At 38.4% G+C, this 72,089-nt stretch overlaps 1 protein-coding gene and 2 pseudogenes across 1 annotated transcript; 1 reads left to right on the top strand and 2 right to left on the bottom strand.

Annotated features, from left to right (window-relative positions):
• Positions 1 to 13,825: 13,825 nt before the first annotated feature.
• LOC130033643 (proteasome subunit beta type-6-like) lies at positions 13,826 to 59,873 on the bottom strand (annotated as a pseudogene).
• Positions 59,874 to 61,347: 1,474 nt separating this feature from the next.
• Positions 61,348 to 62,022, bottom strand: LOC130033642 (phosphatidylglycerophosphatase and protein-tyrosine phosphatase 1-like). The gene has a single exon (XM_056125433.1). It carries the CDS (start codon positions 62,008 to 62,010, stop codon positions 61,348 to 61,350), a length of 663 nt encoding a protein of 220 aa, XP_055981408.1. The 5' UTR covers positions 62,011 to 62,022.
• An 8,898-nt stretch (positions 62,023 to 70,920) lies between these two features.
• LOC130033641 (60S ribosomal protein L7a-like) lies at positions 70,921 to 71,651 on the top strand (annotated as a pseudogene).
• Positions 71,652 to 72,089: the final 438 nt, after the last annotated feature.

Below are 72,089 nucleotides of genomic sequence, written 5' to 3'. Positions count from 1 at the left end.
GACTTTTGGTTTCATGTCTTACACTTTCCTTTTAGTACTATTCTGTCCTTTGTTTTGTTCTTACTTGTTTTGTTTGCTTTGTTCTACACCTGGTGATGTTTGGGTCATACTCCTGGCTCTGTACTCAGGGTGAGGTTCGGGGAACCATATGGGATATTGGGGATCATACCTGGGTCAGCCACAGTGTGTCAAACTAGAGCTCTATTCACTGTGCTATCATTCTGGCATTTGTTTTTTTTTTTCACTGTAAATATAGTATTTTTATTCATCATATTTGGGAATTTTGTTCGGGGAGTTTTTAATCTGTTTAATATATTGGTGATAAAGTGGAGATAAAATCAAAAGGATATTTTGTTGCAAAATTTATGTCTAAAAACGTGTAATTTCATTCTCTGAGGGCATTTTATAGGATTTTGCAAAGGAAAAAATTGCAGACCTTTGCAAAACCAATTCTCATGGGGCTGAAGACTTCCTGACTCAGTTTCAAAATTTGCGTGGAACTTTTTTTTGAATTTTTATATTTTTATTTGTTTAATAGCGACAACTAATCTTTATTTGTACTTTCTATGGCCCAGAAAACATGATAAGTTTTATTCTAGTTTCTAATTTTGTTAAAGAATTGTCATTTATAAAGTTACTGATAGTTGAATTTTAGAAATATAATGTTGTAGCACCAATTCCACCACCAGTGTGAACTTCCCTTCACCACTGTTCCAAGACGCGCCACTTCCTCTCAGCCTACCACCTTGATAGGCACATTTTAAGTTTGGTTTTTATAGTTTGGATCTCATGTTTCCAGTATTGTTGACTCTGTGGTTTGGATATATAACTATAGCACTCCCCCACATTAATAAAACTTGAGACCTTTGACCCCTGCTCCCCTATTACTTCCTCTCCTCATCTTCTTCCTCCCTCAATTTCCTTCCTTCTCCTCCCTATGCTCTGAGGGCAAGGGTCATATGGCTTTCCTTCTCTATTAGCTTAATAGTTATATATTCATTTATTATTTGCTAATAATCTCTAAAACTCACAGTAGACATACTTAACTTTAAATATGAATCCAATTTGACTAATGTTCTTAACTTCCAGTATTAAAAACCTAGAACTTTTTTATTTTATTAATCTTCTGCCTTTTATTATGAATTTTAACTATTTTAAACCCTACCAATATGTCATTTCTATTTTTATTTGTTTTTTATTACATTGCATGCCCATATATTTACTTTTTTCATGAGTTTCCTTATTTTTGTGAAGTTTAAATTTTTCGTTGGGATTTTTCCTTGCTTGAAGAAACACTAATAATAGACTGATTCCCTTTTTCTCTCTCCCATCATCTCTCATTCCTTCCCCTTTTCTCTCTCTTCCTCTGTCTCTCTTATACACTATACTCGCACCCAAACACACACACACACACACACACACACACACACACACTTACACTTACACTTTGAATCTTACTTTTACTTCTACAATTCAAGACTGGCAGTTATTTTCTCAAAGTATTTCAAAGATTTTACTTTATAAGCTCTTAGTACCCACCCTCTTGAATGCAAAAGAACTTTTTTTTAACTAAACCTTTGTAAATTTTGTTAAAGAACTATAATTTACAAAGTTACTGATAGTTGAACTATCCAATTGAACTAACACTCCAATCCCAAGCTGCTTATTCATTGCTATTCAGTTGGTTTTTTATGGTGTATGGTTTTTTTGTGTTTATTCAGTTTAGAGTATATAAAAGTCCTTGAATACATGCCTTTTATTATTTGATTATAATAGAAAACCTTTTGATCATCTTCTCTTCAATTGTTCTCTCATTTCCTTGTTGTCCTTCTAGACTTTCAATTCTCATTTGCTAGATATTTCTACCTTTTATTTACTTTTTCAAGTGTTCTTTTGTTCTGTATTTCACTCTGGTTAGTTATTTAGAACTGGATATTGTATAATTCCTAGAAAAGGAAGGAATTTCTTAGATTTCTTAGTGTCCCTAAAGGTAAAAGGTAAAGGCCCTCCCGTTGATCGTCGATTTGCTCGAGCGGGCCCAGTAACGTCTCCATTGGAGACTTTGTTGTTACTGTGTCTGGCATATCCAATACTCTCTCGGTAGCTTGCCGGGCTCTCCGAGAGGGGCGGAGGAATCGAACTCGGGTCGGCCATGTTGGCCGCTTGTAAGGCGAACGCCCTACCCGCTGTGCTATCGCTCCAGCCATTTATTAATTCACTGAATACCTTACAGTGTAGATAGGTCACTGTCACTGTTATTGTCCTCCCGTTTTTCATCGATTTGCTCGAGCAGGCCTAGTAACGTCTCCATCGTGAGACTAGTTGCTACTGTGTTTGGCTTATTGAATACATCACGGGGAGCTTGCCAGGCTTTACCGTGCGGGCAAGATACTCTCGGTAGCTTGCCGGGCTCTCCGACAGGGGCAGAGGAATCGAAACTGGGTCAGCCATGTTGGCTGTGTGCAAGGCAAATGCCCTTCCCACCCTACCCGCTGTGCACATATTTTAAATACAGAATTATAAAGTTTTTTGACAAAATTTACAGTTGATTCAGATTCCACAGTTCACCATAGCACAGCACAGCGGGTAGGGTTTTGCCTTGCATGCAGCCAACATGGCCCGCCCAAGTTCAATTCCTCCGCCCCTCTTGGAGAGCCCAGCAAGGTACCGAGAGTATCTCCCCCGCTCAGCAAAGCCTGGCAAGCTATCCCTGACTCATTCGATATGCCAAACACCGTAACAACAAGTCTCATAGTGGAGACGTTATTGGCCCGCTCGAGCAAATTGATGAACAACAGGAGGACAGTGCTATAGTAATTGTATCATTTCTCATATATTCACTTGTGTTCAAATTGCTTGTAAAACCATTTATTGACTTCTCAATTTCAATGAGTGTGTTTGTAATGTCAGAGAAACAGTGTAAGAGTTAAGGTACTTACCTTAGTAGTCCACTGAGCACTGCTTCATCCTCTACTCTTGGTGGGAATATTGTCTGGTTTTGTTTCTATGAGAAACACTATGGAGACTTCTCAAAAAATTAAGAATTGAGCTTCCATATAACTCAATGCTTGCAGTTCTTAATATCTACCTCATCACAATCATGATCACGGTCATCCTGTTGTTCATCGATTGCCTCGAGCAGGCCCCAGTAACGTCTCCTTCATCCTAGCCCTGAGATTTTAAAGTGCCATATTCAAGGCTGTTACAGGCTTAGGAGAATGAGACTCATCATTGTTACTGGTATTTGGCATATTGGGTACACCACGGGGAGTTTGCCAGACTCTGCCGTGTGGGCAGGTTACATTCAGTAGCCTGCCAGGTTGTCCAAAGCAAGAATGAGATAATAAGATGTTGCAGCTGCGCGATTCCGGGAGCTGAGTTTTGTAGCCATTGATGGGATTACATGGTGCCAGGGGGCAGTTGATGGGTGTGACCCCTGCCAACTGGAAGATGGAGGATCTGGGTGGAGGATGCTCAGCCCCGATCCTAGCAGGCTTGGAGATCTCAGCCCCTGGACCTGCATGTCTTTGTTCCTCTGCCGGTACCTTCATGCGTGTGGAGAGTGGTCTCAGCATGGTTGTGGCTGGTTCTGGAGGTCTTCTGCTGCCAGAACTCTGCTCGGGGTGAGGAGGGAAACTCAATCCACCACCCTCCAAGGGGCCCCGGTGAGGACAGTCAGGCGTGGGGGCAGGAGACTCTGCCCAAAGAGCCCAAATCCAGTACCTTGAAGATATTTTCAGTCTTATGTTTATTGAAGCATTATTTACAGTAGTGAACACTTGGAAACAAGTTCCTAACACATGAGCATAAAAGAAATGGTAGTATATATACAACAGAATACTGTTCAGCTATTGGAAAACATGAAATCATGCAACTTGCTTCTATGTGGTTGGGACCTGAGAATATCATGGTAACTGAAGTCAGTTAGATGGAAAAAGACAAATACAGAATGAACTCCTTCAAATATGGAATATAAAGAAGTATAGACAGGAAATTTTTTAAATGACCTGTACACAAGAAATCCTTAGAGTCGGCCTACAGAACTGAGTTCACCAATGGAGATGAGGTTGGACAATGGGAGGGGACCTTGAGACATGGTTAGAAGTAACACTGATGCCCCAATAGTGGGTATGATATTGGAACATAGTGTGCCTGAATCTCTATTATTAATAGTATTATAAATCACAGTGACTAAATAAAAATTGGGAAAAATTAAGTGAGCTTTAAAAAATAAATCAAATTACCATTCTCATTTCTAACAATTCTTCAATTCTGTGCCTTCATTTCTAAATTTTCCCCATTCTAAATATTTTTCAGATAATCTAATGACATACTGTCACTGCAAAATATTTTTATAATAGCATATTATTTTGTCAGATTTTAGATGTGATGTAATAAATATTACAATTTTAGCCATTTACCTTTCCTCATTTTTAGGGTAATTTAATTTTTCTAAATATTAGAAAGACATATGCTTCAAGATTTTCTAAAAATCTGATTCTTCCCCAGGTTTTACCGGGGCCTTTTCTTTCCTGCATTCCTTTCATTTCTGATTTCCTTACTTTGTATTTCAAATGAGTTACTTCTTCTTATGTGGAGTCAATGTAGTCACACCAGGCTATTTGAGAGTTCACAAGACGTTACCCTGTTCCAATCTCTTCAATCCTTACTTCCAGATGGTTTATATCTAACAATACTACAGAGTTGAGTAAAATCTTTATGTTTCACAAAGCTTGTGTGCTGTACTTGTAGTGAATATCCATTGGGTACTTTAAGATTCTCATATTCTTACATTTTGTAGAAAAACATTTTTAGTTTTTGGTCTGGTGTTTCTTATGTTTTCTCTTACTTCAAAGCTGATAATTTCTGGGTCTTTTGACTGTAGGCAAATTATTCCATTGTTGTACTTTTGAGTTCATAAAGATTCTTCATTGCCTTTTTGTATTGTTCATAGGCTTTTTATTTAGCTATCTCATCTTTTTATGTGGTATTTGGGAAGAACCAAAAACTGTGTTGCCAAATCTGCCCCAAATCATCTTATTTTTCCTCTAAATAAATCCTTAGTATACATTTTTTCCTCAAAGATTCTTATGGATTGCATTAGAAAGTTCCCTTAATGTGGAAACTTACAAACATTTTTATAATATTTAGGTTTATTATAGGCAGCTTTTCTGCCCCAGGAAAAAGTATTATAAAGTGTTTCGACAAAATTTACAGTTGATTCAGATTCCACAAATCACAAATTACTCCCAATTTTGGAATAAAATGTGTACTGATCTTTAGGATAAAAGAAAGGATTAAAAAATCAAACAGTGTCAGTAATAGTAAGCAACGATGAAAAATTTTTAAATAGTTGTAATACCTAAATACTGTTCTTATTGGGTTATATATTAACTATTTTAATCACCATGTGAGCCATATAAGGTAAAAGTTAGTATCATCACTCAGTCACTAGAATAAAAGTCAGTCAAGGAAACTATAGAGATATCAGTAGTTACATAGAGGTAAATGGGTACCAACCCAGAAATAAATAGGTGTCATTCCACTATTCTAACTTCAAATATTTATATCAGTTGAAAAAAATTCTACAAATATCTTTTTAGTTCAATTTGTATTTTGAAGCTCTGTCACAGGACTAAAATCTGTATTAAAAAACCTCATATTTTGCTGGCAAAACTGGACGGCTACATGCAAAAAAGTGGGCTCAGGTCTCTGCCTATTGCCATGCACAAAAGTAAGATCAAAATGGATTAATGACCTCAACATCAGACCAGAATCCATAAAGTTCATTGAAGACAAATTTGGTAAAAACCCTCCATGATATTGAAGCTAATGGTATCTTCAAAGATGTCACACCACTGGCCGAGCAAGTGAAAACAGAGATAAACAAATGGGACTATCTTAAACTAAGAAGTTTCTGCACCTCCAAAGAAACAGTGACCAAAATACAAAGACATTCTACAGAATGGGAAAGGATATTCACCAAATACACATCCGACAGGGGTTGATATCAAGGATATACAAGGTACTGGTTGAACTCCACAAGAAGAAAGCACCAAACCCTATCAAAAAATGGGGCAAGGAAATGAACAGAAACTTTCGCAAAGAAGAAATCCGAATGGCAAAAAGGCACCCAAGAAAATGCTCTACATCACTAATCATCAGGGAAATGCAGATCAAAACAACAATGAGATATCATCTCACACCACAGAGACTGGCCCACATCCAAAAGAACAAAAGCAACCGGTGCTGGCGCAGATGTGGCGAGAAAGGGACCCTCCTTCACTGCTGGTGGGAATGCCGACTGGTCCAACCCTTTTGGAAAACAGTATGGACGATTCTCAAAAAATTAGAATTTGATCTCCCATTTGACCCAGCAATACCACTCCTGGGAATTTATCCCAGAGAGGCAAAAAAGTATAGTCGAAGTGACATCTGCACTTGTTTGTTCATTGCAGCACTCTTTACAATAGCCAGAATCTGGAAAAAACCTGAGTGCCCAAGAACAGATGACTGGTTAAAGAAACTCTGGTACATCTACACAATGGAGTACTATGTAGATGTTAGAAAAGATGAAGTCATGAAATTTACATACAAGTGGTACTACGTGGAAAGTATCATGTTAAGCGAAATGAGTCTGAAAGAACAGGATAGACACAGAAAGATTGCATTCATCTGGGGAACATAAAGTAACAAAATGGGAGACTAACACCCAAGAATGGCCGAGATTAGTACCAGGAATTTTGCTCCATGACTTGGAGGCCAGCCACATGTGCTAGGGGAAAAGGCAGCTCAGATAGAGAAGGGAGCACCAAATAAAGGGTGTTGGGAGGATTGTCCCAGGATGGGAGAAGCATGCTGAAAGTAGACTATAGACCAAACATGATTGCCACTCAATGCCTCCCTTGCAAACCACAGAACCCAAAAGGAGAGAGAGAGAACAAAAGGGAATGTCCTGCCACAGAGGCAGGGTGGGATGGGGGACGGGGGGGTGGGAGGGATGCTGGGACCCGTGGTGGTGGAGGATGGGCACTGGTGGAGGGATGGGTACTTGATCATTGTATAACTGAAACTCAAGCACAAAAATTTGTAAGTCTATAACTGTACCTCATGGTGTTTCACTAATTAAAAAAAAACCTCATATCTGGGGCTGGAGTGATAGCACAGCAGGTAAGGCATTTGCCTTGCACACAGCTGACCGACCCGGGTTTGATTCCCAGCATCCCATATGGTCCCCCTAGCACCGCCAGGAGTGATTCCTGAGTGCAGAGTCTGGAGTAATCCCTGAGCATTGCAGGGGGTGACCGAAAAAGAAAACAAACAAACAAACAAACAAACAAAAAACCAAACTCCCATATCAGATAGGAATCATAGTATGAGGGTAAGGAGGGTAAGCCTTGCACAGGGCCAACCATATGGTCCCTTGAATATGAGCAGGACTGATCTCTGAGCACAGAGCCAGGAGAAAGCCCTAACCACTCTCACCCCGCCCCAGATAATGAAAAGAAAATAACTAATAATGATATTTATCTTGTTGGGTTGAATGTTCTCCTTGGTCATTGTTTCATGTTTTATGAGTCAAGCCAAAATGCTTGACTCACACAACTTTCTCTCCCCTTAGTTCTTCTCCACTTACACCAATAATAGAACAATGGCATCTAAGAAAGAAGGGAGTCATGGCAACCTTAATTCAGTTGCTTGATTTTGAGCACCAACACACTTCTGACAAGTTTTCTGGAGTGTGAAAACTCAAGTTGTGAAAACAACAAGGAAATCAATTTTCTTACTTCACTAGAAACTCTGGGCTGCTCTCGAATTGCAGCAGGCCACTGTAACTTCAGGAAAACAACATCTTTCTGACTCGTATAAATGGGTCTTGACTTTCAGCAATTTGCTTAACTTAGACAGACATTAAAAATTAGTTTCTCTCTCCCAAGCAGAGAGAATGGGAAGGCTTCAGCCCCAAAAGTTTTCTCAGAGAGCTTTTGCTGGTGCTTCAACTTTTTTTTTTTTTAGTGAATTTTCCATAATTGGCAGGGAGCATAGGACGTATGGCTTACTCCTGGCTCTGCTCTCAAGGATGGCGCCTGGCAGGTACAGGGACTATTTAGAGTATCAGGGATAGAACCCTGGTCTGCCATGTGCAAGGCAATTGCCCTACACACTAAACCATCACTCCAGTTCCAAGGGTTTTCCACAATTTTGATTTTCCCCTCTCCACAGGCAGTCAACAGAACAAATTTTGTTTGTAGAGAGTTTTTAAGAATGTATTGCCTTAAAAAAATTCTGTCAGAATACATACATTCACTACCTCTAAAAGGCTTTGCAATACCTATAAACTTTTTTGTGGGGAAGCAGAGATAACTGCAGATTTTCAGTTGTTGGAAGTCAGAAGCAGTTAGAGGAGACAGGGAAAACTGTACTGTCCTCCACAGAAAACTCCTCTGGAACTCCACAGTGTATATCAACAATCATGGGCATGCCAAAAATAGAGTACAGAGTTCTTGCAAGTGCTCATAAAAACAAGTGGGTTTTGAGTATCAATGAAGGAACAGTGAGGTAAAGCTGTGATGTGAGTGAAATGCTGCCTATGGAAAATGTAATTTTTATTTAAAAAAAAGAAAGATATACATTTCATTCATCAAATGTTTATTATGTTTTCTAGTAAATCATCAGACTAGAAACTGGTGTGTGTGTGTGTGTGTGTGTGTGTGTGTGTGTGTGTGTGTATTTCTAATACCCTGATGTTTGGAAAGGAAATTGAATAAATTGTCAGGAAGAAAGTACCTAAAGGATGGAACAAAACAAATTTGGGGGTCTTAAGATGCTCACTACTCCATACTATCATCCTCCCCACATCAAAGATTTCTTCTGTCAGTGTCAGTTTATTCACCTCCCCTAAAAGTGGAAACTACCTTCCCACCTTTCTGTTCCAGTGTCAGGTTAGAAGGCTTAATGCCCCAGTTTCAGTTATTGTTTTATCTCAATACTCCAACTCTCTTATAGATCAAAGAGAATGAGGACCCCTCGTAGACAGTTATGTCCTTTGGGTACTTTGTAGTACATTATTTTTTGTTAGGTTCACCCTTGTTGATTATAAGATGACTATTTCAACATGGTGTCAGACATGTTTGCTATTATGCAGTTCCTCTCCCCTACTGAATCAAATATCTCCTATTGCTCTAGTTTGGCATTAGCAGTGCTCATGGAGAGTAGTAAGCCAGTTCTTGATCCCATTTTTATGAAAGTGTAGGAGTGAAATAACATCCCTTCTATCTGGTGCACCCTTGAAATCCAGCCTAAGTGCTTCATTAAAGTCTACCAACGGAACAGTTCTTCACAAAGGCCAGAATATGATTCATATGTTTTCTCCATGGTTGTTCATGCCAGGAAGACACCATTTGGGTAAAGCAGACCATCTCATGAGGGTGCAATTGGAGCAGTATCTGAAAATGCCATGAGTCAGTAACAAACCACAGGCACACCCACTTTTCATGAGTTTTAGCCTTTATCTGTTCAAACATCTCCTTGCCTTTCACTGTAGACATTTGTAAATTCCTGTGCTTACCAGGTCCTTGGTACATGTTAATATTTTTCCTATAGAAGATAATCTTTATCTATTTGAAGACTCCTTATAATTATGAAAACCAAGTATTGAATATATAGACAATCACAAATGATAATAAAACACTTTTAAAAATATCAGCTCCTAAATATTCTATATAGTTTTTCTAAGATCTATAATTGTGCAATTTGTTTTTTCATCAAGGGACATTTCCAATATAAATGTGTCTCTAAAGTAACTAACTATACGTGAAGCTAGAAATACTAACCAAAGAATCCTCTCTTTTCGTTTTCCCCAGAGTCCTTGGAGGCCAAAGCAATGTAAGTAATGGAGACACTCAGATATGGACAAGCTCCTCATTTAATAAGTCCCATGAAGGGAAACTTATTTGCAGTGTCACAATGCTCTTCAGTCACCAGGATGGTGGCAAAGGGCACTTTCTTATGATCCCTTATTTTACTGTATTCCTTGGTGGTCAGAACAACTTGCTTTCTAAAAGGTTGACTTTCAAACATTTCTAAGTATCATAATTCACTGTTACAGAGACCATGTTATTAGAGAAAATAAAATTATTAAGATCAAACAGGAGGTCAGGCTACATGGTATTAAAAAGGTCATAACAACACAGACATTGCAGTGACCTGACCTTCCTACTACAAATGAAAATCAAGTAGAAGTTTTTCCTGTCATAGTAACAATTATTTGATTCTCTAAAGATGGTTTTTACATCATGAAGGATTCAAAATTTCTAGTAAACATTAGTAACATTCTTAAATTGAATATTTACCTTTTATGAGGAAAATGACATCCAGGTTGCTACTGGGGACTCCTGGGTATGAAAGGCACATGGTGACTGACAATTGGTGAAAGAAAATATTCAAGATTCAAAGCATCTCGAAAAATGCTTGACCATCTAATACACGCTTAAGTGAGACAAAATGAGTGAAAGATTCAGAACACACATTTCATGGAGCTGCAGAGAGAAAGGAACCTTCATCTACTATTGATGGAAATGTCAACTGGTTTAGTCTTCTCAAAACATAAGAATTCACCTAAAAATAAGAACTGAGCTTTGATATACTCAGCAATTTTACTTCTTGACATGTACCAAGAGTCCCAAACCACCATTTTGAAAAGACTATAGGACACAGTAGAGCCTTGAGAAAAATATCCCTGTGAAGTGTTACCAGATGATAATAGTTTAAATTTTAGAAAAAATAGATTTTTAAATTAATCTCATAAATAGTGGAGTCAAGGTAATCTTTTCAAGCAGCAAAAATGAATCAGATAAGTGGAATACAGTATAGACTCAAGGAAGGGGCTAGGAGTTTGCTCCATGGCTAAAGCACCTGCCTTGCAAGTGTGAGACTGAGTTTAGTCCCCACTGCCATCACGTGCACTGAGTACAGTTCAGGAAGTTCATTAGTTGTGCCTGAAAGCTCTGCTGTTTTTGGTGCCCAGTGTCACAAGATACTGTCAGCTGCACTGCATCCAGGTGTGTGTGTGTGTGAGAGAGAGAGAGAATCACAACAAAGTGTGTAACCAGGCAAGCACCACAACCAAAATGACCTGGAAGTACAGTGGCCAGCAGTATGACCCCACCCCCACCTCCACAAGCATGTATGTAAGTGCACCAACAACTCCTGGTAAGCATGACCACCAGAATGTGTGTAAGCACCACAAGTAAAGGAGTGTGACCCTTGCCTCACTGAAGCCAAGGGTGTAAGCATTACAACCTGATGTGTATCTACCATCAGTCCCTCAGCAAGAGACACAACTAAATGTACAAGCACCACAAGAAGTGTATATGTAGTCTCAGTAATCATAACACATCAACAGAGGCAAGGGAACGGGTGGGGAGGGATGGGGGGAAGAGCAAACTCAAGGGTTAAGCATCTGTAAACATGAATATTGAGAGCAGGGCTTTACTACTAATAAACCAATTAACTGATTAGTGTCTATGTTGGAGTCCATGGACCTAGAAAGGGAAAATAAAACAAAATATAAGGGAAGGCTGATTTATGATAAGGTTCAATGAAAAATAAAGTACCAAGATCAGATCCTAGAACAGTGTTTTATAAAGTCAATATTTGATGGAGGGTGTTTGACTGGATGGTTAATGAACAAACCTCAAATTCTGAGTCTGGGTAACTTGAGCATTGATAGGTAATAAATGATAGTCAGTAATTCACAAACACCCTCAAACTGGCTTAATTGTCATGAGACGACACAAAATTGAAATTATGGTCACTGAAGTTCAGTTCATTTAATTCAATAAGTACAATTAAAAATGCCAAACTAGCTAGGCTAATGTGGGAGGCACAATTAACTTTTGAATTTCTCTTTCCTGATAGTTTTTGGTGCTACAGAGATATAAATTCATGAATGCAGAAAGATAAAATCATATTCTGATTTAAGGGATACACTGTCCTTTCCTACAGTTTTTCCTTTTACAGAAAAGATTATTGGCTGAGCTGGCTATCCTTTTTAATGAATAAGCACTTGCTAATATTTGCTCTGACTAAAAACTAGAAGAAGATTTCCCTTGACCTGCATGCAACCTTCCAAAACACAATAAGATATTTCTACTATGGCAGTTTTACATCCCTTCACTACTCCTGTTTTGTTTCTGTTTTTGTTTTTGTGCCACACCCAGCAAATGCTCATAGCTTACTCCTGGCTCTGCATTCAGGGATCACTCCTGGTAAGTTTGGGAGACCATATAGGGTGCTAGGGATTGAACCTGGGTTGGCTGCAAGCAAGTCAATCACCTACCCTCTGTACTATTCCTCCAGCCCATCACTAGTCTTCTTAATTGCTATCATTTCCTCTGTTTTCCTGCTCAGGATTTTAAACCTGCTCTTACCATCATTATTTTGGCTCAAATATTCAATATTAGCTGTCCCTAAGCACAGGCACACGAGAACATGAATGTGATGGATGGAAATACCAGACAGGGATAAGAACCAGGCAGATGCACAATATTATGCTACTGTAAAACTCGTATCATAGCTTTGAATTCTATGCTTTTTGTTATTTTCAAGTGTTATGTCATAAAGCTGCTGGCTGCCGCTGGACAGCCTCTCCTGCCCCCGCGCCTGGCTGCCTGGCTGTCCTCGCTGGGGCCCCTTGGAGGGGAGCGGGTTGAGCTTTCCTTCCTGCCCCAACCAGGGCTCTGGCAGCCGAAGACCTCCAGGACCAGCCACCACCATGCTGAGACCACTCTCCGCACACCTGAAAGTACCGGCAGAGGACCAAAGGCAAGCGGGTCCCAGGGTTGAGATCTCCAAGCCTACTCTCTCCAAGCCTACTCAGATTGGGGCTGAGCATCCTCCACCCAGATCCTCCGAATTCCAGTAGGCGGGGGTCACACCCAACAACTGGCCCCCTGGCCCTGTGTAATCCCATCAACGGCCAAGACTCAGAGACTATAAAACCCAGCTTCCGGAACCGCAAATGCGGATGCGCGACATCTTATTATGACATCTTATTATCTCATTTCTACTTTGGACAAACTGGAAGGCTACCAAATGTAGCCTGCCCACACGGCAGAGTCTGGCAAACTCCCCGTGGCATACCCAATATGCCAAATACCAGTAACAATGATGGGGCTCATTCTCCTAAAGAGCCTTGAATATAGCACTTTCTTAAAAATCTCAGGGCTAGGATGAAGGAGACGTTACTGGGGCCTGCTCGAGGCAATCGACGAATAACAGAATGGTCGTGATTCGTGATGTCATAAAGATTTGATATTTCCTTGCTTTTGCATTTTCATCTTTTGAGCATTTTCATGTGAAATTCAAAGGAAGCACTCCTTGGCCCCAAAATAGATGATATTATTAATATTTTAAAACTTATTGCATAATTCCAGGTTCAAGTAGCCATGTCAATATAGTAAGTCCATGGTCCACGGTCCTCCCATTGTTCATCGATTTGCTCGAGCGGGCCCAGTAACGTCTCCATCATGAGACTTGTTACTGTGTTTGGCATATCGAATACATCATGGGTAGCTTGCCAGGCTCTGCAAGTGTCAATATATATTCCTGAAAAATAATTCTTTTTGTGTAGTTATTGTGCCTTTGCTTCCACTTTAAAATTGCAGTCTGGGAAGATGTGAAAACTATGAAAGTGCTGCCACCTTGAGGATCTCTGCAGCCCACTTAGAAATTTACCTTCATCAAGCAAGCAGACGTGGTGGTATTTAGTTCTATAAAGAAACCAAACCAAATCATATTTTTAGATACAAATTATGCATATATATTTTTTCCTTTACCAAGATTTATTGCATTTTACATCACTATAGGTGTCTCTTATTGTATACTGGATTCAGGGAGGTGGGAAAGTGGCACTGGCAAATTTGGGGATCTGATTTCCCAAAAGTACCTGCAGCTCTACCCCTGATTCTGCAATGACTGCCAGGCGGATCACTCCTCCACTGGAGCCATCCCTCTCCAAGGCCAAATCGAGAGCATTAGCAGTGAACTGCAAACATTCTTCCTTGGTCATGCCTTCCTGGTAGGTAGCATTGACATAACCATAGATATAGGTGCTCCTAGAGCCCCCAATGGCAAAGGGCTGTTTTACCATACTCCCCCTGGGCACTGAGTATACCCGCCCTCCTTCTTAGTGATCCCAGCCTGCACTGATGATTCCTGCCATCAGATCTTCTCGGTAACATATCTCCTTAAAGAGGTTGACTACTGTGTGTACCAAAGCAGACTCATTCAGTTCTATTCTGTGGAAACCAAGCTGGTAAGTGACCGCATCAGGGACTGCATGGGGATCAGCTGCTGAGCCAGGGCTACAGTAGAAAAGTCCATCATGAACAGGGATCACCTTGTCAGTCACTCGATTGACTATGTAGGACCCAGTAGTACTGGAGTCAGCCCCCAGAACTACGACCCCGTCAAACTACACCTCCATGATAGTTGTTCCTGTGGAGACTTCATGGCTTTCCCTGTCAGGGGTACAGGCCTGTGGTCCCCAGGCAGGTTCTGCCCCCGCTCTTGGTGGAGTTTTACTAAGGTGATTGTCATCTTCTTCAGCCAAATTATATATTTAAAAGAATAAGGAGGGAATTTTTTTTCTTTTTTTTATGTAGGATTACTGCTATTTATTCAGCCACTGATTAGCTGATTGAATTGTGCATGAACTCCACCTTACTTTTTTTTTCATTTTTCAATATAATTTTATATATTGAGTCGCCGTGAGAGCAGTTACAAAGCTTTTGCGTCTAAGTCTTGGTCATACATTGAAACACCTGTACCTTCACCAGTGCCCATTCTCCACCCCCAACAACCCCAGTATACCCCCATCTCACACCCTTTCCCTACCTGTGGGGCAGATGATTTCCACATCACTCTCTCTCTACTTTGATCACATTCAATATTTTGACACCAGACCCACCATTATTATTTGAGATTTTACCCCAACACTCAGATCCGCTGAAAAGGCAACAGTAGACAATTTGTTTTCTGTTGCTGCTTATGAATAACATATGATGTCGCGTGGCTGCAGTAGTGGCCACGCGATTTTGAAATTCCAAAATTTTAACACTTAAATCTGGAGGGATTTCTGCCAAAACCTACTAGGTTCCAAGATTTTCTCCTGAGTCTCCTGGATAATGGCCGTTAAGCAGCTTGATCAGGAGCCAGAAAGGCCGTTCGTGGGCAATGACTTGGGGTCTCTCATTGGGGTGGGGAGGACAGGACCGGCTCCACCCCCATCCCATGAGGCCCTGCACGTCTCGTCACTGCAGGCCCAAACCTGACTGTCCAATGACCTCTGGAGGATGACGGCCACCGAGCTGCCAGGGGGAAGCAGGCAGAGGGACAACACCCTTTCCCCACTGGGGTGGCCTGGCGACAGTAGCTTACTGCATGGTCCGGACGCATTTCTGCCAAAAGCCGCTGGGTTTCAAGATTTGTTTCTGAGTCTCTGGGATCATGGCCGTTAAGTAGCTTGATCAGGAACCAGAGAGGTCGTTCGTGGGCGATGACCTGGGGTCTTGTTGGGGTGGAGAGGACAGGACTGGCTCCACCTCCATCCCGTGAGGCCCTGCGTGTCTCCTCACTACGGGCCCATACCTGACTGTCCAATGGCCTCTGGAGGATGACGGCCACTGAGCCGCCAGGGGGAAGCAGGCAGAGGAACAACACCCTTTAAGGAGGGAAAATTTTGATAGCAAGCTATCAAATAGCGTGACATATTCGATATGCCAAAAACAGTAACAGCAAGTCTCACAATGGAGACGTTACTGGAGCCCGCTCGAGCAAATCCATGAACAACGGAAGAACAGTGCTACAGTGCTACAGTAACACTTTATACTGGTTTTAACTTTTTAACTTTTTAATTTATTTTTATAAAGTAGTTCACAATATTTGATTACATTTAATATTTGTGAATATAAAGTGAATAAAATATTCTTTAACCATAATTTTTGGCATTAGGGGCTTGGAATTACAAGAACCTTATCAACAATTTCCTCAATTCGACTTCTTATGAATGAAATAAAATGTTTGAAGCAGCTAGGTATTTTTTATAGAATAAACTTTACATTAAAAAGAATAAGTCACTTAAAATACAGAAATGATCACAGAAAAAAAAATGATAAAACCCTAACTTCTCCTACTCTTCTAAATGCTGTCAGGATTTTTAGCATAAACAAGCTAACTGGAACAACATTGTTCTAACTATCACTTCCTCAGAAAACACGGGAGTTAGGACTAAATGAAATCCCATTCCTTAATTTATAATAAGGGGTGGTGGTTGTTAAATTCATGATTCCCTAAAGATGAAAAGACAATGCAAAGAAAGGTATTCTTTACTGACAGGGCTGCATTTGGTGAGCTCTACTTCTATGTACACTACATTGACTGTAGCACTGAAGCACTGTCCTCCCATTGTTCATCGAGTTGCTTGAGCAGGCCCAGTAACATCTCCAGAGTGAGACTTACTGTTACTGTGTTTGGCATATCGAATATGTCACGGGTAGCTTGCCAGGCTTTGCCATGTGAGTGAGATACTCTCGGTGGCTTGCTGGGCTCTCCAAGAGGGTCGGAAGAACCGAACCCGGCTCGACTGGGATGGCTGCGTGCAAGGCAAATGACCTACCGCTGTGCTATCGCTCCAAACCTACATTGACATATTTTTTAAAAATCAATCTATTTAAATAGAAAATTTAAGGGACTTTTTTTTTTAATTCTTGGCTTTCTGAAACATATTTCATTATCTCCTACAGAGGTTTCCAAACTTATTTGGCCTTCTGCCCCCCCCCCCCCCACTTTAATGAAAAAAAGAAAATCTTTGAACAGTTCCCTTAGAAATCTGTCTTTTTAACCCAACAAATAAAAAGCACCCCATTAATTGCACTCAGGGCCACCGCCCCTTGGAGTGGTCTACTACCCTAGGGGTGGTATCGTGACCAGGAGATCCTGAAACATTGCTGAGTTCTACCTATTCTCCATGAATCTTTCAGCATGGGATTGACCCAAGTGCCTGTGCCCAGTTACAGAGACCAAGACTCGAACTTCTGAACCTGAGCTCTGAGCATTTCAATGGGACAGTAGTGGACACATTTTTTTCTATAATATAAAAGCTTTATTTTGCAAGCAGACATGAAATTTCATCTGCTTTGCATCAGTCTAGTTTTATAACTTGAGAGAACTTGGCACAGCGACTTTCAGTCAATCCTCTTACTGCTATATCCTCTTCTGAGAGGAAATAATACCTGTATGACTTGACTTTTGTTTATTTTGTTTTTGTTTAAAAGAGAATAAAACACAGGTAATGTCACATATTTGCCCTCTGTCAAAGCTCGATTCTTGGTCTGACTCAGCTGAATATCTCTGGAATAACAGCCATATGTGGGTTTGGGTTGTGCTTGGTGGGGGGTTGTTGTTCTGTCTTTGTGTGCACTGCCAAGCAACCTGAAACTTGATTGACACTTAGAAAAGCTTTTTTTTTTTTGGATCATGGAATTCATTTCCATTGCAAATACTGTTTTATTGCTAAGAAAACAAAATAGCACACTTTAAATTTTTTCTTAGAAAATGTAATAACAGAACTCATAGTTTTCTGTATATTCTTAGATATCTAAACTAACTACCTAGTGGGCACTGTAGTAGACCCCAAAATATGGCTTAACTGGAGTAGTTGCAAATCCATGGATATTAAGATCCCTGTGAGTGAGTCCTTGGGGGTCACTGCAGTATACATCCATTCTGTCATAAGCTTTTTAAAACAGGAACGGCTCTCTTGCATTTAGGGACTATGTATATATTAACTGGGGGATGTAGAGGAATGACAGAGGAATGAGAAAGGTAAAAAAAAGAAAGCAGGGAGGTACTCACTGGAGAGTAATCAAGTGCTAGCAACAGTTATAAGTCAACTGCCTGGAGGACCCTGGCTCACTTAGGATAGGCTTACAGCAGATACCCACCTACAACTCTTCCACAGAGCAACATTTCACATAATTATTTCATCTCTGTATGTGTGAAATTCAAAAGCAATGATCTAACGGATGCAAAGATCAACTGGAATTAAGCCCTCTTTTTTTCTGACAGGATTTTATTTTTACTTTTTTTTAGCTAGGTTTTGTTCTTCCTGAATGAAGCCCTTATACTTTAGCTATTCTTAGATATTAGCAGTTGTGTCTTAGCCTACCTATTATCATCTGAGTAAATGTCTGGTTCAACAACAATTTTGCAAGTACAGTTACTTTGAACATATGTATTTGATTCAAGTGAATAGCTTTTACTCTGCAAGAGATCGTATCTTTACAAAATGTACAGTATAGATAATTTTCTTTCAGCTTTGAAACTTTAAAAGAAAACTATACAACTTATCCTGTGGAGAGAAAAATAAAGGAAAAGTGAAAATACAATTAATTGTTGCACTTCTTAACAGGTTAGACTATCAATGATAAGACATTGTGATTCATAGTAAAAATTATGTTATCATCAATATTAAAAGAACTTTAAAAAATAGCTTACTAGGGGGCTGGAGTGATAGCACAGCAGGTAGGGTGTTTGCCTTGCACACGGCCGACCCGGGTTCGATCCCCAGCATCCCATATGGTCCCCTGAGCACTGCCAGGAGTGATACCTGAGTGCATGAGTCAGGAGTAATCCCTCTGCATCGCTCAAAAAAAAGCTAAAAAAAAAAGCTTAGTAGTAAACTCAGTGACAATATTAATTATGTATTGTCTGCTCTTAATCTGAAAATGGAATTAAAATAAGACTTGAAATGTAACTATTAACAAAGATAATGTGCTTAGTTAAGCAGCTAACTTAATTATACAAATTTATATCACTAATATGAGATAATATTAGCATAATAACAGTAACTGTAAACAAGTTGCTATTATCTTATTTAGTCCTCCAAACCCAATGAGGAAGTCTCTGTTGATATTTCATTTTACTCTGCTGCTCAGGAAGACAATACAATATTTCTAGAGTGATTTAGTATTAAACAACATATTGAATTAAAAATGCACTAAACCCAACAACAGAAGTTTGAGCAATCTCATAATAAATATTATTGTGTTTTATTATTCATTTATTCAATTTGTTTCTAGATTCTTATTTACAGTGATTATCAACTTTAACTTATATTGTCCTTTGAATACAGAGTAACTTTTGGTGTTTATACCATCTAATTTTATTTTAGGAAAGTTCTGAATCTTTCCAGTTTTTCCCTCCCAAGTTACAGTGAATGTAAAAAGGGTCATTTAAACTATTTATCCTCAAAGAACCAAAACAATTTTTTAAAAAATAATGTTTTAGATAAGCCATGTTGGTGGCATGGTTTTAAGTGTTAAAAAAAAGGAAGTTTAGTTAAAGAACTTGCACTGAACCTCGTATTCTCACATGTCATTAAAAAAGTTTACCAAAACAGTTTAAGAAAGAACCCAGTAAACTTTTTGTAGTTTCATAATATTGGCAACAGCTAAGATTTTTCTGGATTTAGAACTGATTACTGAACTAGGAAAGCAAATCCCTAGGATTCTATTATCATCTCATTGGTGATGGTGGGATTTCCCTAATTACTTCATCATATGAGAATCAAAGAGAATTGCATAAAAATGACGTCCTCATCTTCCTCAACTTACCCAAATGGATCACCCTTGTCTCATTCAACCTACGAATATGTAGTATGTGTTGTAATGAATGAATAGAGCTGTTGTGGGTCCCTTACAGATTTATCATTCATCGTAGATGTTAACTACCACAACAAGTAAAGAGATAGGGTTGAAAGAATTCCCCACAAATTTGTTTCGGTTCACTTGCCAGACAGGCGTGTGCAAGGTCAATTTTCAACAGAGGTCAGAGGTTGCCATAAGAACATTTCCTTAATATTATTGAAAAAAATACAATGGAATTTAAAAATCATGTTAAAGTTTACTTAGCACATTTAGCAAATATAGGTCCAAATTTTCTTTTAGTAATTATTGGTAACTAAAATAACATATAAAGCCTGTTTTTGTTTTTGTTTCTTTGTTTATTTGGGAGCCACACCCAGAGATACTCCAGGGTTACTCCTGGCTCTGTACTCAGGAATTACTCGTGGTGGTGCTCAGAGGCCTATATGAGATGCTGGGGAACGAACCCATGTGCAAGGCAAGTGCCCTACCCACTGTACTTTTGCTCCATTCCCAAGTCTCTTTAATTTTGTAATGGTATAATGCAAGTCAAATATATACAGATTTTTACCTCAAAATTATTTCTTTATTATTTATTACTCAACTCACCGTAGATAGTAAAGGGAAGGTTTGCAGAAATCCCCTCCCTGTGCAAACACATTTTGTACCTTGAAAAATCCCAAACTCTACAAAAGTAGGATGATTCTTTTTTTTTTTTATTAAAAAATGTTTTAATAGTGAGACATCATGAGGTACAGTTGCAGACTTACACATTTTTGTGCTTGGGTTTCAATTATACAATGATCAAACACCCATCCCTCCACCAGTGCCCATTTCCCACTGGATGATTCTTAATACAGAATGCTTATGTTGTTTTCCTTTTAAACATATAGACATTGTTGTTTACATTTACAGTGACTCCATTTCTACATTTCCTCACACAGTTGGAGAAATATCAACTCTCTCTTGTGTTCCACAAACTTCCCTGGTTTCAAATGGTTTTACAGTCCCCTCAACTTGAGAGAATTTGATAATTCTTTTGCCAGCTGAAATTCTAAACATTAATTTTGTGGATCCAGTAAGGATTTATATGTCTAACATGTTTCTGGAACATTTTGCATAACTGTAAAATCAGTTTAGTGCAGATTTATTTGAAGTTATAGTTCACTGCAAGTGCTTTTTTGTCACAGAAAATTTGACTTGTGGTCTAGGATATGGCCACTGTAAATGAAATTCTTTCTTTGCTTGTAAAGAGCTCGGCCTACTGAAAAGGATCAATCACCTCTTATCTATGAAGCTGTATACAACATGACATAAGCCACCTCACTGCTTATTCTGGGTACTTCATTATTCCTATTGCTGTCAGACTTCTTGGTAATCCTATTTTTGATACCTGAGCAAGTCTGAAGAGTCGCACACCACCAAGGCACTGCTTCCCCGAATGTAGTTGGATAAGCTACCTCTTCTACCAGACAGTGCAAGTAACTAGGGACATTCATATATTCCATCACTTTTAAGCAAACAAACCCACACTCCCCCTCCACAGGTGTTTTAAAGTGTATTTTCTCGAATATTTTCACTGCCATATTCAACAATACATTTTCTTTTCTGACAAGATGCCACCATCTTTGCTCCAAGTCCTTTATCCAAGACCTATTCTCTCTAAGACTTGGCATGTCCAAGTAAATAAATGTTTGTCTCACATAAAATTATGGATAACTCTTGTAGCTCTATTAACAGTAGATAAAATATGGAATCAACCTAAATGTCCATTAATAGATAACTGAAAAAAGAAATAATGGCATACACAGTGGAATACTGCTTGGCCATTAGAAAAGATGAAACTGTGTCTTTTAAGACAAAATTGGTAAACTTGAGGTGATTATACTAAATGAAATAAATAAGGTGGCAAAAAATTTTCTTGGTGGTTTAACTCAGTGGAATATGAATTACTAACGCACAAAATCTGACAAACAAAAAAATCTAGCTCCTAGACTCAGTCAAACCTATGGCTGTTCCCACCGGCAAAAGGGAGGAATGGGTGGGAAAAAGGTGCAGAGGGTCTTTTGGTGGTGGGACTGCTAATAATCATACACATATAAACATATGAAACCAAACACCAGAAATTGCATAATATTATAAAGCTATGATAAATAATGAAAGAATACTTATCTCTAGATCCTATAACTCAGCTTCTCAATGGTTTATTGAAATGGGAAGGGGAAAATGTATATTAAAACACAAACAAATTAAGAAATACACTACTATAGCTTTCTTTTTTAAATATTGAGTCACTGAATTATATAGTTACTCATGACTGCATTTAAGGCATAATTTTCCAATACCAATTCCTTTACCACAGGCCCACCAACCATAATTTTTATTCCCACATTTTACTAAAATTAAATCTACCAGTCTACACAATAAAAATAAAAGAAGCAATTCTCCCTGTCCCCCACCACACACAAACTCACATACACAGAGAGAGGGGGAGAGAGAGAGAGAGAGAGAGAGAGAGAGAGAGAGAGAGAGAAAGAGAGAGAGAGAGAGAGAGAGAGACCACCACAGCATAGACTAAGAGACATCCTCCATGAGTCTGGGGCTAAAGAAGAAAGAACTCCTGAATAGGATGCTTTATTCTCCTAGAATGGATGGCTTTGACTAAGCATGTAACTAATCTGCACCTCAGTTTCTCCAGCTAAAAAGGAAAAGTGAAGAGTTATACTAGGCAACAACTAAAACTCTATCCTGTCTTATACATCTGTAAGTCTATAAATACAACAGACAGCACAAGATTTGATATTTGATTGTCTCCTGTGCACTCACACCTGTCCTTACTGCACATATTTATTCTATTACGATGCTTCTCCTCCTCTGATAACTAAATCATGCAGGTAAATCCAATTACGGGCAGGCCTTCTCTCTGGGCACCAGCAGAGCAAACAGCTGCTGATCATTAGCATCCCTCCACATTCAGGTAGATCTCCTTCAAAAACTAATTAGAGGCTTACACCAGAATTTTTAATGGAGAGATGTCTGAAAATCACTCCAAAGCAATATATACAAAATAATAACCAGCTTTATCAGACACTGAATAAAACACTGAATAAATGACCTATCTTAAAGCAAGTCAGTGACTGGGTGCTATGCTTTCTTTTGTTCATATATTCCTTCCTTATTAAAAAGTTGACCCATCTAAACACATTTTTCTATTTTCTTGGGCATCTTTTGTTTATTTGTTTGAGGCCTTATGCTTTCTGCAACAGGCTTGAATACTGTCCATCTTTCCATGTGTTATGAATGCCAAGGACACACCAGACCCTAGCTCCACAGATATTTCACAGTTCCCAACACTAAGATTGTTCTTGCAGAATATTCTTGTAATTTCTTTGTTTTAACTGCCTCTTCTTTCTACCTGATTTATCTTTCTGTATATAACTCTTTTCTCTCCTCTCTTTTTTTCCCAGACTGAAATTCTCAGTGTTGTCCATGCTCTGCAGGGCTCTGTACTGGATATTGGCCTCTTCTATTTATCCCGGGATCCTCTATAAACAAGGGCTGAACTAAGTGATGAGTGAAGCATTGATCAGCCCATTTGCACAATCCTAGGATTATGCCTAAAGATTCTTCTGTCTTTGGCTTTTGGAACTGACTACCATTCAAATGATATTTTTCAGGAAAGAAGATGTAAGAATTTTCTTTCTGGAAACATTCTACCTAGGGGGAAAGGGGGAAATGATGCCTCTTGGAAGTCAAAAACCATTTGTCTATAATTAATTTGTGTTCATTTCAAGTCATTCCCAAATCAACCATATCAATATCCACTAATTTTTAATCCTTTATTTACCAATATATTTGGATAATAATTATAAGCAACAGTTATGGGCACTTACTACGTGCCTGGCACTACCCAAAATTCATCATCACAACCATGCCTGAATAAAGTTTCATGACTCCCTTTGCCCAGAAGGATACTGTGGCTGAGAGAGGTTAAGTCATTTCTCCAAGGTCCCTCATACTCAACAGCAGTAAAGACGGACTTTGAAAAGGCCCCAGCTCCAAGGTCTACTCACTCACTTGTTTGGCTGCCCCATTTCTCTATTTGTGTATAATACACAATAATTTTTGTGTGCGCTAGTAGGGGGTAGGGGGATGAAATGGTTTAATTCCATTGAATGACAAGTAACTTCCTAGATTCTCTCTCTTTCCCTCTTTGCAAAACAAATGCTTGACAAGAGGGACACTGTTTGTTTATTAATTACCAAACATCTGAAACTGGAATTTTCTCCTCTGAAATTATTTTTCCTGGTTTGAATGGGAAAGGAAAAAGTTTTGTTTACTTCTGAATGAGTCTGGTTCCTATAAAAGGATGTAATGTGAAAAATAAATACACAAACCTGGAGAGATATTGGCACTTGGGCAGTGGACTTCTGTGGTTAACATACATTTTAAAAAGTTGTAAAATTTGTGGTGGGATTGGTGTTCAAATATTAAGTGTAATCAAATATTGAGTTATGTTATAAAAATAAAATTAAAAATAAATAAAAATTTAAAAATAAAAAGGTGTGAAATTTAACTTTTTTTTTTTTTGGCTTTTTGGGTCACACTCAGCTAGTGCTCAGGGGTTACTCCTGGCTCTGCACTCAGGAATTACTCCTTGCGGTGCTTGGGGTACCTTATCAAATGCCAGCGATCAAACCCAGGTGGGCCACGTGCAAGGCAAGTGCCCTACCTACTGTATATTATTCCGGCCCCGGAAATTGAACTCTTAAATGCAGTCTTATAAATCACTATTATCTTTTTATAATCAACAGATAATTATAGCAGGAAATTATTTTATAACAAATTATAAGATTATATATATCACTGTCACTGTCCGCCCATTGTTTATCAATTTGCTCGAGCGGGCCCAGTAATGTCTCCATTTTGAGACTTCTTGTTACTGTGCTTGGCATATTGAATACGTCATGGGTAGCTTGCCAGGCTTTGCCGTGCGGGCAAGATACTCTCCGTAGCTTGCCGGGCTCTCTGAGAGGGGCGGAGGAATCGAACCAAGATTGGCCGGGCTGGCTGCATGCAAGGCAAAAGCCCTACCGCTGTGCTGTGCTATGGCTCCAGATATATATATATATACATATATATATATATATGTATATATATATATATATATATATATATATATATGAAAACTGAGGTCCAGGGTCCATGAGGTTTGTTAGCGAGAGAATAGAATTACAATTACTGGGTTTCTCTTTTAGAATTATTTCTAGAAATGGATGATGACATCTATCTTGTGATAATAAAAGTATCTGTGATAAGGGTCATGGCCCTGTTACTGTCAACAAGCTTCTATTTTTAGTAACACCATTTTCCTTTCTCTCTACCACCAGTGTTCAACAGAGAAGAAAATAAGAAACCAATAAACCAATTGTCTCCCCTGTACTTTGGCTTTGCAACCTTGAAGAGGCAGCTGCTAATGCAGCTCTGATCTGGGCAGAGGGACCATAACAGAACTTGAGTAGAAGGGTGTGCTAAGGAACTCATAGCTGGAGACATCATCTGTGAGTTGGTAGTTGCACTGCTCAGTCTACTGATAATCAAGATGCATTCCCTTTGTAAATCCTTTCAAAGTCTCTTACCAGGTCCTTTTAATTATCCAAATTTTGTGAATCAAGAGAGAAAGAATCTTCAAAGGAATACTCCCTCTTAAACCAGATCTTTAGTCTCTGGTTCCTGAGGCTAATATACAAATTACCGAGTTATTCCATGCCATCCTCCATGCCCTCTTCCCAAAGATCTGCAAAAATCTTCTGGTGTTACATAAAGAATAGTTCCCTGTCACAAAATCCTTTCCAGATTATTTGCCTCTGGAAAAGAATTGACTGATTTACTCAGACTGATTTTTCTCCATGATGTTCAACTTGCTGTGCCTTTCCATTGCTTTGTCACCAAATCTGACCTTACTTCTACATGACCTTTAAGTCACCTCCTGGCCTCCAAATTATTCTGGTGTATGTGTCTCTGTGCTAAACTTCTCAGGAGAAGGTATCTTGCAGAGAACTGATAAATCTTGAGTAATCTGTATTACCTTATTTAGGAGTTAGGCCTTTCTTCTTAACTAAATTCTAACAAGCAACTTTGCATTATCATCCATATACACTCACCTGTGTAGATTCCATTTGTTTAACCATCATTTTAGTATAATTGAAAAATAAAGATACAGAGAAATATTTTCCAGACTGAGAAGGGTCCTTGTTTCTATATCAAATATATGTCTATCTGTGAAATCAGATGGTTAATTTGATTTTGCTTACTATCATGGTAGTTATTTATTGAAGAAAAAAAATATTATTTCAATCTTCAGATAATTCATCATTTGGCAAAGCTGAATCTTGACAGTCATACTCAGAGGGGTTAGAAGTAGATAGAATTTTAGAACTTTGTATTTCCAAACCCAATGTATGCTTACTTTTGACATCAGGCATGCTAAATTAAAAACAAAGGCACACACATATGCACCTGCACACTCACACATGCACAGGCACACAGTTTAAAAGTCAGCAGCACCACACAGTGGTATGTGTGAGAATGGCCATTCTGGGGGAATCACCACTTATGTTCACTTGGAGACCAGGAACTGGTTCTTTGTTGATTTTATAGAGAAGTTGAAATGTGATCGACGCCATGTTATTTTCTTTGAAATATTCTTTTCATGATGTTTTCATTTATTGACCTCTTGACAAGAACAATTATTGGCTAAATGTGAAGCTTATAGATAAAAAATGGTAACAATGAAAAAATAGTCATCTTACCATCTGTGGCTGTGTTTATTATAAACAAATGCATTAAAAAATTAATGATGGAAAAACACTGTTGCCTGAGGGCTTTCCTTTTATTCCTTGGGCCAGAGAACATTTTGCTGCTAAATTTAATCTCCCGAAAGTCAAATTTTATGACTGAAAATTTAACACAAATATAACCACTGGCATTACAGTGATCACATTAAATGAAAGGAAAACAGACCTCTGCTAATGTAAATTTAGCTACAGTTTGGCTTATGTATAAAACAATCAATCTAAAAAACCATTTCAGTCTCAATATATTACTTCTTTGGTTCTTGAAGTATGAAAACCCTTAATTTCTAGAATGGATTCTATGCGTGCTGCAATGGGGTGTTCATCTTTCCTCAACAACGCTTGATCTCTTAATACCTTCACTGACACTCTCAGTGGACAGCCCCCCCAGGCATTTCTCCATATGTGAAAAGTTTTCAAGAGAACTCCAACAGAATCATTGGTGTACAGAGTCATTTTCCCATTATTTAGCTTTTTAAGTCTTCTTGCTGTTGAAGGAAACATTATTAGCAGCAGAACTGCAGAATAGTCTGTAGTTAGGACAAATGCACCAGTAAAGCTCAGACAGCATCTTTGAATGGTTAACAGAACATAAAAGTAAAGGCAGCTCTTAGCACAGCTAAATGAAATGCTGAGCAATGCTGGTCCAGTGTTTTCAATACTTTAATATTGTACACATTCCCAGAACACAGAATAAAAGATCCTGTAGGAACTATACTTGTGGATATTCTCTCTCTCTGTCTCTCTCTCTGTCGCTGCCTCTCTCTTTGTCTTTCTCTCTCTCTATTTTTTTGAGGCTTTTCTTTCTTTCTTTTTTTTTTTGAGTCCTGATGCACTGAAGCCTCACCTCCCAAGAAGAAATTGCCCCTCCCAGGACTAGTCCCTAAAACTTTTTTTTTCTTTTCTTTTATTAATTTAGTTTTTAATGAATCACTGTGAAGTACAGTTACAGACTTACAAACTTTCATTTCAGTCATAAAGTGATCTAGTTGGGCCACACCTGGTAGTGTTCAGGGCTTATTCCTAAAGCTGTCTTGGGCTCAGTGGACCATATAAGTTGCTAGGAATCAAATACAGGTGGGCTGGGTACAAGACAAATGCACTAGCCGCTGTACAATCACTCCAGCCAACTCCCTGAGAGTTTAAAGGACTTGCCTGCAATCACATCATTCATAGACAAACCAAACAATCCAGACTCCGTACACCGCAGCAATATCCCTTATTCTTTATGACTTCTCACCTGTTAAGTCACTACCCACTGCTCTTACCACCCCAGAGCCAGCTATCAGACAGGGATGAACAGTTCCAACAACCTTCTGAGTTTATTCAAACTAAACAATCCTAAGCCTGCTTCCCCTACTTTGCCCATCCTTCCCCACAGAAACCCAAATAAAGATTTTCCCCTATACATTCCCCTCATTTTCTCTTCATCTCCTGAACTACCCCACACAGCGCAGCCTGGTATTCCTGGTTTTGGGCTTATAAGGAGCAATGAGTATTTTTTTTTTAAAAGTCTTCCTTTATGATAAGTATGTCAAGTCTGAGTGTCTTATCAAAAATGAACTAAGGCAACATGAACATTTTATTTTTATTTTGTATATTATTTTCCCTGCTGCCCCTTCCTGTCATCGTTGATGTTGTTGTACAATGACTGTTGCTTGCACACATGACTTTCAGTACTCATTCATTTAGCTGTGGTGTTTGACAGGGTTTTTCATATCAAGTGACTTTGGTGCTCATCGAGGGTTGCAGCTCTTGAGTTGCGGTACTTGCACACGTGATCATGGATGTTAAAATATCTGGTTGTAGTGCTCATGCTAATTCTAGTTGTGGTGATCTCCAGTGTAGGTGCAATATTCACACACATGTTTGCCAGGAGTTGCACTTCTTGGCCATTATCATGTTCTCATATCTTTATTTTTATCATGCTCCCTGGGAATTGTACCCTTTTTGAGATAGTCACACATCTGATTTCAGTGCAGTTATAAATCATTTATTGTGCTAGGAATCATAGATGCTGAAGTTGTCAGGCTTGAATAGCAGAACAAGCTCAGTGCATATGGTAGCACTGGAGACTGAATTCTCGACCTTTCGTTTGCAAGACGAGCATTCTAAGCTAAGAACTAGTCATCCTAGTGATCCAGGATACATTTTGAATAGGTTATTAATATATAGGACTTTCTCACCATCTTCATCTTTTGTCTGCCTATTCCCAGAACTACATGAAAATGTGTTTTCCACAGGATTGGATATGAATTTCAGGCCCAAGGGAATTTTAAAGGGAGGATGATTATTTGTCATTGTTACTTTGTGGGTTTTGTTTATGTCATTGAGAAACTTTCCCATAATACTTGACCCAAATAATGACTCTAAAACCATGCTTGTTGGGATTTTATGACCAAAATTCAATTTCTTTGGAAATTTGATTGTGAGCCTGGTCTCTAATTTAGTTCCAACTTTTAAAAAAATTATTGCACTAGCTTTTTACTGATTTAAAATTCTAAAACCAAATACAGAGCTGATTAAATAACCAAGCATTAATTTGGCATTAATCAATAGTCATCAGACTTACGTATTTGCCCCACGTGTCTTGATGCATTTACCAAATTATGACGTATTTCAGTTTGACTAAATAATTAACTTTCATTCTGCCTAATAAATTACTCTTCTCATAGCTTGTGCTCAATTGACTCTGCTATTCAATTTCCTCTATTGGATTCAGAGGGCCCCAAGGTTCAGACCGTTTCATTTGTGCAACTAAACAGTTCTCCTAGTGTTACATTTAATTAAAACAGCAGTATTTAAGAGAAATATTTCACTTCTAAAGCCTAACTATCCACTGTTGGTGTAATTACTTTGCAAAAATCACACTGTGGCAAGACAGGAAAATATACAGAGATGCAATCGTGGAGTCACTATTGGAAGCTGAAAAGTTTTTTTACTTACTAAACTAATATATTAAATATATAAACAAAATACTACCCACAGTAGCTGCTCAGGTCTACTTCACTTATTTTTTACTAAAAATGAATAGCTTCTGAATCTTGTACTGCAAGTATGTTAGGTATGTATGAATGTCTCTCTGTGTAGATATGTATGGATGAATGAATGAATGTGTTTAAACAGAAGCACTATCACTCATTAATCATCTACTACATTCAACCTTTAAAAGCACCTGTTTAAACATTGTACATGTTTTCTCTTAAGTTAGTAATAATTGATTCTTTCTTGTTGGGTTTTTTTCGGGGGGGCATACTGATAGTCCACAGGGCTTACTTCTGGCTTTGTGCTCAGGAATCACTCCTGGCAGTGCTCAAGTGACCATATGCGGTGCCAGGGACTGAACCAGGACCAGCTGTGTTCTAGGCAAGTGCTATACCTCCTGAAATTACAATCCTGCATTATTAACTCATAAACATTATAGATTAATAACAATAAGAACTCAAAACAGATTCATAAGAATGTACACTTGTGCTTTGTATGTGGGTAAAGAATTTAACCAATGAAATGCAAAATGTTTTAGATTTTTCTAATCTCCCACACTATAGGGAGTTAGTATTTCCATATAGAACCCTGTTAAACATCTTATGGATGTTTCTTATTTAAATCTTAAGACAATCTTGAGATGGAGGTTTATAGTTCTTTTTTAACTATAGTTTTTTTTAACCATTAGGGAAAATGGGTCTCCCCAGAAGTAAAATAAAGTTTTTCATTTATGTAGGTCTTTCTGTTCTGTATTGTTTGTCAAGGTAAATCAATACAGTGAGGCACATCATATTTGAAGCATTAATGGAAGTTCTTTTCGGCATGTTTCTTGCTTTGCCTCCGACTTTCCTCTCAGTGAGCTGACACCACTTGCTGCTTCAAGGAGCTGGACAGACACAGTTCCAGAGTCAGGTCCAATGGGGTGTCCAAGAAAAAAATGGTCTGGGAAATGGCTTCTCAAAATGACTCTGGCAAAGGAGCAGTTACTTTTGCAATGAAAGCAAATTATACATAAAATAATAAAAACGAGTTGCTTGGTACATAGATGAAAAAATCTGAACACAAAATTACAGCCCCAAGTGTTAATGATTGAATTCATATTGCTACAGAAGTTACTAAATACTTTTACTCAATTTCTGTAACTCATCCCATTGAGAAAATAATAGGCGATAATGTAATAATTTGTATACTAGTACTGTATGCTGCATTTTAAACTGATCCAAGGCATGGCCTTTTGGTAGCCATCCAGAATCCTTCTCAACTTGGGGTGAGAAAACCAAGGGAGGTCCCCCAGAGGCAAGAGAGGGAAGAACTATATCTAATGGGATTGAAAGACTAAATAATCCATGACTGCATCAAGAATGGCAGCTAGAGCATGGAGTAGACAACAGAAGACCATTACAAGATTGTAAGTGGAGAGGAGGTAGAATTCAGTAGCCAAGACGTGGAGGGATGAGCTATAATCAAATGAAATCTTTGAAGCAGGATTCCACTAATTAGGCACACACCCCTCAATGTACCATCTTTTTAAGAAATAAGTCTCCATGAGCCAACTCAAAGAGAAAATAAAGAAGGAGGTGAAGAATCCCAAATGCCTAAGAATGGGTCTCTAAGAAGACTGAATTTAGAGTAAGAAAAGTGTCTGCGTTATTTTGATTTGGCAAAGTTTAATTTTCTGCTATTAAAGGAAAAGAGGTTTTTGCACTAAGATTAGAATTAGAATTAAGTGGTATTTTAAAAAAATTAGTATGTATTTTTGTTTAGGCTAAAAAAGGTGATTTATTTTCTAAGAATCACCAGTCAATAGGAGGTGTGTGTGTGTGTGTGTGTGTGTGTGTGTGTGTGTGAGACAAGAAGATACGTGAAGTGCCTGCCTTGCAAGTGTGAAGTCATGAGTTCCATAGAGCTACCACATGTGCTGAATCTGACGCTGACAGCTCTGCTCTATGTGATCCCTAGCAGGACAAACCATTTCTGGCTGCATCATATCTGAACATGTTATGTGAACACTACAAATAAAGTGTTCAACCAGCTAACAATAGAGTCAGAAAGTGCATTAGTACCACAATTGAAAGAGATTGGTTCAGCACATGCGCAAGCACCACAACTAAAGGAGTTCAATCCTTGGTAAGCACAAACCCTGTGTGCAAAAACCCTGACAAAGCATTTGTTTGAGTCCTGGTCATCACAAACTATTAACAGAGGGGGAAATGAGGGGAGGGGGATAATAAATAATATATATATAATCAATTCTTGGTCTTATAGTTGGCGAAGGACAGGCGGGCGTTACGAATACTTTTCCCGGCTTCTGCTGCATCTATCAGTACTTCTGCTCTTCTCTCTTTGAGGTCTTCCTTGATCGCATCTCTGCACTGCTTTGCAAGCTCGGACGTTAGCTTGCGGTTGCCTGAGGCATGCGCCAAACCACGCTGGCGAATTAGCTCAAGAGTTTTCGAAGATAGGCGACTTTTTGTGGCTATCTCTCTCTTGGCGTTCCTCGCACATTCATGGAGGTGCTGAACCAGTCGATCGTATTCCTCGTCAATGTTGTCAACAATGGCATCTTCCCATGTTGCCGCAATAGTACCAAAGAGTTCCCAGTTGGTGGTCATTCTGGGAGTTCTCTTTTTGAACTTTGCAGCCCTTTCTCCCCGCTCTGTGAAGTAGAATTTTGCACGAAGGAGACGGTGGTCCGATCCCGTTCGAAATTTTGGGACAACAGCGACATCAGTCAGGCAAAACCGTCGATTGAATATGATGTGGTCTATTTCGTTGTGGAATCGTCCACCGGGAGACTCCCATGTCCATCGTTTAGATTCTGCCTTCTGGAACTGTGAGTTACCATGAATGGTCTTGGTCGACATGATGAACTGCCCTCCGACGTCCTGATGGATCCATCACATCCTCCAGAAAGGCAATGGAGAAGATTATTCATGACTTCTACTCAAATCTCTTCGATAGCCATGTCCACTTGCCGACATACCAAATTCCACAGGATGGGTATGTCGTTCCTAACGTTCTCCCTTCCGAAATCCGACACGCCATTTCGTTGGTAAAGAAGCAAACAGCACCCGGCCCAGACAAGGTCAGACCTGAACACCTGAAGAACCTGCCGTCAGTACTCATCAATACACTGGCTCGACTCTTCACTCGCTACCTGTCTGAATGCAAGGTTCCGTCCCAATGGAAAACCAGCAGGACCGTACTACTGTTCAAGAAGGGAGACATCCATGACATTGGCAACTATCGCCCGATCTGCCTATTGTCTGTCATCTACAAGCTGTTCACTCGAGTCATCCTGAATAGGATTGGCAGAACACTAGATGAAGGACAACCATGCGAGCAAGCAGGGTTCCGCAAAGGATTCAGCATCATCGACCATATCCACACGGTAACCAAGCTCATTGAGGTTTCTCGGGAGTTCAAGATGCCGCTCTGCTTAACGTTCATTGATTTAAAGAAGGCCTTTGATTCTGTTGAGACGGAAGCGGTCATTGAAGCCCTAGCCAATCAGGGCATTCAAGCCCAATACATCAGGATCCTCCGTGAGCTCTATTGCGGATTCACTACCAGGATCTCACCATTCTACAAAGAAGTGATCGTTGATGTCAAGAGAGGGGTGCGGCAGGGTGATACCATTTCACCAAAACTCTTCAGTGCCACCCTCGAGAACATCATGCGACGACTGGAATGGGAAGGAATGGGAGTGAAGATAGATGGTCGGCAACTACACCACCTCCGCTTTGCTGATGACATTGTTTTAATAACACCAAACATCAGCCAAGCGGCACAAATGCTGGCCGACTTTGACCGTGAGTGTGGAAAGGTAGGACTACAGCTGAATCTTACGAAGACAATGTTTATGAGAAACAGCCTTGTTCCTGACGCCCCATTCGCTCTCAATGGAACGACCATCTCCGAATGCAACAGCTATGTGTACCTAGGTCGAGAGGTCAACATGAGAAATGACCTGGCACCCGAGCTGCGCAGGAGGAAGAGAGCGGCTTGGAACGCCTTCAAGAACGTCGAAGAAATAGCTAAGAGGACGAAGAACCTCCGGCTCCGGGCACATCTCTTTGATTCCACTGTTCTTCCTGCATTAACATATGCCTCAGAGACCTGGGCCCTACGCAAACAAGATGAGAACGCCATTCAGGTCTCCCAAAGAAGAATAGAAAGAGCTATGCTTGGAATAACACGTTTCACTCAAAAGAGAGAACGAATCCGGAGTTCTGACATCCGTCGACGATCAAGGATCAGGGACGCTGTCTCATATGCCAAGGTGTCGAAAATCAGATGGGCTGGTCACGTAATGAGATTTAAAGACGACCGTTGGACTAGAGCTGTTACTGATTGGATTCCACGGGATATCAAGAGACCGCGTGGCCGCCCACCTACCAGATGGTCAGACTTCTTTGTCAAGATCATGAACGATCGGTTTGAGGCCCTCCATGTTCCCGGAGCGAAGAGATGCCATTGGGCTACACTAGCACGCGACAGGGACAAATGGAGACGTTACTGGCGCCCGCTCAAGCAAATCGACGACTAACGGGAAGTTAAGTGATTAAGTGATATAATCAATTAAAAATAAAGTGGAGCTTAAATTTCCTAAATTGAAATGCCATGCTCCCCTAACCATACCCTTTGAAAGGTTCTGTGGGGTTCATGCCCAATTCAATCAGCTTAATTGATGGCTGAATCAATAGCAGTATTCCTACATTTAAAAATAAATAAATAAATTTCAGTAGGAAAAAAAAGGTTCTGTTGTTCCCCAATGAACTCAGAAAATCTATAATAATATATGATACAATACGGTTTCACATTTCAGAAGTCATTTTCTATGTCCCTGCTGTCTTGTCAGAGGCATTGCTTGCATGCAGATCCAAGTGGCAGTGAGACCTTCACTGTCTCATTACTATGTCTCTATGATGCCTTCTAGGCATTTTGACTCATCACTAATGCATGAAAAGCACTGTCTTGGATATTGGAGAGAAAAGGGGTAAAACATTTGAAAGAGCGGTAAGGAATAGAACTACACCCATTGTTCACATCCTCATCGCATGAGTCCCTAAGGCAAGGAAAAAACTCTGATCTCTGGAGAACAAACTTGGAAACCTCTTCCTGAACTCTACTTGCACAGATAAGCAATATCCTCTTTGCAGAAAACTAAACCCTGATCTTTACCCAAATGCGTCCTCCCTATATTTAAAGTTGTCAACATTCAAATGACACATCAGTGGGGAAATGGCTGGCTGGTGGTTTGAATGAGAACAGCTGACAAAGAATATCATGTCTTTGAGGACAGGGCTGTGTGTTATTGCACGGTGGGGATTACATAAAGCTGCTTCTATGGGACCATATCATTGGTTTGGAATGAAATGTGTGGTTGGTTTTCATCACTGTGGCTTGTCAGTATGACAAAGACCTATAAGTCCTGGGTCCCTGTTTCTACTTGTTGACACTGACTAAGCCAAATGACATCAACAGCATGTTTTTAGTTTCACATTTTCATTGAATATATCCAGATTTACTGTTTTGGCCTCTTGCAATGACATCTGAAAAAAATTTTGAAAAACAATAGCTTGAATATTTTATGCTGTCTTCTACCTCAATGCTTTAGTCTCCTAATTGAAGGAACAATATCGTCTAAGAATCAGCCTTCTAACTTTGGCTGTACAGGACAGGATTTCTCAACTTTTTTTTTCAGATCGTGACTCTCTTTCAATCTAATTTCATTCTTGGACCAACCTGGCCCTCTGGTTGCTCCTCTTAATCTCTTAGCAAGGCCCCTATTTATGCAATTTTCAACTGCAGTACTCTTGGACTATCCTGGACTTCCACAGAAGTATTAAAAAACACCTGATACGGTAATAATGACATATGAGTGCTTATATCACAAACAACAATAAAATTAACCCCCAAAATGCTTGATTTTAACATGACCATTTTTCAGTCTATTGACAGAAGAAAATACTTTCAAACTAAAATTTTTATTTGAAGTCACAGAAATAAATCCTTGTAGAATTCCTTCTCACTATATATCTTTAAAAATACATTTTGAATACCTATTTTATATGACCTGATCTCAGGATTACCAAAGTGAATGAGTCCTGATTGAACTAATCAATTTAGATTTCATTAGGTTTTCCAGAGACTAGGAAAGGAGTAGAATGCACACATCATACTTTGCAACAAAACTTTGAGTCTAGGGGTGGAGAGATGATACAGTAGGCAAGGAACTTGCCTTGCTTTGGGTTTGATCCCTGGTACCCCAAAGGATTACCCAAGCACAACGAAGACAGACCCTTGAGAAAAGAGCCAGGAGTAATGTGTGACCACCAAATAAACAAAAAGAAAGAACAGACAATTAAACAACCTGAGTCTCAGAAATCAATTTTGGTTGTAATAAACTCCCATCTATTCCAAGGACAGGCCCTCCTTGGCTTAATCCTTCAGAATATCTCATTCTCTTTATCTTATCTCAGAATAAAGGTGTGATCTATCTTGACCCAAGGTAGAGTTAAACCCTTCTGTTGCTTTGTTAAGAAGAAGATTAAAAAGAAACTTTCTATTTCTTAGTATATAGTGATGGCAGGCATGATAGATTGATTGTTTTGTCACATTGAGGGAAGCCAGCTGGAGGATAAGAATCTGCTACAGAGCTGAGCATATTGAGAAAAACAGAACCAGAGCCATGATCAAATTAAATCTTGTATAGTTTCTTTGTATGGAAAACATATTATATGGATCTTCTATCACTTGCTACAAAGCACCCTAACTGATCAATGTCAACAACTATCAACCTTCTGGAAAGAAAGTTAAAAAAAGTGTAGTGGGAGTTTCCAAAGTAATCTTACTGTTTTAGACAGTATCTAAAATTACACTAAAGATTGCCATCAAATCTAAACAATGAGTTTTCTTTTTAAAAAGCTTAATATTTCTTTAGAATGTATGATGTCTATATAAGAAGTAAACTTTGGGATCAATTTTCTCTTACTTACCATATTGTCTTCAGGAAGATGCTTTATTTAAGTTCTGTTCTTATTTACTTTTGAAATAATAAAATACAGTTTTAGAAATCTTGTGAGACAATGAAATAACTCATAAAAAGAAAACAAACTACTGTATATTTCTGATAAATTTCATTATTTATGATTGCTCATTATCTACAATCACTCAGTTAGGACATTTTACCTCTAGAAGTCTATGGTGTTAAATACCTTGGATTTGACCTGTATGAGCTACAAGAATTTTAAACATTTCAGAATGCCTATAGAACATTAAGTATCTCAGGCATGACGTAGAAGATGTTTATGGAAAATAAGTTGTCTTTTTTAGTTAAAGTGATAAGGTGAGTTTAAGGCATAAATTTGGTTTATTTATACACCACTATATAAAGAATTTAATAAGGAACACTCTAAAATATTTATCCATATACCTATTTCTTAGAAAAGATATATTGAATAAACACCAGATGGCACTATAGCTTGAAATAACATTCAACGAAGAGGACTAAACTATTTATGAGAGATAATAAAACAAGCAAAAGGAAACAAAAAGGACATAATAACTTCATATTTAAGAAAAGATTATTAGAGAAAATAAATTAATCCTATGCAGTCAATGACAACTCAATAAATTAACTTGTATAACCTGTCAAATTAATTTTTTCAAGTACTTTCTTTTTTCTCCAACTGAAATAAGAACTAAATTGACCGTGGCATTTCAATTTGGGAAATTTAAACTCCTCTTTAAATATAACTTTAAATATGACTCATGGAAAACAACAAATTATTAAACCAATTATTCAAAAGTATTTTTGTTCTTTTTGTCTAAATTTATGTTTCAGCCTACTTACTGAGTTTTATGACAAAACAAGTTTTTTTTAGAAAACATAAAAACAAGTATCTACTGGAATCCTCCCATGAAAAAATAAGATAGGTAAGAAGTTAAGTATTTGATTTACAGCCCTTTTTTCCTAGTTAGGTCTCAAGCACATAGGTAATTTATAACCCATTAGATCTGTAAATTAAGCCCATAAATGTAGCACCTTTGAGTGAATTTTATATAACATAGTATCAATTTCTTGACTATGAAGTCTTCCTCAAATTAAAAACAAAGGAGAGCATGGAGGGATCACTGACCCAGATTTTGTCCACTGAACCTCATCCATTTGGAGTTCCTAAGCCACTCAGAGATATTGCAGTTTCCAAAGTCATGTCTCTGTCCCATAGAGCTATCTACATGCATGACATAAGTAATGCAGTAGTAAGCATTGGAGAATACCCTCCTAAAGTTGGAAAGTGAAGCCTAATAGTGATGTAAAATTAATGTTTAAGTACTTCATCTGAATATTATATTTCATGTAACCAAAGTCACTGCAGAGTAAATGGAAACTTGTTTGTCTCCCATTTGTATCTCAATTGTGTTCTATTGAAAGGGAAAAAAAAGTATTCTCTTCTTTTGATGAGTCAATATGTCCTCCCTAAATATTCTCTGCTAGGACTTAGTCTCTCTTTTGGCAAACGGTCCTGTTAAGTGGCTAGTAAGAGATGTTTTCAAAGTAATTAGGTAGTTTCTAAGAGAATTCTCTGCAACAGTCTTTACTCATAAAATAGTACAAATGTGGCTGGATAAACTCATGACACATTCACTACTTAAGACATAAATATTATCACAACAAAAAGAGGCCAAAAAAACTTAAGAATAAGGTTTGTTAATTATAAACTATTAAAATACTGTTTTACATGTTTTAAGAAATGAAAATATTGTATCTTTGGAGACAGACATTTGAGTTATAGGCAACTAGAAAAGAATAAAAGAGCTCTCAAGTAGCCAAAGATCATAAGTACACACTGAATTCTTCTATTTCTAAGAGAATATAATAGGCATTAAGGTCACATAACATAAAAATACATGAGAGTACCCAAGATAGAGTTTAGGGGTTTAGGTGCTTTTCTTACAAGCAGCTGACCCCAGTTCAATCCCTGGTACTGCAAAACATCCCCCAAGCACTGCCAGGAGTAAGCCCTGAGCACAGAGTCTGAAGTAAGGCCTGAAAGCAGATAGATGTGGCCCAATAAAAATACATAAGAGTTGGCCCTACTCTTAAAAGAGCTTATAGTTTAGGAGAGAAAAAAATCTATAAACACAAAAAAGTATTTAACAATCAAAATGTAAATAATAATTCAAAGCAAAGATAAAGATATGTGGCCAGAGAGAGAGAAAGGAGATTAAAGTGCTTGTCTTGCATGCTGATGACCTAGCACTGCAAATTCCTGGGGCACCATTGGGTGTGACCCAAAGTTCCGCTTTAAAAAAACAAAAGGATAAAAGTTGCTGATTCTCTGAAATTTTCCTAGAGAACTGACATAAAAATTCATAGGCCCAAACAACACAGAAGTTGAGAGGGAAGATACATAAACTTGACTTTACTAGGTCTTCAGGGAATCCCAAATTCCCTTCTACTTAGCTGTTTCCTTGAGTTCCAGGAAATTTTATTGGTTAAAATTGTGCTACCATCCAGAATAGACAAACTTAATACAATAATCTTGTGGACAGACTGGCAGGTAGTTTAAGGAGCTATCAGGAGCAAGTTACACTCAACTCCATGCAGTCTTTTGACAATCTAGGCTAACTGAAGCCTGGCCATTTTCAATGGCATAGTCCTAGGCATAAATGGTCAATGCTAATTGCTTATTCAAATTAAGTGGCTCAAAATTTTTATTTGTCAAGTTTTTTGTTGAAATTTTTTTTGCCAGTATAAGTCCCTCAAAGTCTTAGCGGGTTATATTAATATATTGATTCTCATCAATTTCTATGTAAGCATTTCGAATGATTCCCCAAGATCATCATTCCATGGTACTACATGCCTTCTATAATGCAGTCCTTTTACATTTGGGCATACTGGTGTATAGTCAGGGCTATTTTTACATGATTCTGTTACTTGTCCATGAATTTAAGAGTTCATCAAAAGGGAGATAACCTGGGTGGTCTTGTTCTAATTAGGAGAGCTCATAAAAGAAACTGAACCCTTCCTAGTGTGTCAGAGACACACTAGCTGAAGTAGCTTCTTCACTGCTGGCTTATAACATGGAGGGGACTATGTAGCAACAATATCAAATACCCTTTGGTAATTTACAGCAATCTCCATCTGATCACTTAATCACTTGACTTCCCATTAATCATCGATTTGCTCGAGCGGGCACCAGTAACATCTCCATTTGTACCTGTCCCATGCTAGTGTAGCCCAATGGCGTCTGTTCATTCTAGGAACATGAAGAGCCTCAAACCGATCGTTCAGGGTCTTGACGAAGAAGTCTGACCATCTGGTAGATAGGCGGCCATGCGGTCTTTTGATGTCAATAACGGCTCTAGTTCAGCGGTCGTCTCCAAATCTCATTATGTGTTCTGCCCATCTGATTTTTGACGCCTTGACAAATGAGACAGCATCCCTGATTCTTGATCTTCGACAGAGGTTGGAATTTCGGATTCTTTCTCTTTTTTGAGTGAAACGTGATACTCCAAGCATAACTCTTTCAATTCCTCTTTGGGAGACCCAAATAGCATTCTCATCCTGTTTTCGTAGGGCCCAGGTCTCTGAGGCATATGTTAATGCAGGAAGAACAGTGGAATCAAAGAGATGTTCCCAGAGCCAGAGGTTCTTCATCCTTTTAGCTATTTCTTCGACACTCTTGAAGGCATTCCAAGCCACTCTCTTCATCCTGCACAACTCAGGTGCCAGGTCATTCATCATGTTGACTTCTCGACCTAGGTACACATAACTGTTGCATTCAGAGATGTTTGTCCCATTGAGAGAGAATGGAATGTCAGGAATGAGACCATTTCTCATAAACATTGTCTTCATGAGATTCAGCTGTAGTTCGACCTTTCCACACTCACGGTCAAAGTTGACCAGCATTTGTGCCACTTGGCTAATGTTTGGTGTTATTAGAACACTGTCATCAGCAAAGCGGAGGTGGTATAGTTGCTGACTATCTATCTTCACTCCCATTCCTTCCCATTCCAGTCACTGCATGACGTTCTCGAGGGTGAAACCCCTCTCTTGACATGGAGGATCACTTCTTTGTAGAACGGTGAGATCCTGGTAGTGAATCCATAATACAGCTCACGGAGGATCCTGATATATTGAGTTTGAATTCCCTGATTGCCTAGGGCTTCAATGACTGCTGCTGTGCCAACAGAATCAAAGGCCTTCTTTAAATCAATGAACATTAGACAGAGCGATATCTTGAACTCTCGAGAAACTTCAATGAGCTTGGTTATCATGTGGATATGGTCAATCGTGCTGAATCCTTTTCGAAAACTGGCTTGCTCACATAGTTGTCCTTCATCTAGTGTTCTGCCAATCCTATTCAGGATGACTCGAGTGAACAGCTTGTAGATGACAGACAGTAGGCAGATTGGGCAATAGTTGCCAATGTCATGGATGTCTCCCTTCTTGTACAGCAGTACAGTCCTGTTGGTTTTCCACTGGGATGGAACCTTGCATTCAGACAGGTAGCATGTGAAGAGCCAAACCAGTGTATTGATGAGTACTGACGGCAGGTTCTTCAGGTGTTCAGGTCTGACCTTGTCTGGGCCAGGTGCTGTTCATTTCTTTACCAACGAAATGGTGTGTCGGATTTCGGAAGGGAGAATGTTGGGAACAACATATCCATCCTGCGGAATTTGGTATGTGGGGAGGTAGACGTGGCTATCAAAGAGATCTGAGTAGAAGTCATGGATAATCTTCTCCATTGCCTTTCTGGAAGATGTGATAGATCCATCAGGATGTCAGAGGGCAGTCATCTTGGTCTTGTATCATCTGATACTCAATTAAAAAAAAAAGTGACCTCAATCCTCAGCTTTTCGAACAACCAGTGATTTTGGAAGTAAACCTTGAACCTAAGATGAGACCAAAGTCCTGGATAATACTTTCTTTCAGGCATGCCAGATTAGAACAAAGGCATAATATATGTTTTTAGCTGCTAAACTTTTTGATAATTTGTCATGAAGCATAGAAAACTAACAATAAAGTTATTAAGCAAAATTCTATTCACAAAATTTCTTTCTTTCTTCTCCAAACTCATACTTTTCTCCCATGTTAGAGAACATTCCTTGAGGTCATCTGACAGGAGGCAATAGGCCACAACTTTACTGTATTTTCCACAAGACAAAGAATTAGTAAGTTTTTGTTAGTGGTTTTTTATACTTCCTTCAGGACTAATTCAGTCTGTCCAAGCTACTGTAAAAATTACCATAAATATGGCTTATCAATAACAAACTTATTTCAAACTGTTCTGGAGATTGAAAGTCATTGTTCATAGTGACAGCAGATGACTGACTCTCTTCTCTTTGTATCTACACATAGTGGAGAATAGAGATAGTAGAGGAGAGATCTTTGTATATATAATTCCTTTCTTACTAGAGTGCCACCTCCATTCATGAGCACACTAACTGCATTCAGGACCTCTCAAAAGCCCCACTTCCCAATACTCTAGCACTGCGGATTAGATTTCAACTATAAATATGGAGAGTGGAACAAATATTCAACCCATACAAGGGTCTCTAGTTGGCATTTCTAGTTCCCATTAAATCCCAAGTTTCTGCTCAGACTCGGCCCTATTCCTTATCCTTTCATTTGTAAATATACCAAATATTTCTAGCTTTTGTCTTATAATATTTTTTTATATATTTTACATCCCTAAAAATATAATGATGATCAAAATGAAAGTTTTAAAAGAACAACATTAAACACATAAATAGCTTTTGGTTCAAATTCATTAATCACGATCACGATCACGACCACCCTGTTGTTCGTCGATTGCCTCGAGCAGGTGCCAGTAACGTCTTCTTCGTCCTAGCCCTGAGATTTTTTTTTTTAAAGTGCCATATTCAAGGCTTTTTCAGGGTTAGGAGAATGAGACCCATCATTGTTACTGGTATTTGGCATATTGGGTATACCACGGGGAGTTTGCCAGACTCTGCCGTGTGGGCATGTTACATTTGGTAGCCTGCCAGTTTGACCAAATTAGGAATGAGATGATAAGATGTCGCATGGCCGCGAATGCGGCCGCGCGCTTCTGGGAGCTGAGTGTGATAATCTCTGGATCCTGGCCGTTGTTGGAGTTACACGGCAGTTGGTGGGTGTAACTGTCTAGTTACTGGCAGGTCCAGTCCCAAACTGTGCAGGCTTGGAGATCTCAGCCCTGGGTCCCACACACCTGGGTTCCTCTGTCAGTTCTTTTATGCGTGAGGCTCATCCAAGTGTGTGGAGAGTGGTCCCAGCATGGCCTTGGCTGGGCCTCGGTGGTCTTCAGCTGTTGGGCCCTGGTGGAGACAGTCAGGCATAGGGTAGGAGACTCTGCCTTGTTCTCTCCCAGGAGCTGAGTGTGATGATCTCTGGATCCTGGCCGTTGTTGGAGTTACACGGCAGTTGGTGGGTGTAACTGTCTAGTTACTGGCAGGTCCAGTCCCAAACTGTGCAGGCTTGGAGATCTCAGCCCCGGGTCCCACACACCTGGGTTCCTCTGTCAGTTCTTTTATGCGTGAGGCTCATCCAAGTGTGTGGAGAGTGGTCCCAGCATGGCCTTGGCTGGGCCTCAGTGGTCTTCAGCTGTTGGGCCCTGGTGGAGACAGTCAGGCATAGGGTAGGAGACTCTGCCTTGTTCTCTCCCAGGAGAGAATTAAATTAAATCTCATAAAAAAAAGTCATTACGACCACACTATTTTATGTTTTCAGAGCAGAGAGCAAGAGAAAACCTCTCAGTTTTTTAGTGATTAATTACTAAGATCATGAATCCAAAAAATCAACAGAGAGGATATAGACATCAATCACTTTGGGGTAGGATGTACAATATAAAAAATGAGAAAAAAATATACTCTCAAATAGGTACAAAATCCTGAAATATTAGCAAAGAATCCTGTATTGTGCAAAAAGTAAAACTATCATCACAGGTGATTTTTTTTATAGTACAGTGATTTCTATTTAATGTTCATACTAGTTAGTAATATGAAAATGCATACTGTTGTACAAATAGACTTCTAAAAACACTTGTCTGACTGAAAAGATACCATGATGATAAAAGTGGATTTCCCAGGCTCATCCATTTCATTATAGGTGTGCTTTCAGAAAATTACTGAATAAAAGTTAAAATATATGAGCTAAAAAAAATGACATTTGGGACACCTTGCTAACCAAGGGAAAATCTTAAGATTCATAATGTACACCATAGTGTATAGCTGAATTGAATACATAGAAAAAGTAACATTTCAAAACTAGAATGATGGATTGGTGAAAAGCTTTTATTTTGATGAATATGAATTTAGGTTGACTTCAAAGGCACATTCCCCTAACAACAACAACAAATTATTTATAAACATATATATATATATATAAACATATATAAACAACACATTTTCTCGAGCGGGCCCAGTAACATCTCCATTGGAGGCTTTGTTGTTACTGTGTTTGGCATATCAAATACGTCACGGGGAGCTTGCCAGGCCCTGCCGTGCGGGCGAGATAGATATCCTGTCAGAGGTGACTTTCAATGGAGAGGAGGCAGTGATCCAAAAGCATACCTTCACTTTCTCATGGAAAGAAACATGTGAGAAATGCTGTGGGTGTGAATTCTAAATCACATCAAAAACAAAACAAAATAATTTATTAGAAATATGGACCAGAAAAAATATATGGACCAATACAGAGATTCATTGCGTGCAGCTGACCCTAGTTCAATGCCCAATACTGCCGGTGTACTCCAACTCCCCATTTATATGATTTATGCAAATCATATATTTTTGTTGTTGCTTGTGTGGGGGTCACACCCAAGAGGGACTCAAACGTTATTCCTGATTCAATAGTTGGGGATCACTCCTGGAACAGCTGGGGAATATCATGCAATGCCAGAGTCAAACCTGGACTTCTACATGCAAAGTGTGTACTGAGCCCCTGGAGTCATCTCTCAGGCTCCACAATTTATATTTTAAATTCTACTCATTGGTCTGGAGCGATAGTACAGCGGTAGGGCATTTGCCTCATGCACGGCCAGCCCGCAGAACCAGGTTTGATTCCTCCGTGATTCCTCCATCCCTCTCGGAGAGCCCAGCAAGCTACCGAGAGTATCTTGCCCGCACAGCAAAGCCTGGCATGCTACCTGTGACGTATTTGATATGCCAAACACAGTAACAATGAGTCTCACAATGGAGACGTTACTGGGCCCGCTGGAGCAAATTGATGAATAACAGCAGGACAGTGCTACTACAGTGCTAATTCTATTCATTGAATGTTAAGTATCTTTCAGACAATGACTAGATGATGTAGTCATCATTTTCTTCATTCTACAGAAAACTGAAATATAGAGGTTATTATTACAATTATCTGTACTAAGGTAGTATTAGCAGTTTGCATACTCTGAATATTACACTAAATGCTTTTCATTTTAGTTTTCACAATTATGACTCCAAATTTCTATATGAAAATAAAAAGAAGTTGAAGAATTTAATCCATTTTGTAAGTAGTAGCCTGGAACTGAGCCCAAGCCACCTTCCTACCAGCAGAGGCCAGAAGCATTAATATGCTAAATAGTGTTAAAATACTTAATCTTTCATATAGACATGAATATTTTCAGAAACAATAACTTACAAACTTCAATAAACTAAAAATATACCAATCAGCAATAAAAAGTTGGGGAAATTATTTTTAACCTTGTTAATAAGTATCTATCAAATGCCTACTATGTATTGGCACTGAATATATAAGAAGTAACAGATAGGTCATATCTGTTGAAGCATATGTTTTAAATGGAGGGTTAATGTGTTTTTGAATAATTAAAGAGAAAATGTATAACAACTAATATAAAAAGAATAGTGAGGTAAATAGGTAAGAATAAAATGAATTCTTATATTCACAATGTTAAATGACAAAAGCAATAAGATACTTTTGTTTTATAAGAATATAGATTAATAGAAAATGCTCTCATTGAGTGTTGAGGTTACTATTGGAAGGTATACTCAAGTGGTGCTACCATATTTGGGTCAAGAAATTGACATAGTGGACTGTTACCCATTGCACAAAGTTGTACCTGAATGACCAACTAATAAATAATTACATAATAATACTAATTTATACATAATGGAACAGTACTGTCATTAAACATGGTAACTAGAGAGTTACATATCCAGAGAAAAGATACTAACAAGCGAGTAATTTTAAATGAGGAACTTACAAAGAGAAAAATACTTAAACTCATTTCAAATAAAGAGTAATTTTAATATTAAAATTTTAATGTGTGACAGAGGCAGGGTGGGATGGGAGGGATGGGGGTGGGAGGGATATTATCCATGATGGTGGAAAATGGGCACTGGTGGAGGGATGGGTATTTGATCATTGTATAATCGAAACCCAAGCACAAAAAATTGTAAATCTACAACTGTACCTCATGGTGTTTCACTAATAATAATAAAAAAAATTTTTAAAAAAAGAAAATGAATTTAGTAACAAAAGGACAAGAGTTACTAATAGTTTTTAACATATGCATATGCATGTGCATTTATATACAGATTCACAATGTTATATTATTGTACTTTGTTGCATATGGGCTGGAGCGATAGCACAGCGGGTAGGGCGTTCGCCTTACAAGCGGCCAACATGGCCACCCGAGTTCGATTCCTCCGCCCCTCTCGGAGAGCCCGGCAAGCTACCGAGAGTATTCGATATGCCAGACACAGTAACAACAAGGTCTCCAATGGAGACGTTACTGGGCCCGCTCGAGCAAATCGACGATCAACGGGAGGGCCTTTACCTTTACCTTGTTGCATATATATATATGTGCCTGTGTGCACACAATAACACCTTGTAAAAAGTAAATTATATAAGTAAAAAATAAAGTGTTCTTAATGCTATAGCAAAAAAAAATTTAATGTGTGAATATCTTCTTTAATAATAATAAATAAATTATATATTTTTAAGCTACACACTAAAACTGCAAGAATCTGATGAGTTCAATGAAGAAATGAGAGACTCTACACAGCTGTTAGAATCTTATAAACCAAAGTTTATAGATAGAATATCACTGTCATTTTTCTATCTAGCCATTGCTTCTTGGCTAAATTATATAAAACCTCTTTATTTAGAAACCCTACGCAGGAATTAAATTGAACAATAAGTGGCTAAATGATAGTTGTAAGTGCTATGTGAAAGAATGAACTAAGGAAGGTGGAACTCTATTTTGGAGATAAGGACGTTTATGAGAATTTCCATTTTCTTGTAAATAATTTTCCATGGAAAATATTTTTGTACAGATGTTTAAATGTTTACATTTTACACTTTAAAATATTGATATGAAGGTCTGCTTCCAGCTTATGTTTCCTGATATTTTTAGCATTTACTGCCAGAGTAAGTTCTTTAGGCAAAATGGAAAAGTCAAATTTCACAATATCATACTGTAATATCATTTAGAAGATATATCTAGGTTAAAGATATATTTATAAGGGGCCAGAGCACAGTAGGTACGACACTTGCCAGGCATGTAGCCAACCTGAGTTTGATCCCTAGTACCTTAAATGGTCCCTTGAGCACTACAAGGAATGTTTTCTGAGTGCAGATCCAGGAGTAACCCCCGGACACACACAGCCAGGTGTGGCCCACAAATGAAACCAAAAGGTCTTAAATATTTGGAACTGGAGTTGTAGGGCACTTGCCTTGCATGCAGCTGACCCAAGTTCAATTCCTGGTACCTCAGATGATCCCCTGTGCCTGCCAGGAATGATCCCTGTGTACAGAGCCAAGAGTAAGCCCTGAGCATAGCTGGGTGTGGCCAAAACAAAACATACCTATTATTATCCAGTATTAAGTATTCTCTCTTGGAGAGCCCGCAAGCTACCAAGAGTATCCCACCTGCACGGGCAGAGCCTGGCAAGCTCCCCAGAGGGTATTTGATATGCCAAATACAGTAACAACAAAAGGTCTCATTCCCCTGACTCTGAAAGAGCCTCCAATCATTGGGAAAAGACGAGTAAGAAGATCTGCACAGGATGGAAGATGCCTACTGAAAGTAATCTATGAACCGAACATGATTGCCACCCAATGTCTCTTCTGCAGACCACAGCACCCAAAAGGAGAGATAGAACAAAAGGGAGTGCCCTTACACAGAGGCAGGGTGGGATGGGGGCTGGGGGGTGGAGGGATACTGGGATTGGTGGGGGTGGAGAACGGGCACTGGTGGTGGGATGGGTTCTCGATCATTGCATAATTGAAACCCAAGCACAATAACTTGTAAGTCTACAACTGTACCTCATGGTGTTTCACTAATAAAAAAAAAAAGAGGCTGCTAAAATCTCAGGACTGGGAGGAATAGAGATGTTACTGGCACCCGCTCGAGTAAATCAAAGATCAATGGAATAACAGTGATACAGTGATATAGCGATTAAGGTTTTCTGGTGGAATACCCAACTCATTAAAGTCAGATAAAACAGTAATATTGCTTATAGTAATCTCTCACTTTCATGTTTCTCATGTTGACATATTTTCAATTAAATTGCAAAATCAATGGAGGCATTCATTTTTCTTAACCTATTAGTAAATAGTAAATAGTAAACCTGTTAGTAAGTTAGTAAGCACTGTCCTCCTGTTATTCATCGATTTGTTCAAGCGGGCACCAGTAACATCTCCATTGTGAGACTTGTTACTGTTTTTGGCATATCAAATACACCGCAGGGAGCTTGCCAGCCTCTACCATGTGAGCAGGATACTCTCAGTAGCTTGCCAGACTCTCTGAGAGGGATAGAGGAATCGAACCCAGGTCAGCCGCATGCAAGGTAAATGCCGTACCCGCTGTGCTATTGCTCCAGCCCACTACTAAATACAAAGGTAAACAAAAGTGACATTAGTGTCTCAACTATATAGTAAATCTTAGACACTGACCTACATAAAATACTGATTAAATGTAAGTGCTATATATAACTCATTGATACAATAGTAAAATGTATTTTAAAAAATCTCAATGAACATTATCTTTATATTTTGTGCCTTTGAAAAATGAGGCACATAGCAATATATTATAAAATATAATCCTATCAAGTCTCCCTGAATAGGCTGGCAAAGAATACTAAAATTAAAGTGTATATCCCATAGCATTTTCTTCTAAAAAGTAATGCAGGCCACAATTATTTAGCATGTATTAATCTCTAAAAATAGTATTACTATCGATATCCCAAATAGACATTAATGATACAGGAGCTATGAGTCATGCTTGGCATATTAAATATCTATTTGTCCCTAGAACTTGGACCATGACTTTATATTTCATCCGGTAAGTCAGATATGGCAGCAGGAGAACAGCTAATTCCCTCTGCTGCCTAGGTCACCACTAATATTAAATGACCTTTCATCACTCCCCAAGTGTGAAGGAACTAAGTGAAACAACTACAACTTTGTTTATATTGGGAATGAGATACTTTAATAAGCTCAGGGCTTTCCTCATTGGGGCTACCAGTTTAAATGTTAATTCAATTGGCTAATCAGTTTAGTGTTTTCTTTAATTAAATTAACTATAAAAAACATGAGAACTATCAATGGTATTAGCACATATGAATATAATCTCAAATTATTTTATTAACAATGATCATTTAACCTGAATAAAAGGCATTTCTGAAAGAGAAATGATAAAGTAACACCTAGATTGAATGTTCAGGACACTGAGTTTATAAGACTTAATTATGGAAATGGCTTACCTGCCAACAATATTTTTTCTTTCCTATCACCCTAATTTTGCAAAACAAAAAAGTCTAAAATGAAAGAACCATGTGTGCTGAAGCCTAATGTGCCACTGACAAACTGGATCTAAAATAATGCCCACATTTTATTTTATGACAATATTTAAATTAATATGGCAAATTATTATGCCAGACTTGTACTTATTGCTTACAGATTACAAAGAACACTATACAGCTCTCAAATGAGAAAATTCACAAAACAATCCCTTCATTTTGGGATGTTTTAGTGTTCTACCCTAACACATTTCAATGGTTAACAGCAAAATTTGAATCAAACTCAGGTCTTCCAAGGTTGTATTTGGTGATCTTCTCAGTATATTCCGTTATCTTTCCCCATTCTATGATTTCTTTGGGTTAGCTTTGACTTGAAAACAACTTTGAGTAAAATGACCCATAAATCTTCCATGCCCCTCACAACTCTAGGCATTAAGGCAAAGAGCATGAATGACAAATAGCTGACATTTAGGCTGGCTCTCCCACACTGACACTGCACTCTTTCCTACTATTCCTGGATGTGGCCTTAGAACTCTTCACAAGTCTCTATGCATCATTATAAATTAATCAGATTTGAAATGTCAGAGGAAACCTATTTTTTGCATCCTTGGCGACATGTTATGTCATGTTCTGTCTCCAAATTCTTAACAGTTACAAAGTCATCAAAAATACTTAGATGCACCTTGAATAAATAAGTTCTCCATAATTGTAATTATAGCCTTCAGACTTTCTCCCTTACTCTCATTTCAAGACAAAGCTGTCTTCCCAAAGTCCTATTTTTATTGTGATACCTCTGTATTTAAAAGTCATCATTGTAGGGGCCTAGAAAATCGTTTATGGCTTAACAATGATTGTATGGCAAGAACAAGGCTGCAAATTCAAGTCCACTCCATGGCCTGAGGCAATTCTGATAAAATTCAGATTGTGCCATTGTCTGGGATTTCCAGAATAGAGTTGAGGGTGGTTGTGGTGGTTGGGGGAACCCCATTTCTCCTCTAAAGACCACTTAAGTCCAAAAGTACAAATTACTTGCTCTGGTAACCAAAAGATAGCACTATCAAATCTACTCTCTCCTTTTGGTTTTTCTTACTACCATTTCCCAATGTGAACACCAATCCCATACAACTGAAACTTTTTATTTCCTATTCATTCTTCTGAATATCAGTTGCTTTTCTTGATACAATTTATCAGAAGGGTCTTTTTACCTTCCTTTATAAAACTTTAACTTTATTCATCAAATTCCCTACCAGGTTTTTAGGCTGATAAATTTTTGTTTTGTCTTAATTTTGTCTCTTTAACTTACCAGTTAAATGAGCTTAGACAAGTTACTTAACTTCTCTGTGCCTCTTATTTGTCAACTATAAAACTCAGATAAGTAATACTTCATACTTCATGGGCTGCTCTAAGATAATACAGCTATCTTATATAATTATCTTAAGACAAAAATAGGCACATAATAAATGCAAGACAGAAGATGATATTAGTATAATCTTTATCATTAGAGAAGTTGTTGTTTTCATTACATCCTAATACCATAATATATACCACTGTATGAATAAAACATTTAATATGTCCTGCTTTAGCACACTAGTACATGGAGAAATGCCTTGTGTTCTCTTTTAAATGTTAAATTCTTATAGGGAAGTAACTATGACTATAACACATTTTTATCCCAAAACTAATTTTAATTAGTTAATTAAAATATTTTAAATAATCAATTAAGCTCAGGGGCCAGAGCAATAGTGCAGTGGGAGGGGTATTTGCATGGAATGCAGCTGACCTGGGTTCAATCCCCAACATCCCATATGGTCCCTGCAAGCACCAACAGGAGTGATTCTTAAGTGTAGAGCCAGGAGTAATCCCTGAGCACCACTGGATGTGGCCCCAAAACAAATCAATTGAATCCAATGTTTTGACAAAGAAAGCTACCTATAAGTAATACTGTATTTTATAATTTTATTATCTTTTTCTCTCTTACATTCAATAAGAAGTAAATTATTTGCTATAGTTTCAGAATAGGCAATGAACTTGAAAATAATTGTACTTTACTCTCAGACATTCAGTTTATATGAATCAAAACTATTTGAAATAATATTTTAGAAATGACAACTTTTTTCATTTAATTGATCTCAAAGGATGTGGAGATTTCAGTGATTTCTTTTGGTCTTTGTCAGTATTTATTTAATTTAATGCTTTTCCTCCAGTCTAGCCAAATTCTCTTGATGCAGTGACTACCTCCCAAAGATATCATCTCAGTCTTTACTCCAGGTAAAGCAAAGTTATTAGCTTTTTCTCAAAGGATGTATTTTTCTCAATTTTAAGTAAATTTGAATCCCTTTTTAAGATACATTCTTACTCCTGCACTAAAAGAAAATCAGAAATGAGTGCCAAGAAACAAGGATGAACGACTTTCTGGATACACTGAAAAATCTTGTATTTTCTCATAAAGGCTACATTCTTGCCTTGAGCTCACTGTGATTGATAAAACCCTAGGAAATTGACTGCATTTGTGTGTATTTTCTCCATACTGGAGCTGTCAAACTGCATTTTAGTCCCTAAGTGAACTGTTTCGCAATGGGATCTATAAACCATTTGCAATATAACAAGGAAACTCTAGGAGGTGTTATTTGACTTGGTTAATTTGGTGTCATGAGCAGATGTGATAAAATCTCAATTTTTTAATTCAGGTCAGAGCTATCCAATCAAATTATCCATTGAGGGAGTCCTGAGAAGTAATTTCTTAAATGTGATCTTCCAACCTATCATTGTGCTCCCCATCTCTACCTTAATCTTTTTAGCTTGTATACAAGACCATGAGAGGCAAGTAAGTAGTGGTGATGAGGGAGAATCTAAAACCTCATTAAAATCTGTCAGGATACGCCTATTACTTCTCCTTGGTCTAAATTCAACTCATCTCTTGTATAGCACGAATGTAATATTTTATAACACAACTCAGTGCTCAAAGACCATGCCCCTCACTCCAAATACTTTGTATTTACTTACATTATTGGAGTTGATTATTAGAATTTTTAGCATTTAAAAACCCTTTCTATAATTGTTTAAGGTTGCACTGGTTTGGGAGAAAAAAAACTTTTCAAAGAATGCCCCTATACATTACAGAAAGACTAAGAAGTTTACAAAATAGTGGACGAATTTGTGGTTGAAAGCTTAAAGTGATAAATGGTAACCACAAAAATCCCACATGTGAAGAAAGACTCTGTTCTTTTTGGAAAAGAAAAAGCACTAGAGAAGATTAGATCTAAAGTTTTCCCAAAGGCTTCGGCCCTGAAAATTGGAAAAAGACCAAACTCTGGAAACTGTTAAGATTTTTTTTAAGGATTAAGCCTGAAAGCAGGCTGAGGGATAACAACTCTAAACTGAGAGATGGATTGGGCCCAATTGATATCAGATGTCTGAAGTCAAACACCAAGTAATCTTTCCATTTTACTTTTCATGATAGTGACAGGCAAATCAGAATCTATTTTTGATTCTCTTTCATGGACAATACTAGAGAAGCTATCCTGCCTTTGTACATTGGTATTTATGACAGGTCATATTTTCTTGGAAAGCCATAGGGAATGACTAACCCAGGAAATGGCATAAATGACCCAAAAGAGATGTTACAGCGCCCATATGGTATCTTTGAATTTGAAAATCTTCCAAAGAAAAAATAGAATAGTAATACGTATAATAATTAATAGTAATATTATAATCCTTCATTGAAGTTCATTTTGACTTGAAAATTAATTTTTCTCATAATAAAATTGCATTCACTAATAATAAAAATTTACTAAGAACAAAGTAAAATATGACTCAGCAGTCTTTCATTTAGATAAGTGCTTTGAAAGAGTATTTTCATCTCTCTGTATACATAAGCATTTGAAAATTGTGTATCTATGTTATATTTAGGATCATATACGCACATACAGAGCAACTTTAAATTTAATTCCAAAATGTACATGTCTGAATTCAGGTAAAGGCCATATGGAAGAGCTGGATGTTCTACTTAATCCAGGACCCTTGCAAGAAGAACAGAAAATATTCCTTGACACAATTCACCTTCCCTTACCCCCAAACAAGTACTAACCTCAAGAAGCACTGACAATGGACAGATTGCCCAAGCTTCAGATCTGGGTCCCCTCCAGAAGAGGAATATCATCAGTGCACTGAATAAGTAACTTTACGCCTTGCCCCAGACCATTCTGCAGCTGGAAGCCTCCACACCCTCCCCAACCCTTACATATAAATGACAAATTCAAGCCTTGGTACCTACAGAAGCGACCAAAGGCCAGAAGCATAACATTAAATCAACAATTTTTAGATATAATAAATAAGTGCCACCTGTAGAAAAGTAAAAAGTCAGTCACCTCTCTAAATCACTGATATAAAGTGACTAAATACTACATCAACAGGGATATTTGAAGTTGCATGATGACCAATTAAAAAAATTATTAATCATGGTAAACTGAGACCTCAAAAGAATGTGACATCACAAGGAAAAGATAACTTTCTAGAATATAACCTCAAAGACATGAACTATTATACCTTCCTTTGAGATAGTTATGATTTCTATTAAAAAACACAAAGGTAGAAGAAAACTCAGAAAGGGAGGTCAAAATAGATACAAAGGAATTCAAGAGAGCTAATCAAAGTGATACAACAAAATGCAGAAAAATAATGATTTCAGAAATCACAAAAAGGAAACTAAAACATGAGCTTTAAATAAGGAAATAACCAGGTCGTTGGGATTAGAAGAACTCAATAAATGAGATTAAAGTGATGGAAAAAGTAAGGAGCACAGAACAGACTAAATGGAGGACCGAATCAGTGACTCTGAAGATGGTAATGTATAAGTAGTTCAGAAAGATGGAAAGAAAATAATATTTTTAAAAAATGAGAAAGGTAAGTTCTCCATCTTTGGGAGTTGTCCACATATCAACCTGAGATGTGTAATTTATTTTATAGAATAATCTCTGTATTGGAGATTTTCCTGAATCTCAATCTGGGATGCATCTCTTAAATTCCTCCCCTTTGAAGAAGAGTGTGTTCTCTTTTAAACACATCTCTCTCTCTCTCTCTCCCTCTCTCCCCTGCCCCATATTACTCTTATTAAGCTCTTGTACTTAAAAGAAACAAACAAGAAACTGTCTAAAAACTATCCAATTCCACAAGTAAGGGCAATATAAAGATTATGGGTCTTTCCAAAAAGGGAAGAAACAGAAAAAGGAACATAAATTGATTCAAAGAAATATTTCTGATAAAACTCCCAAATCTAGGAAAGGAAATTAGTATGTAAGTGCATAAAGCTAACAGAATACCTCTCTATGTAAATGAAGGGCAACCTACACCAAGACACACTGAGTTAAGTATAACAGTAACAACAAAATCATTTCACTATTTAATTTAATAATAGTTTTAATAATAAGATTACAAAACAAAGAAAGAATATTGAAAATGACTAGGAAGGAAACTCTCAGGAGCCTTTCATTAACCTTCTCAGAACATACTCTGCAGGTCTTAAATGGGATGGCATACTAAAATTACTTATAGTCATCCAAGAATATTTTATTCTGAAAGCATTTTTAATACATGAGAGAAATAAAGAAATTTATACACAAAATTTGCTAACAGCAGATCTCCTGTGAAAGAAATATTGAGGAAACCCTCCTTCTGAATTAATTTTTTAAATAATCACAAAACTTAAACAAGGAAGCAAATATACATTAAATATGAACAGAACACTAAGGTCCTAATGACAGCAGCAAGTCATCATGTTAATAATCATCCCTAATACAATTGGAATTAATTCACCAATTAAATTGCAAAATCAAAACTCTACACTATTTTTAAAAGACTTGCTTAAGATGTAAAGATAAATGTAAAGTCAAAGAATAAAACTGATATTCCAAGCCTATAAAAAATGTTAAAAGCAGGAACTGCCATAATTATATAAAATAAACTTAGTACTAAGAAAAAGCAAGACATAAATATGAACATTATATAACATGGGATCAATACACTAGGAAGACATAAGAATTACAAAACAATACATGTGAAGCCAATATAGCATCTCCAAAATACATTAAAAAATTAACATACCTAATGAGGAATATATACCACAACATTATAATAGTAGTGACCTTTAACACTCACACTCTATAAACATAAGTAAGCAATTCAACCAGACAGAAAATCATCTAGGAAAATTTACTTGAATGACAAATTAGAAATATTTAGTAGATACTTACAGTGCATATTGCCACAAAATACCAGAAAGCACATTCTTTTAAAGTGCTTACAGAGCATTTCAAAGACAAATTTTAAAAATATCAATAAATTAGAACTATAATTATATCAAGTATCTTTTCAGATCACGATATGCACTTAGAAATCAATCAAATAAAAAAAATACTTTGAAGATAAACGGCATACTACTGAACAGTTATTGGTTTCTAAAGAAATAAAAGGTAAGTTTTTTTAAACTGGAGATATATAGAATATACAATTTATTAGAAGCTATGAAAATTAGCATAAAAAGTACTAACGGGAAGTTTAGAACCATACAAGTCCAACTTAGGGGAAAAAAAAATAAAGGATTACAAACAAAATTTACTTCACACCTACAGAACTAAAAAAAGAAGGAAAAAGCTAAACCAAAAGTCAGTAGGTGAAGGAAAATAATAAAATCCTGAGCAGACTTTTATGAAATAAATATCAAAAGCATGACAAAATATCAATGAAACTAAGAGCTGTTTTTTTGAAAGATTAACAACATAGACTTTTAGTCATATTTACAAAAAATAGCGAGAAGACAAAAAAAATCAGAAACAAAAGAGAAGCTATAATATAACATAAACTTAAATGATTGTGATAGTACCATGAAAAAAATATATGACAGCAAGTTGAAAAATCTAGCAGAAATGGGGAAATTACTAGATGCCGTATCTCGGGCGGCCAACTTGAGCCTTGGCCCAAGTGAGGGAATGAGAGCTAACCAGGGCTGGGGGGACTGCATGCAATATGTGGCATACAGCAAGTTTATTTTAATCCAAGCTGGTTTATCTAGTCTTATTTTAGCAATGATCATCAGCTTACATAAGCTTCATTAACAATATTAATCATGCTGTGCAAGCAACTTTATTTTTGCCATTATTACTTGTTTCTCGGTTCCTTTTTGTTTTTCAGTTCCTTATCTCAGCCCTGAAAAACAAGGAATGGAGATGTGGCCTGGGCCTGGCCAGGCCAGATACGAGTCAATCCTCCCTTCTGCCTCCTCTCAAATCCAGCTGCCAGTGCATGGTGTCCCTTCAGCTTTTCTCTTGAGGAAGGTCGCCAGGGCATGGTGACCCTTAGACCCCCTTTCCAGGCTGGCCGCCAGAGCATGGTGGCCCTTTGGCCCCCTATCAAGGCCTTCTGTCAGGAGACAGCTCGGCCTCACACAATGTTTCTCCACACCTGTCCCTGTTCACGGGGACAGAGGCAGGGAGTGCCTAGGCCCCCTCTGCACCCAGTCCCTGTTTACAGAGACTGAGGTAGTGAGTGCCTAGACCCATCCCCAATAAATAGAAAATACAACTGTACAAGAATGAATTAGGAATAAATAGAAAATCTAAACAAAGTCATCAGGAGTAACAAATTTGAAATAATAAACTCAAAAATAAATCCCATGAGCAGATGACTTCACTAGTAATTTCTCTAAAAAAATTCTCAAAGAAAAAATGTAACACCTATATGTAAAATTTTAAAACAAGGAACATTAAAAGGAAGGAAAATTACAGCGTAATCTATGAAACCAATATTACCGATTCTAAAACCAGGCAAAAATAGCATACAAAAAAGAAAACTATACACCAATATAACTTAAAATCCTTTACTAAGTATTAGCAAGCAATTCAAACTATAAAGAATTAAAATAATCAAATACTATAATCAAATACTATCACCAAATCTAACTTATTCCTGGAATCCAAGGATAGATCAATATTTTCAAATCAACAAATGTGATAAAATCCCTCAACAAAGGCAAAAAAAATCATACAATCATCTCAATTGATAAAATGAAAGCATTTGACAAGATTTATCATCTTTTAATGATAAAATCTTCAACAACATAGGCAGGCAATAAGTGTACCTCAATATAATGGAGGCTATAATGTGACAAACTCACAGTCAGTATCAGAGTGAATATATAAAAGCTAAAAATATTTTTTATAAACTGCAGAACAAGACCAGCATATTCACGCTAGACAAAAAAGGAAATGAAATTATGTAAATTGGAAAAGAATAAGTTAAACTGGTATTGTCTTTTGATGATTTATAGTATATAAACATATACATAAATATATAGATATATACTTGTATATATAAATACCACAAAGAATCCAGTAAAAGCTTTTATAAACCATAAATTAATAATGTGTCAAGTTACAAAGATAATGAACAATTTATTGCGTTTCTTTTACTAACAATGAATTGGCAGAAAGAGAATTCAAGGGGGAAATCTCATCTAAGATGACATGAAAAAAACTTAAATACTTAGAATAAATTTAGTTAAGGAAGTGAAACACCTGCATCAAAATAATAAGTTATTGGAATAAATAATAGACACAAAGAGAGGAAAGCATCCAATATACTCAAATTAAAAGAACCAACATCATTAGAATGGCATTACTTAAAAATATTCAGGTTTAATACTATCCCTACACAAATATAAACAGTACTATTCACAGAAACAAGAGCAAAAATTATAAAATTTATTTGGACTACAAAAGACCTAGCACAGAAAAATCACTTTAAAAAAGAAGAAAAATCTATTTCACTTCCCAACTTCAAACTGTACTACAAAGTGATAATAAGTAAAACAGTATGTATTTGGAAGGAAAACAGACATAAATCAATGAAACAGACCTGAGAGCAAGAGCATTTATGACAAAGGAGCTAAGAGTCTGCAGTAAAACAAGGAAAGTCTCTCCAATAAAGGACTTTGAGAAAATTCCACACACATGCAAAAGAACTGAACTAGACCACTAACATCACACAAAAGTAATTTTTCCATTTATTTCTTTTTATTGAATCTCTGTGATATATACCATTACAAAGCTATTCATGATTGGGTTTCAGTAATACAATATTCCAACACCCATCCCTCCACAAGTGTACATTTCTCACCACCAATGATCCCAGTTTCCCTCCACCACTCACCTCCTATCCATCCCTTCCTGCCTGCCTCTATGGCAGATACCTCTTTCTATCTGTCTCTCTGTCTCTTTCTCTCTCTGTCTCTCTATGTCTCTGTGTCTGTCTCTGTCTCTCTCTCTTTCTCCTTTTGTGCATAATATGGTTTGCAATACAGGTATTAAGACATCATTGTGCTTGTTCAAGGTGCTCAGTAATTTTATTAGGAATTTTAACAGCTGGAGTAGTCTTTTCTTTTTTTAACTGGGTGGTGGTTTGGGGGTGTGGACATGACTTCTGGAGTTTCTGAAGGTACAGGGAGGTGGGAGAAGGTAGCCCATCCCAACCCCGAGAAAGCCTGGAGATTTCCATCACAAAACTTGCATACCTGAATTTTCAGCAGATTAATATCTTGTTGAGGTCCATTCCGGTACAATAGAGTCCAGTCAGGGTCATAGCAGCAATTTTGGATTGTAGAAACAAGTGGTTGTTGAGGCTCTGTTTGGGCGGGCACCAGGCTGACCCATCCTGTACAACATCCCTCCCAATCTATCCTGGTCTGTTCAGCCTTGCGCAGGTACAAGATTAACTGTGGCTTTTGATCTTTTCTGAGATTTATTTATGGGTCTCTGAAGCAAGGCCAATAAATGAGCTTATATGGCTGAGCCAGAGGTGGTTTGTGTATGTGGCTCCCATATACCTACATTTTGTCGGTTTAACTTCTCAGGAAATTTGGTCCTGAGTTGTTGGGGTCCAGTCATAGCACAGCAGTGAATTTGGGGTATCGGAAAGTCTGAAGATACTATCAGGCTGCTGATGTACTCGTTCTACAGGTCCAGGTTAACTGGCTCGTGGCACCACATTCCCTGGGCCCCAGTGCAAATGGCAGCAGTGGCTCAGCAGGGACCAGGATCAGGGATGCTACTGTTCGTCATCTGGACTCTCCGGGCGGGTTACAGCCACCAGTCCAGCAGAGCCTGAAAGGGGTAGGGGGAAGCCCATAAAGGGTGCACATCCTCATCCTGTATCTCTCTGGACAGTTGGTGCTCAGGAAGATTTTCTTCCATTATGCTGCAGGGGCAGGCTGCTCTGGGGAATAAATGATGGTGGGGCCAGTCCACCAGTAGGCTTATTAAAAACCAATAAGTTTTTAGTTTTGACATGGTTTCTGGTCCCCAGAGCTAGTACTGGTAGGCTGTGAGTTGGTCAACTGTCCAAGCTGGCCACTCAAGGCGGATACTTGGGGGTACTGCAGAGGCTCCACGGTCATGCTCTGAGCCATGGGGACAGTGGTAGTTTTCAGCCTTGGCATGGCTTCTGCTCTCAGAGCGGGTGCCCAGCCAGTCAGGATTTTCTGGAGCTGCTCAACCACCAAAGCCATCAACAAGTTTCTAGAGCTTCCCTGTCACCTGAGCCAGTTGCTCATGGCAGAAACCTGGGGCGCCACTGCAGTTCCAAGGATCAGACTGGCCAAGAAAAGTGCCTTTTTAAAGAACTGATACTTACATTCATTTCCACAAAATTATGGAGAATTTCTGAGCAGTTGGATCCCACAGTTCAGAGTTGCAAGACCCCATCACTCCACCCATCCAGACAGCTACATTCATGCCACTTTAATCTTGGCTCACAAAAATCTTTTTTGGGTGTAAGTGACACCTGGCTGGGTTCAGAGGTTACTTCTGACTCTGCACTCAGTATTTACTGTTGGCAGTGCCCAGGGGACCATATGGGATGCCAGAGATCAAACCCAGGTCAGCTGTATGCAAGGCAAACATGCTACCCACTGTACTATTGCTCTGGCCCCACAAAAATCATTTTTAAATGGATCTAAGACTTGAGTTGTAGAGCTGAAACTATGCTTTTGAATACCAAAAGCTATCACATACATATAAGAAAACACGTGATATGCTTCTTGACATCACCCTTAGAGATAACACCATTATGTTTGGGGATTCAACTCTAATGACAAGGGAAACAAAATTGAGAATATGGATATATATAAAATTTAAAAAGCTAGGGCTAGAGTGATAGCACAGCGGGTAGGGCATTTCCTTGCATGTGGCTGACCCGGGTTCGATTCCCAGCATCTCATATGGTCCCCTGAGCACTGCCCAGAGTAATTCCTGAGTTCATGAGCCAGGAGTAACCCCTGTGCATTGACAGGTGTGACCCAAAAATCCCCCCCCCAAAATTTAAAAGCTTCTACAAAGTGAAAGAAATGCATCATAACAGAAAGATACTCCACTGAATGATGAGAAGGTGTTTTCACATCATACATTCAAAAAAAAGTGTCCTAATGTCCAAAATATAGAGGGAACTTGTAAAAACTTTTAAATGATTAAAAATGGGCAGAGGTAAAGGAGAGACAATTCTCCAGAGGGTCAAGAGGCAAATTTTTTTTTAAATATTTTTTCCTTCAAAACAAGGACATAGCATTTCATACTTGAGTTTATAGCCTGTTCTCAAACGTCAGGAAACTTTAGGAGAGGAATATTCCTCCAGAGATGGGCACCTCATCCATGTACAGGCTCTTTATCTTCATGAGAATGGAGTCTCAAGACATTGGTGAGAAAATAAACTGGTGAAGGTAGTATGAAAACCAGATCAGAGATTGGTCAAAAGATTTAAAATTAAAAAAAAATTGATATCATCGAGTTACCCCAAGTTCAGATATTGATCCTCCCCTCCCAACAAACACACAATTAAAACAACCAGTTTGAGAGATGTATGCACTCACGAGTTTTGTTTGGTGGGTATTCGGGGGGAGGTGGGGGGTAGGGGTGGGAACGGGGAGATGTTCTCTAGCCACACAATCAGGAAAACGAAACAATGAAGCGAGCAAAAGCATTCATTACTTAACACATCCCTGGTCCAAGCGGAGGCTCAATTCCGTTGGGTCCTATTAAACTTCTCCGGTAGCAACCTTTGTCTTGAGTCTTCCCATCACCTGTCCGCGCAAGAACCTCCTTATGGAACTGCTGGAGCAGCCTCAGGTGGGCAGACCTGATGAGGACGTGCGGGCGGATGCTGGTGATGGCCTCCACGGCCTCCTCGGGGCTCCAGCAGTAGGCCTGGATCAGGTAGGCCGCCACCATGGTGGCGCTGCGGGTGCGCCCGGCCTTGCAGTGCACGTACACACTCTGGCCCCGCGCCCGGTACTTGAGCGCAAACTGCACGCCTTTGTGGAGGTTGGTCAGGCTGGGGACCCCGATCACGTCCACCGTGCTGAGGCGCAGCTGCTCGACCCCCACTCTCTTCCACTCCTTGGAGGAGTTGCACAGGAACCTGGTCTCGTATTGCTCGTTCATGGTGATCACGCCGTGGACGTTCTCACCGTGCACCAGCAGGCTGGTCATACTCCGCAACGGCAGCGCCCCCAGCAGCACCGTGGGGTCGATGCGGTGGTACCAGCCGTGGCGCACCGGGCTGGGCATCTTCTCGCGGAACACCGTGTAGAGCAGCGTCGGGTAGAAGAGCACCCGGGCCAGGCCGGCCTCCAGCAGGTCGCAGGCCGCCATGCCATCCCAGCTCAAACGGGCTCCAGCCCACCAGGCATCTGGCCAGGCTCGAGCTCCGAGGCCAGGAGGAGGCGGGCGGAGGTACCGGATGGGCTGCCTAGGAGGGCCCCGGGACGCCACCGCCCACGCTGTGCCCCCTGGGGCCCACCCTGGGGCTGGGAACCTGCGGGGTGTGGAGGTTAGGGGTGGGGGTGGGGGAGGGTCGTGTAGGGGTGGCAACCCGGGGCTCCACTCCCCAGAGTGAGACCCGGTGGATGCAGGGCGTGGGCAGGTAAGAGGCCTGGGACTCTTCCAGGTCTGAAACTGGGACCCCAGCCTGGGACCCCTGCCTTGTCATGTCGACTGCGGCGTTATTTGAAGTAGTGAACAAATGGAACCAGCAAACTCCCCCCACTGACTGCAAAGTAGATAAAGAAAAAGCATACATACACAAGCATATATACAACCAGCCATCAAAAGAGGAAATCCTGGCGTTTGTAACAATATCTAGGGAATTCAAGGATATTATTCTTAGCCAAAATAGACGAGTACCTTATAATTTCATTTGTATGTGGTATATAGATAAAAGAGATGAGCTAAATAGAACAAAAATAAACGTTCGGGTCATAGGCCGGTTAGAGGAAACCAGGAGGGAAGGAGGGGATGTTAAAGACAAAGGGGACACTCATTTGTTTCCAATGGTGTGCATTTGGGACTTATTATGATTTCATAATGCAATGATACTTTAAAATAAATGGCAAATTAAATATAAATGCATGGATAAGTTAAATTTGATTAATATTCTATGAACAAGTTGTCTGTGTCTTATATAAATCTTCTTGCCAAACATGTCTGGAGCTATAGCACAGCGGGTAGGGCATTTGCCTTGCACGCAGTCCACCCAGGTTCGATTCCTCCATCCCTCTCCGAGAGCCCAGTAAGTTACCAAAAGTATACCACCAGCAGGACAATGCCTGGCAAGATCCCTGTGGCATATTCGGTATGCCAAAAATAGTAACAATTCTCACTATGGAGACGATAACGGTGCCTGCTGGAGCAAATCGATGAATAAGGGGAGGACAGTGCTACAGTGCCAAAGATGCAGCCATTTTCACGTATAAAAGTGTTTTTTTTTTCATTAGTCACTGAATATAAAAAAGCAGCTGTATCTGTTTGAAACAATGGGTGTAAAAGAAAAGTATAAAAGTTACAGATACTAGGAACTATACAAAGAATTGTAAAAAAGTGACTTGTTTTAAGGACCACCCAGATTACCTAGTTAGTAAGAAAGAAATATAGCAGAAGCCAAATTATTCATGTATTAAACATCCTGTAAAGAGAACTCACAGATCAGAACTATCTCCTGATCCTTTGAATGGGCATGCTGTTTATGAAATGCTAAGAATTCCCAACAAAGTAAATATATGAACTAAGGAATACTGCCTGTGAAAAAAGACTTGATGTGTGTAAAGAGAGATGCAACATCAGACATTCAGAAAAGAGTATCCTGCATAAATAGTAATTGCTCATAAAAGCTCTAATTGAGATACAAACCAGATCCTGACTAGAAAATGGCTCCCCATAATGCCTGGATAGTCTCCCTCTATTTACGTATGTCCCAATAAATAAGATTTGATAACAGTCAGACCTGTCTGACTGTTGAATATCTTGCAAGGGTAATAAATCTGTTAAGGAGCCAACAGGCAAAGTGTCTTAAACCTATCAACTGGAGACTGCCACAAGACAATTTCTCATAGATTTCCCTAGTTCTGGCTGAGCACAGGTCTTTGATCTTGACACTCTTAGGGCACAGCTGTGGACTATGTAGCTCTAGAAAACTCCTTGGATGCAGCTTATAATTGGTTCCTCTACAACAGGGTTGTCCACCCTTATATTGGGTTCTGGATATTGTATCTGGACTCAATTTTGTGCCAGCTTGTGGTACCAAGGAAACCGAAAATTGACACCATCCTACTTGCTTTTTCTGTTTGGGCTCATTGTCTTTTTATTATCATCTATGCCACACAGGTGTGTGGCAAGTCAGGTTAACAGGTGCAGTAATAACACTTGTGGTTCTGTTAGCCGCAGCGCTGCTGCTTTGGGAATGCTTAACTGCTTGACTTGTCTCTGATCCAACGATTGACTGTTCTATAGCTCAGAAGTGAACATCTCCTGTCTAAACAATTATCCCTTTTGTTTTGGATGTGGCATGATTAATGATAGCTTGAAGAGGTAGAGAAGAAATTCAAATAAAAGGAGTAAGCCTGTAATTTTTCTATCTTGAAACAGCATAAATGAATTTGTAAGAGTTGAATATACATTTACAATAAAAGAAGTACTTAATAAATGCTGATATATTGAATCATGTAAGTTTTCTAATATTCAATATTTGTATTAGTTTGATATAAACATCTAAATGTTAAAGAGACTTTAAACATTATTGATTGAATTTATTATAAGTGTACTAGTTTTCTAAGTAGTGTTATACTTTTACTAGATTTGCAAATTATTAAAATGAAAATTAAGATAAAGTCATTTGGAACTATTATTGTTTTCATTCAAAGTAATCCAGACATTAAAGAACCAAGCTATATAAGTAAAATATATCTCTCTTCTTATCTCTTTACTCTGGTGCATACATACAATTTTTTTTATTCTAACAGCACTAGGAGTTCAATGATAATACTGTCCATCTTCCTCCTCATGTTCTTATATCCCTCCCTCCTAATTTAGAGTCTTTGGTCTACCACCAAAATTGATTCTCTATGAACATACTCCATTTCCTTTTTCTTTATATATTCAACAGGCAAAACACAGATGCCAAATTCACCCAATCATCCTCTACAGTCTTATTACTACTCTCCTAAAACTCTAGTTTAGTAGAGCCATCAGAATTGCTCAGCAGTCCTAGGAAATTCACTCTCGAGAGGAGATAGCTTTTTATTGGAGACAACAAGTACAGGTAATTAATTTAAGTAATTATTTTTTAAAAAGAAAAAGAAAATGGGTAACTTAAAGAACCAAGAAAGAGTTGGATTTTATGATACAATCACAAATCACAAATCATCCTGTTATTCGTCGATTGCCTCGAGCAGGCCCCAGTAACGTCTCTTTCATCCTAGCCCTGAGATTATATTCAAGGCTCTTTAGGAGAATGAGACCCATCATTGTTACTGGTATTTGGCATATTGGTTACGCCACGGGGAGTTTGCCAGACTCTGCCATGTGGGCAGGCTACATTCGGTAGCCTGCCAGTTTGTCCAAAGTAGGAGTGAGATAATAAGATGTCATAATAAGATGTCCCGGGAGCTGGGTTTTATAGTCTCTGAGTCTTGGCTGTTGATGGGATTACATGACACCAGGGGGCCAGGTGGTGGGTGTGACCCCCGCCTACTGGAATTTGGAGGATCTGGGTGGAGGATGCTCGGCCCCAATCTGAGTAGGCTTGGAGATCTCGGCCCCGGAACCCGCGTGGCTTTGTCCCTCTACCAGTACCTTCATGTGTGATACAATAGAGTGAAAATAAAAATAGCAGAAAGAAAAAAGAGAATTGTTAGAGGTGACAAGGATAGAATCCCCAGGATCAATTCATTTGGTGATTATATATTAAATTTTAGCCTGCAGTATAAAAACCAGATTGAAAAAAAATTTTTAAAACCAGACTGAAAAATTTTAATCTGCTAGGCACATATTGGAATTGTTTGCCATCTCACACAAGTGAACAACAACAACAAAAGAAGAAAAGAAAAGCAGCTGCTTAATAAAGTTTCACTCATTTTTTTCAATAATGACATGCCAAATTGGTAGCCATACATCAGTAAAAGTTCTGCCCTTATTAAAGTTACATCGATATAAATGTCAGTGGGAATTTCAAAGTCATGGCTTCTTCATATGGGCCCTTCCAGTCTCTCACAACTTACTGGTTTCAGTAATGAAAAATCATGCTTGAGTAAAATGTTATTTACTGATGCAAATAAGCCTCCAAAAATAAACCTTACTGAAAAAAAAAACCTTACAGCTTTTCAAGAAGTTATATTAACCATTTAACTTAGGTCCCAATACTCACCTAAAAATATGAAGATTCAAAAGTATAATATAAATAGCAAACTCCACTGGTATTGTTTGTTTAGTTTGATACCTTTTTTTTGTTTCTCACAATTTGCTTATAGAACAGTCATCTTAATCATCACAGTTACTTTTTGTTGCCTACATTAAAAAGAATAGTTTTTTTAATACAGTAACTTTTCTAACTATTCTAGGCCATCATTAGAAGGAATGTTTTGGCACAAAATTTAGAGACTTCATAATGTAAGGATCACTTAATCACTTAATCACTTAACTTCCCGTTAGTCATCGATTTGCTCGAGCGGGCGCCAGTAACGTCTCCATTTGTCCCTGTCGCGTGCTAGTGTAGCCCAATGGCATCTGTTCGCTCCGGGAACATGAAGGGCCTCAAACCGATCGTTCATGATCTTGACGAAGAAGTCTGACCATCTGGTAGGTGGACGGCCACGCGGTCTTTTGACAACTACAAATGTAAGGATATGGATGCATAATTTGGAGAGCCTAAATAACTACAGTAAATGAATCAATCAATCAATAATAATAATATTTATTCATTTCAGTAGAGGAACTCTAGCTGAATTTAAGCTCCTAACATTCTTCTTTTTTAATATGAAGATCATACTTAGAATAGCTACCACTTACTGAAACTATTATGGCACATATCAGATATGTGGCACACTTATTTTATAAAATTTTATCAATGCAATTATACTGAGGTAGGTAGCATTATTCTAGTTTTACTTATTTAGCATTATGTATTCTAGTGAAACAGCCTCAGGAAGTTTAAGTAAGTTTTTAAGTAACTGTTCTGGGATTTAAATTTAGGCATGTCATTTACAAAGCTATAATTTGTCTTCATGCTGTAGAATACTTAGAGTGAGGATCCATTTTCATCCTAGTTGTTTCAGGACAGTGTTACATTTTGGGGGCAATGCCGTTATCTTCCCTTCTATGTTCATTGTAGCACTATTCACAATATCCATAATCTGGAAACAACCCTATTGCCCAAGAACAGATGACTGCATAAAGAAACTATGGTACATCTATACAATGGAATATACTATGCAGCTGTTAAGAAAAATGAAGTCATGAAATTGGCTTATAAATGGATGGACATGGAGAGTATCATACTGAGTGAAATGAGTCAGGAGAAGAGGGACAATTACAGAATTACTGCATTCATTTGTGAGATATAAAAAATTATATGTATTATGAGACTAATATCCAAGACCAGGGAAAACAGGGGCCAGTAGGACTTTTTAATGATTGGAAGCTTGCCATTCGAGTGTCTGAGGGATGAAAGACAGTTAGGATAGAGAAGGAATCAGCATGACAGTATTGGATGGAATGATCATTTTTGGACAGGAGTTGAGTGGTGAAAGTTGGTAAAGGATAATCTTTCAGTATCTATACTGCATACTATAATGCCCAAAAGAAGGGGAAAGAGACAGAGAGAGAGAGGAGAAGAAAAGTACCTGCGATAGAGGTTGGAAGGACGTGGGGGCAAGGGGGTGGGAGGAAACCTGGGTACATTGGTGGTAGAAAATGTACATTGCTGAAGATATGGGTGTTGGAATATTATATGGCTGAAACCCAATCATGAACAAATTTGTAACCATGTATCTCACTGTGATTCAATTAAAAAATTAATCAATTTTTAAAAGGTTTGGGCAATGGTTTGGCACAAGGTGAGCCATTTGGTCTTTGGGTAAATTATAAAACCTTTTAGTATAATAAGCTAAGTACTAAGACTAACTTGCAAAAGATATTCCTAATGACAAGGGAAATTTGATATGAAACCATAATCTCTGATCAACTAATATATCTATAGAATTCCTAAATACTAAAGCATTTATGACCATTTATCACTTAAGTTGTCTACATATCCTACATAGTTCATTATGGATATTATTTAAGATTGATATTTTATGCATACACAGAAAAATTAAACAGAAACAAAATAATACTTCATTTAAAAATGTCCCTTTTGTAGGATTTTCTGAAGCTCATATTGGTTATGACATTTTCTGAAAGACATATAACTCAAAATTTATACATTGGTATTTCCCAATTCAGCTTTGACTATAGTATAAATTCAATTGTTGAATCAGAAATAAGAAAAATGTGTTATGTATGATGAAGTAGTATTGCAAGTGTAGAACAATATGGAAACTATTGCAAAACATATTACCTCAAAAGTCAATTAAAATGTGTAAAGAAAAAATAAAATATTAAGAAATGAATAAAAATGGAAATAACAATTGATGGGAAAGTTCAGAAGAAAGAAGAATTTGATGAAGTGGACAGTATAATCTGTCATGTAATCTTAACATCACTCCTCTTTCCATTTGGTTGTCCACCTGTCCCAAGAATTGAGTGGTGGTGGATTCAGGTTACAAATCCCTGAGTTCTAAAGATACAAAGCAAACTAAACTTTCATCACAGACACATATAATCCATCTCCATTAGGGAGAGTAATGCAAGCTGATGGCAGAGGTAAATGTCAACAATCTGCACTCAAAAACTCAATCTGGAGGTTTCAGTGAAGCCAATTTCTCAGAATTCTTCAATGTTGAATACATGCATAAGCTTGACCCAGCAGTTCCACTTCTAGGAAATTATTCCACAGTATTACTTATCCATATCTAATAAGATATATGCATAGGACAATCATCATAGCATTATTTTTAATAGTGTAAACCTAGACAGAGAGCTAAAGTTGTATCATAAATGAGTGATTGAGCAGGTTATTATGTCTGTGGAATCTTTAAAAAGATTAGTGCAATTGTTTTTGTAATAATATATAGAATTCCTCCAATCCCTCCTTATTCTCACTGATGTAAGATGATTATTAGTAGGATATTTTACATAGTAAATTAATTGCTGTATAACTTATGAACAAAAATACAGAGTTAAGTTATGATCTAAAACATTTTTAATAGCTCATACTTGTTAAAGGATGGCAGCATATGTATACATAAATTGTTTAAAATGCATAATGTATATGTTTATATAAAATATATCTAATATTATTCAGTGATATAAAACATAGTTATAATTATACTCTTAATATGGGTATTTTGAAGATGGAGGTTGGATCACATTCAGTTGTGCTCAAGGCTTTACTACTATATCTGTGCTCAGGAACCATCTCTTCAGTGCTCAAGGGATCATACATGGTGCTGGGGATCAAACCAGGGTCAGCCACATGAACAACATGTGTTTTAAACCCTGTACTGTCTCTTTGTCACCATGGTAATTTTAAGTAATATCAATTTTGCCAATCTATGTACATGAAGTATCTGTCCTTTTGTTCTCTTCTGCTTCTTCAACTGTAACTCAGATATTTTGATATATGCAAATTTTACCTCCTTCATTAGGCTGATTCCTAGGTATCAGCTAGGTACTTAACTCCTTATATAGCTGTAAGTGGGATTTTTTTACTTCTTTTATAGTTGTTTGGCATATAGAAATACAACAGATGTTTGCATCTTAAATTTTTATCTTAACATATCTTTTCACAATTTTTCTGGCTCATTCTATTGTTTCTAATAAATTTCAGCAGCATTCTTATGTTTTTTATGTACATTATCACTCAGCAAAATAATCCCCAGATCCATCCATGTAGCAGTAAATTATAACATAACTTCATCTTTTCTTATGGCCTAGCAGTATTCCATATGTTTCTTTATTCAGTCATCTCTTCTTGGGCACTTTGATTGTTTCTGGGTTTTGGCTACTTGCTGCAATGAATATAGGAGTGCAGATGTCTTTTCTGCTTTATATTTTATGGGTTATATTGCTGTGTTATATTCCAAGGAGTGGAATTGCTAGATCATATGAAAACTCAATTCCTAGGTTTTTGAGGAATGCCCATATGTTTTTCCAAAGAGCTGGCGAAGTCAACAAAAGTTGGAAAAGTTTAATTTTTAATTTTGAGTTAGGTTCTAACTAACTCACTTGCTTTTGTTTTATTTTAGGGCCACACCAGGCAATGCTCAGGTGTTACTCCTGATCTACACTCAGGAATTACTCCTAAAAATGCCCAGGAATATGCAATGCCAGGGATAGAACCTGGGTCAGGTGCATGCAAGACACGTGCCTTACCCACTGTACTATCGCTCCAGACCCCAAAATAACTCACTTTTTAAAAATATATAGCATAACAGACATAGACATAAGTCTTAGAACATGGTTTGCAATAAAATTGAAGTTGACTTAGTTAACTTGACTTAGCTCTTCCAGGAGATTTAAGATATCAATGACATAAGCAGAACAGAAATATTGGACATTTTAATTTTTTAAATATAAAGAGCTCTTCTGCTGTTGCCCAAGATGCCTTAAGAAAAGAAGGCCAATTGTGAACAGTGCAGCAATAAACCTACAAGTGCAGATGTCATTTTGACTATACTTTTTTGCCTCTCTGGGATATATTCCCAAGAGTGGTATTGATGGGTTAAATGGGAGCTCAATCTCTAAGTTTTTGAGAATTGTTCATACTATTTTCCAAAAGGGCTGAACCAGTTGGCATTCCCACCAGAAGTGAAGGAAACTACAAATGTACCTCATGGTATTTCACTAATAAAAAAATTAAAAAAAAAAAAGAATTAGGGAGAAAGGCAAATACTGTCTTTCATTCAGCGACATATAAATCAGATAAACAATTAAACAAAAATAAGTTATTATACCATAAGACTGAAAGACTCATTAGTAATTAATATAAGTGAATGGAGAAGGAAGATGGGTAAATTGGGTGAAAGGGATCAACTGTATAATGAAGATATAATCGCACTTTTAATAGCGAATTTAATGAAGTGTAAATGCATGTTGATTTATACCAATGCAGCCTAAAACTTATGATATATAATGCAGCATTACTTCAATAAGAAAGAAAATATAAAAAAAAGAAAAAGAAATGAAGGCCAAGGGGAAGATAGTGGCTCTGTCCCTGTGGTGATCCAGAGGCAGGAGGCAAAGAAGATGGTGAACCCTCCCGTTGAGAAGCGGCCCAAGAACTTTGACATCGGCCCGGACATCCAGCCTAAGCAGTACCTGACCCACTTTGTCCCGTGGCCGCGCTACATCTGCCTACAGCGACACGTGCCATCTGTGCAAGCAGTCAGTGGCTCAGCCCCCTCACCCCTTCCACATTCCCCACCCCCCACAACCAAACAGTTCACCTGCAAATGGCCAAGCAACTGCACCAAACTGGAGCACAAGTACAGGCCGAGGAGAAGCAGAAGCAGCAGCGGCTGCTGGCCCGCACTGAGAAACCCCCGGCAAGGGTGAGGTCCCCGCTAAGCAGTCCCAGTACTTCAAGCTGTCACCACGCTGATGAAGAAGAAGGCTCAGCTGGTGATCGCGAAAGAACAAGAAGGTGATGGCGTACGACGTGGACCCCATTGAGCTGGTGGTCTTTCTACTCACTTTGTGCGGGAAGATGGGGGTGCCCCAATGCCATCATCAAGGCCAAGGTTCGCCTGGTCTACCTGGTCCACAGGAAGATGTGTATCACCGTGGCTTTCATGAAAGTCAAGTTGGAAGACAAAGAATCTCTGCCTAAGTTGGTGGAAGTCATCAGGACCAACTATAGGTAAAGGTAAGGGTAAAGGTAAAGGTAAAGGCCCTCCTGTTGCTCATCGATTTGCTCGAGCAGGCCCAGTAACGTCTCCATTGGAGACTTTGTTGTTACTGTGTTTGGCATATTGAATACATCACGGGGAGCTTGCCAGGAGCTTGCCAGGCTCTGCCATGCGGGCAAGATACTCTCGGTAGCTTGTCTGGCTCTCCGAGAGGGCGGAGGAATCGAACTCGGGTCAGCCATGTTGGCTGCGTGCAAGGCAAATGCCCTATCGCTGTGCTATCGCTCCAGCCCAGGACCAACTATATTGAAGGATATGATGAGTTTCAGTGGTACTGGGGAGGCAATATTTTGGGTCCAAAGTCCATGGCACACATCACCAAACGTGAAAAGGCAAAGGCTCTTTGTACATAGGGAAAGAAGGAAGGGGGGGAGGGAGGAGGGACGGAGGGAG

Source organism: Sorex fumeus, unplaced genomic scaffold (genome assembly GCF_029834395.1).
Source record: "Sorex fumeus unplaced genomic scaffold, SorFum_2.1 ptg000054l, whole genome shotgun sequence".
Lineage (NCBI taxonomy): Eukaryota > Metazoa > Chordata > Mammalia > Eulipotyphla > Soricidae > Sorex > Sorex fumeus.
Note: the sequence above shows the minus strand (reverse complement) of the source record. Positions and strands in the feature narration are given on the sequence as shown.

Excerpts from the sequence above, each read along its gene's own strand:
- LOC130033642 (XM_056125433.1), bottom strand. The coding sequence starts at position 62,010 with ATGGCGGCCTGCGACCTGCTGGAGGCCGGCCTGGCCCGGGTGCTCTTC.